General features: G+C 32.3%; 4 protein-coding genes across 6 annotated transcripts; 3 read left to right on the forward strand and 1 right to left on the reverse strand.

Moving 5' to 3' along the window:
• Window positions 1-595: 595 nt before the first annotated feature.
• On the forward strand, window positions 596-14,208 carry LOC111994587 (uncharacterized). 3 transcript variants are annotated; one of them, XM_065760088.1, is made up of 10 exons: window positions 596-659; window positions 8,969-9,128; window positions 9,206-9,361; window positions 10,439-10,749; window positions 12,080-12,301; window positions 12,431-12,523; window positions 13,031-13,132; window positions 13,226-13,660; window positions 13,754-13,810; window positions 14,103-14,208. In XM_065760088.1, exons 2-9 carry the CDS (start codon window positions 8,984-8,986, stop codon window positions 13,781-13,783), a joined length of 1,494 nt encoding a protein of 497 aa, XP_065616160.1. In that variant the 5' UTR covers window positions 596-659; window positions 8,969-8,983; the 3' UTR covers window positions 13,784-13,810; window positions 14,103-14,208. The 3 variants fall into 3 exon arrangements, with proteins under 3 accessions (XP_065616160.1, XP_065616161.1, XP_065616162.1); XM_065760089.1 differs by lacking the exon at window positions 14,103-14,208 and adding an exon at window positions 13,982-14,014; XM_065760090.1 differs by lacking the exons at window positions 596-659; window positions 9,206-9,361; window positions 10,439-10,749; ... (4 more) ...; window positions 13,754-13,810; window positions 14,103-14,208 and adding exons at window positions 6,971-7,209; window positions 7,303-7,560; window positions 7,644-7,758; window positions 7,852-8,596 and having other exon boundaries at window positions 8,969-9,058.
• A 5,182-nt stretch (window positions 14,209-19,390) lies between these two features.
• Window positions 19,391-24,537, forward strand: LOC112007759 (protein SIEVE ELEMENT OCCLUSION B). The gene is made up of 7 exons (XM_024040123.1): window positions 19,391-19,594; window positions 20,265-20,360; window positions 20,722-21,176; window positions 21,363-21,457; window positions 22,039-22,172; window positions 23,596-24,057; window positions 24,283-24,537. The coding sequence occupies exons 1-7, from the start codon at window positions 19,391-19,393 to the stop codon at window positions 24,535-24,537; spliced, it is 1,701 nt and encodes a 566-aa protein (XP_023895891.1).
• A 7,030-nt stretch (window positions 24,538-31,567) lies between these two features.
• On the reverse strand, window positions 31,568-33,631 carry LOC112023794 (uncharacterized). Its single transcript, XM_024056417.1, has one exon. The coding sequence runs from the start codon at window positions 33,629-33,631 to the stop codon at window positions 31,568-31,570; it is 2,064 nt and encodes a 687-aa protein (XP_023912185.1).
• A 24,898-nt stretch (window positions 33,632-58,529) lies between these two features.
• On the forward strand, window positions 58,530-63,089 carry LOC136061791 (uncharacterized). Its single transcript, XM_065760094.1, has 5 exons — window positions 58,530-58,761; window positions 59,637-60,091; window positions 60,265-60,359; window positions 60,528-60,655; window positions 62,400-63,089. Exons 1-5 carry the CDS (start codon window positions 58,684-58,686, stop codon window positions 63,087-63,089), a joined length of 1,446 nt encoding a protein of 481 aa, XP_065616166.1. The 5' UTR covers window positions 58,530-58,683.
• Window positions 63,090-64,717: the final 1,628 nt, after the last annotated feature.

The raw sequence follows: 64,717 nt of genomic DNA on the forward strand, positions 1-64,717 counted from the left end.
AGATTAGAGCTCTGTTTCTCACCAAAAATTAAAAATAAAATTGAGTGCTTTTAGTGATATTTGAAGTTGATGAGTGTTTTTAGTGCTTAAAGTTTAAAAAATAAACAATATTAGTCTTTCCATCTACTTCCATTAATTTTCTAGTATATGTGTCTAATGGAATAATATTGTGACATTTTTCTAATGATGTATTAAAAAAAAATTTATTAAAATAAACAAGTTAAGCATCCACCTCATCCAAATCCTCCATAGCACATTTTTTACTTGATTAGCTATATGTGAGGATTGTCAAAAACTAAAAATATTTTCCAAACCAACTGCCAAATTAATATAAGCTTATACAAATATATTCCTTATTTTAGCTTGGTTTGTAAATACCTTAGTGAATTTATGCGAATACAAAAAGATTAGGTCATATAGATGTATCATTGATGACTAACTCCATTAAACACACATATGACAATTAATATATAGACTCAATTACCAAGGAGAGAGTATCTGATGATTCAGTTTCAACTTAAATTCTTAGTTTTCTGTTTGAGCTCCATAAATTATTTGGTTTTCATTTTCATTTTCTTTTCTTCTGTGAGTTTGTAGGTGTAAAGGAACCTTTTGAAGCAACCCAAGTTTGAGAACAAATAGTAAGAGGAGCAGACAAGGTATAGTTTGAATTTGTGTTTTCAAATTTTGTACTTTTGTCCATTTTAAATTTTGTGTTTTTTCGTCTTTTATCTTCAACTCTTTTTCCTCTACTTTTCCTTGTGCTGTACCATTCGGTGACCGAATTAAATATTTATTGCAATAAATTATTAATATAAACTATTAATTATTAATTATTTTTTTTATGTGGTACCTAATTATTTATGTGGTACCTAATAAATATTTATGTGGTACCTACTTTTTTTTTTCTATTTTTATTTCCTAAAATATTATTTTGGACCCTAAACTTTATCAAAAATTTGTTTTTCATCTCTACATATTACGATTTGTTGTTCGTCCCTAAACTATTGAAAAGATAGAAGTGAGTGAGGAAAAAAGAGACGGTGGTGTTGGGAATAACAAATTAATATTTGGGTTTAAAAATTTGATTGTTACTTGGACATTTTTTCCTTTTGTTTAATACATTATACTTTTGTTTTCTACAAGTTTCAGCTTTAAAGTGGCTGCGAAGAAAGTGGTGGAACTTTTTTGTAAAGCACTTGCTCACATACAGAGGTTTGGTTTCTCCTTTGTTTTTCAATTTTTCAAATTTGTTTGTGTATTGTTGTTTGGTTGCTGAAAAAGTGTGGCGAATGTACTTTATTTTTTGATTGTTGCAGATGAAGTGTGGACAATTTTACTTATTGAGCTTCAGGAAATTCATACATTTCCTAATTGCTTATGGATGGCAATTTACTTGTATATTTTCTTTACTGTTTAGTCGTTTCTTGCATCTATGTAGTATGTGATTATTGACTCATAACGTATGTTTGCATTTGTCAAGGTATTTAGTCTAGAACCAAAAGTGAGAGGGTTAGAAGGTGCTAATAAGAAAACTGAAAGGCTGGCAAAGGAAGAGCTTTCTGCAGTAAAGAAGTCAGACAGATTTGGAGAGGCTTACTAATCTGTATGGAAAAAAGCATGCAAGATATTTGGTAAGCCCCCCTTCACTTCTCCCCTTAGGATTTTAATTGGCATTCTATGAAACTCATCTCTTACTTATTGAACCTCATCTCTTACTTACTGTAACTCATATCTAACATACTCAAAATATGTCTTTAAGTGCACATCACAGGGTCCAATTTTGATGAGTAATGCCTCCCTAAAATCCAAAAAAACCCATTTTAAATTTCTTCACAATTAAACCTGTTAATAATCAAGTAATTGAATAGCTTTGTGACAAAGTGTACTTGTAACATGTATGTGACGGAAAACCTGTAAAACAGAGTTCATATCAGAACATATTGACATGATCATATATACTGAGTCAAGAATAATGCGAGGACTATGGTTGGAGAGGTAGTTGGGGTGACCTTGGAGGTAGAATGCTTGACATGTTTGGTGGAATAAAAAATTTCAAAGTGAATGGGAGCAAAAGAAATATAGCCAGAAACTTATAATTCTCCAAATGAAACTTAGAATCTGCCAAGATGGATGCGTATCTCACTGCCACTATCTCACTGCCACTTGCATAACTATGATATTTCTTTATAGGAAAAAATGTAAAAACTACTATAAATTTTACGTATTTTTTTTATGTTAGGAGTACACTTAACTTTATACAACTTACTTAGTAGAAAGACAATGAGGCCAAGGACAATGGGCTGTCCTTTTGCTCCGAAGAGACGTGCTAAGTGGTGAGCTCCACACCCTAGAGCACCAGCGGATAATGTTGCACACGCTCTATTCAAACCTTTGCTGAGGGTAGCACCTAGAAAGGAACAAAAATAATTGCCACTTGCATAACTATGATATTTCTTTATAGGAAAAAATGTAAAAACTACTATAAATTTTACGTATTTTTTTTATGTTAGGAGTACACTTAACTTTATACAACTTACTTAGTAGAAAGACAATGAGGCCAAGGACAATGGGCTGTCCTTTTGCTCCGAAGAGACGTGCTAAGTGGTGAGCTCCACACCCTAGAGCACCAGCGGATAATGTTGCACACGCTCTATTCAAACCTTTGCTGAGGGTAGCACCTAGAAAGGAACAAAAATAAATATGTACATTAATTGTTGCTTTGATAACATTTCTCATTTTTTGATTATATAATGATGGGTGAGAAACTGACCATTTATATAGTTTTATGCATGGTAGTCTGAGGATGAACGGGAGATGTGCTCAAGAACTATCATCATTCAAATTGTATAGGTTCAACCATTTATATAGTTTTATGCATAGGTTCAACGCCGAGGCTCCCGGGACACTATCATCATTCAAATTGTATTGCTTTTGTTGAGTTCACAGTGCTACTGTGGATGCTACTAGCTTTTTTGTTGATTTCACATGTGTTGTATTGAACTTGATGAGATAGTCAATGTTGGTGTTGTATTGAACTTTTTTTTTTTTTTGAGAAAGATGGTGTTGTATTGAACTTGATGATGATAGTCATGTATTGAACTTGATGATGTTGTATTTTGTTGTTGTAATGAAAATTACAATTAGAACTAGCATGTGTATGTTGTTGTATTGAAAATTACAATTGTGTGTTTGAGAAAATTTGGTTAATTGTGTGTGTGACAGGAGTAAATTTGAAAATTGTGTGTGTGACAGGTTCTTTTGGTAGCGTTTGACAAAATTATGGCTGCGTTTTGTATTTGCATGCATCAGCTTGCCTAAAAATAGGAAATTTAAAAAAAAAAAAAAAAAAACCTATAGCCGCGTTTTTCAACGCGGCTATAGAATTCTGTTGCAACTTCGGGATGGGCCTTAGGCCGCGTTTTGGACGCGGCCTAAAGGCCTCCCTTTAGGCCGCGTTTTAAGCGCGGCCTAAAGAGTGGGAATTTGGCCGCGTTTTAAACGCGGCTTGAAGATGGCTCTTAGGCCGCGTTTAAAACGCGGCCAGAGGACTAATCCTGAAGCCGCGTTTAAACCGCGGCCTTATGGGCCACTCTACAGCCGCGGTTAAAACGCGGCCATATGGCAAGGGCTTAAGCCGCGTGTTAACCGCGGCCATAGCACCAGTTCTTAGGCCGCGGTCATAAAACGCGGCCATAGACCCTCTGTGGGCTATAGTCGCGCTTTTTAGGCTGCGGTAGAAAACGCGGCTAAAAAAACCGCGGCTATAGGCTATGGCCGCGTTTTTTAGACCTGTAGCCGCGATTTTTAGCCGCGGCCATAGGCCGTTTTTTTGGTAGTGTCTATTTCTATGGCTTGATGATGAATAACAAAACATGTTAAAAAATATTGTTATTGGAAGAAGTTTCACATTGGAGATATGGATTCCCTTGACGTAGTACATTTCATCATCAAACTTGAAGGCCTTGTTTTCTGAAAAATATATGTTGTACCCGGCATATATGTCGGGTACACCATATATGAGCTCCTTGTTTTCCTCAAAGTAGTTAACAAGAAGAAAAATTTGTGCTCATAACCATTGATATCAGAGCCCACGCTATGGACAATTCATGCACTGAGCATGTAGGTTCTAAGCTGTAACATTTTGGAGGTTAGTTTCCTTATAAGAAAACCGTTTGCTCTTATGCATGATTTTGTCCATTTGTGAGGTGCTTGTGATCCAAGCACGACAATTAATGTTATGTGTAGGAAAGTAGCACTTAAAACCCAAGAATGCATTGGGCCTTAGATTGAAATAGGCCCATAACATATCATTTCGAGATAAGGGGCCCAACTATGGAGGCACATGCCTTGGAACACCGGAAAAATGTGAAAGAAAAAGTCATCGAAAATGCCCCAAAGATCTCGAACCTTGGAAACTAACCTAGCAGGATCCATCACCTCTTGTCCAAGCACAAGTAGACCACTTGAACCATTCGAGGTGAAGGCCTGTTGACTACACTATCCACACCAATTCATGTTCCAAGCTACCAAGGGCATCCCACTGAGGTACACACAAAGTATCCAAGAATGTCCTCTGAATCTTCCTGTTAAATACACAACAACCCACCTAATACAATTGTATTTAATGCAACAGATAACTTATCATAATAAAACAAAAAGGCCCAAAAGTCTTTTGTTCATCATAACCTCAAAAAAATGAAGAACCCAATGGGAAGTTGCCCAACCATGCTAGGACAGCACCTACTATAGCACATGCTGGAGAAGAAATAAGGAGAACCAAGCTATAGATAAGGATGAAGAAGAAAGATAAGGGAAATTATAAAAGGAATTAAGACAATTAAAGAGAGGGTCTTAGAAAAAAATCTGAGTAGTGAAACAAAAAAGAGCGAAACACATAGTGAATAATGTAACAAAAAAGATCATGTTAATAAAGTTCAAAGCATATTTTTGCAAAGTTAGAATAGTTTGTTTCTTGTTCAAATCTCCCATTGCAAAATATATTAACCCCATAATAAAAAATAAAAAATAAAAATAAAAAATCCCATAAGAGGGCCGTTATACCTTACTAGTCTAATTTAGTAATTTCATTGCCCCTGTAATTAAACAGACAGTCAAACCCCCAAAAAAAAAAAAAAAAAAAATCAACGTCACCTTACCAAACCAGGCCTAGGCCTACTAATAAATAGAAATCGAATTCCCCAACCTTAATTTGACATAAATAAAAAGAGAAAGAGAAATGGTAGCAGTTAACGAATAAAGCTCCTAAAACCACTACCGTGAGCCACGTGTAAGAAATTGGTGAAAGATGAAACAGTGTATTATAGGTAGCTTAATAGACAGACCCAAAACCAAAACCGAAACAGACACATAAATAATAAAAATATAGAGGTTCCAGCTAACTCAACTGGTAAAAATTTTAATGGTTGAATAAAAAATTTGAGATTCAATTTCAGTCCATATAAAAAATTGATTAGTATCTTAGTCTAATATAAAGAGTTATCATCAAAAACAAACATCATGGGTTGAAACATTTTCTCCAAACAAAATAATAATAAAAATACAATACGTACTAATAACACATAACCGTCCCAATTAAAAAGCCGTCCATTTTATCACTTTCCACTTTCTAGTTTCCAAAGAATCCAAACCCCACCAGCCCCCCTCTCTTAACTTTCCACTTTCCTCTCTCTCTCTCTCAAATTCACAATCATATCTCAATTCCTCTCCACTCTCCACTGTTTTTTCTTCCTAACTAAAAATTGAATAACAGTACTTAAATAATGCTACTAGATTCTTGTGATAGTACCCATGGACTTACCAAGAAAAGCCCAAGTGGCCATTGAACCGTGTGATGGGGTGTAGGGGCGACGATGGCCCAAAAGGTGAATCCCACGAGACAACAACGCGAGGCGCGCATGTAAACAGAATCTATTTGATAAATCCTATCCCACCTATTATCAACGTCACACACACTCTCTCTCTCTCTCTCTCTCTCTCTCTGTGCTTCTCTTCGGCAAATGAGCAATGGGAACCAATACCAACACCATAACCTTGAACCTTAACCTTAACCTGAAACTCAGTCCAACTCGAGCGAAAACCAAAATCCTCTGCAAGAACAACTCCGCCTTCGAAGAAAACAAGCAAGTGAGCGTGGACTATGACGAGGGCAAGCACGAAGTTTCCACGCGCCTCACCGGCCTCAGGAAAGCCGATATTCAGAGACGCTACCGCCTCCGAGTTGAGGCCGACCGATTCCAGAGGGACTGGACTTTGTCGGAAGTGGTCCATGAAATCCTCAGCCTCCGCCCTCATCACGACATTGAGGGCGTGTTGAATCGCTGGATTGGCCGCTTTGCCAGAAAGAATTTTCCGCTTCTTATCAGGGTATTTGAAAATTCAAGTTTTTGCTTAACTTTTTATTGCTAATTAGCTTAGTTGGATACCAAAATTGAATTAAATTTGATGAATTTGAGGTGGGTTTTATTTGAAATGGATTTCTATGCTCATGCTGTGCCAACTTAAATTTAGTGACTTTATTATGAATGAATCTGCTACAGTTATTTATTTTGCCCAATTTAATTAATTTTGTATTGCTGATTTGCTTAGTTGAATAGATAATTGAATTAGATATGGAGAACTTGAGGCAGGTTTTTTTGTGATGAAATGGATTTCTATGCTCATGATGTGCCAACTAATGTGAAATATGATCGAAACGCCAACTGATGATATATAGGTGATTGAAATAGTGTCATTTTGATTATGGGAGGAGCTAAGGCAAAGCTCTACCGTGCCCATGCTCAGTGTCATATATTTTGTTTAGAGTCGTTCCACACCTGAAAAAAGGAGAAGGGTTTTGGTAGGTTGATGGCCAGCGTAAAATTTAGTAACTTTATTATGATTGAATCTATTGTAAATACAAGTTTTGGGACTACAGGATTTTCCCATAGCCTTACGTGGGTCTTTGCCCGCTCATGTTACTAGGCCGTTGATAAAGTTAGCTTGCTTCTTTAGAGAAATTTGTTCCAAAACCCTTACGGTGTCAAATATTGCGACTATTGAGGCAGACATTGCAGTTACATTGTGTGAATTGGAAAAGATATTTCCGCCATCCTTCTTTACGGTGATGGTTCATTTGGTCATGCACTTAGCTGCTGAAGCCAAGATTGGTGGTCCAGTGCACTACCGATGGATGTATCCCATTGAGAGGTAAGCCTTGTGTAATTTTTTTGGTCAACTATGAGTTCCATGTGCAAGTTCAGATTACCCTTGCCAATCATTAATCTTATCATTCCTCTATAGGTACCTGTCACGCCTTAAGTCGTACGTACGAAATAGAGCTGCTCCGGAAGGGTCTATTGCTGAAGGATACATAGTGGAAGAGTGCTTAACATTTTGTTCACGGTATATGGAAGGAGTGGAAACTATATTCAATCGACCTCGTAGGACGATTGAGGAGTCAACAGGGGTGGTTTCGATCGTGGCACTAAACAATCGAGAGTGGACCCAAGCCCATCGCTACATTTTATTCAATTCCGAAAACATCAACCACTTTCGTCAGTAAGTACTACGTATACAACTATGATTGCACGTCAATTCAATGTACGTTTGCTCTATTAACCCTAATAGAATTGCATGCGCAGGCTGCACGAAAGTTTGATAAAGGACGAACTCCGAAAAGGCCACAATCGTAATGTTCCCGAGGCCGTTATATATAAGCACCACATGGAGAAGTTTTGCAGTTGGTTTAGGGGTCACGTACGTATGGACTTTTTGACTTCTCACATTTGTAACACTATCCTACCTATGAGTACTTGTACTGATGTAAATAATTATGTTTGGATATGTTAGGTGATGTCGTTGACTACTGCTGATAGGGAAAGGGAAGGAGTTAGTGATACCCTTGTTGCATTGTCCAAAGGGCCATATATTTATGTAAAGCGGCTGAAGTATTACGTCATTAATGGCTTAAAGTTTAGGAGTGTAAATGATGAGTCAAACAAGAAAACGCAGAATAGTGGAGTTAGTGTCGTTACTGAGGGTGGTAGGACGTTCTATGGTGTTTTACATGATATAATCGAGTTGAACTATTCTGACAGTATAAAACATGTGTTATTCAAGTGTAAATGGGTTGATGACCAAAATAGAAGAGGATATAGGACTGATGAATTTGGGTTTTCTATGGTGAACTTTACACACTTCATACATGGTGGGGATAACATAATTGATGAACCATATGTGTTGGCATCTCAAGCTACACAAGTTTTTTATGTGGAAGATAAAAGGCAGAAGGATTGGTATGTTGTTGTTAAAACTAAAGCTAGGGATGTATTTGATGCTGGTATTGGTCCCCAACGTGATGAGGATGACACATGTAGTTTCTCTGAGCATGTTCCGTATAATATAAGCAATAATGAGGTTGTGAATCAGAACCTTAGTTGGGCTCGAGATGATATAGAGGGAATGACAATTGATGCCTCTATCATTGCTGAAAGAGATCGTCATGAAGTAAACAACTTAGACAAGTGTGATTTTATTGATGATGAGTCCGACAATGAAGATGAGAACGAGGACGAGTACACCGACGATGAGTAGGGTAATAGTTTAGTGGTGTATTGATTTATGAATTAGTTGAAATGCATCTATCTAGTATGTGATGAATATGTTAATTCCTTTTAATATTGGTATTCCCTAGAATTTGTACTTATAACGCATTGAATTCCTTCTAAACTTTGCTACCTATTGTATCTGTGATTTCATTTCTTATCAACTTAGATATAACTTCATCATGTGTTAGGGTTTCAATTTGTCGTTGTTGTGGTGTTTGGCTAACAAAAGCTGTTACAGTTGGATGTATGCTTGTATATAGTGTCAGAACCAAGAATGAGTTATTTTACTTTGTCTTTTTCAATTACATCGTATGCAAGTTTTTGTATTCTATAATTAACATTTTCTCTGTGTGGTAAAGTTTGTGGATGCAGGAATGGGGAAGAAACGTCGATTGCCGCTTATAGACGTTGGCGCAGGACCCGCACGTTCACAACAACGGGGGGAGGAGAACTTGGAAGCCGCCCATACTACACCGCACGCACGAGCGGATGCTCCTGATGCTGGTACAACACCCCCAGGTAGTTTACACGTTGATTGTTAATGTAATATTTGATATTTACTACTGCATGCATAATTTTTCCGCTGTTGGTTGCAGGACTGCGAAGGGACTTTCCATTGACGGTTATTGAGGTTGGTGATGGATCCTCGCGTTCACGAGACCGCGTGGAGGAGGATCTACGGGCTGCCTTTGCAGCTGACCACACACTAGGGGATGCAAGTGATGATGATGAGACCCAACCCCCTTCTCAAGGTAGTATGTGTTTTGAAATGTAACGTTTCGTCAATTTGTCCACTTATCTTCATAGAATTAGGCATCAAGTGTCCGAAAATGATATAAACGTATCACTTTTGCATTTTCAACATAATACTCTTGAAGGACACCTACTGATGCCATGTCAGTTTGACGAACTTATTAAAGAATTACATAGAATACACGTAAACTTTATTGTATTAATTTAAAAAGATCGTAGACATTAGAAGACTGAATTGAATGACAAACTTAGATGATGTATATGAAAGTAAGCTTTAAATTCTAGATTTGTGTGAGGTACTTGAAACTTTAATAGAGTTTCATAGGTGGAAAGTGTAGTAGTATTTGGGCTAGCTAAGGATAGCATCTACTGCATGTAATTTGTACGGTATGACAAATTTAGAACCATATTTTCATAACATTGTTTGAGTACTTGTAGCCATAGAAGAACTGAAAACGATGTCTATGTGTGAAGTCTTAGGCTAATTTAGAAATAATATGAAAAAGCAATACATTTTAAAATAAATTATGTGTGTCTACGGAAATTATGAATTTTTAGTAAGGAAATTTTACTCAATTATTACCATTGTTCGTTTATGTCAAAAACTTTATCGTAATTGAATAATTTATAGATGCATCTATGAATGACTCATATGAGTAATTTCAATTAGTATTAACTACCTATAGAGAATATAATCTCCCTTATTTTCAAAAAAAGAAAAAAGAAAAAGGACAAAGAATATAATCTCCCAAGTTACTATTCGCCCTGTCTCGTATTAGCCGGATTTTAAAATTAGTATACTTAGCTGATTGGAAACATGCAATGTATTATGTTCTTGAGATAACAATGCAAGGCTGCCCATTGCTTCTTTGAAATTCATGAAAATATGAACAACTTATTATTAAAGTAAGGAAACAAATGACGAAAAAAAGTAAAGCTAAAAAGCAAGTATAATAATGCCATTATCGATGAACATCACTATCATGTTAAGAGTGTGCACTTGAGCTATATACAGTAACTTCTGTCTAATTATGAACTTCGAAATTTCATTCCTAATGCCAGTGTACTATATGCAGAAAGTTTGGTCCAACAAACCCAAGAAACCAGCAATGTGAGGGCAGAAAATGTGGGTCAAGCAACCCCCGGCTCCAGTAATGGGACAAAAAAGCGGGGGAATACGCTAATGCGAAAAATATGGGCCCTTCCAGCAGATAAAAAAATTCAGTTGCCGTTAAATGCAGCATTCCAACCGCTTGGGGAGAGCGGACAGACATTCGTACGGTGGTTGGGTACTTTTTGCATCTGCCATGTCTACTGCCCACTTATGCCTTTGAATTGGGCGCATGTCCCTCCTGAGTGCAAAGCAAATGCCTGGACAGAGATTCAGGTATTGGCGTACTTTGTTTGTTTTTGTCTTTGACATATTTGTGAGTTAGCTGAACCATATATATATGCCCTAATATGCTCAATGCACTATGAAACATGCCGAATTCTACCGTAGTGACGCATTTAAGTGGAATATATAAATCATTTCGTCATGACTTTAGTGTTGAACTATTTAAGTTTTAGTTCTATTCATCATAGTCTGTCAAGTTGTAACACATCTGTTTATTTTCCCATTGTAACACAATGTGGAAAATCCATGTGAAAAACAAGCATGATTGGTATTTTTTTTTCCTAAATATTATATAAATTAACATTTATCAATAACATGACTATTAAGTCAAAACATCATTTTTGGTTTTTTTTTTTTTTTTTGGGAAACAACTTTTACAAATTGAGTTAACTACAACTCACATGTACATTTATCAATGAAGTTTAATAAAGCATGTAAAATCAGATGTGCACTTGCCGATCACATGTCAATATATATATATATATATATTTATGTCTTTCATAGATTCAATAGGATTTAAAACTTTTGGTGTCTATTTCATGATAAGTACTCATTACTATTAAGTCTAGACTTCAGTTGCATTTTTAATTGTGTATAGCTATACTAGGATTTAAAACTTGCTGCACAATAACTAACTACAATAAGAGGTGGTCTTGGTCAATCAATAAGACAAACTAAATGTGCTTGGGCTTTGCTAATAAAGTGAGACACTCGGACGGCTACATAAACACCCACATTACATCTAACCGAAAGCCACACATAGTTGGGGAAGGCTATTAAGGAAGGAACCTAAATGCAAGCAATACTTACATGATTTTACAATGCACAGCCTAAGCAAGTTATGACAACTTTCACGTGACTTCCTTAACCAAAATATCAAGTCCTATTAGCTAGCTAGAAACATCATGCAGCCAATAAATTAAGGAAACTTCCACACACACACTCTCTCTCTCTTGCATTTTGATTAATCATTAACCAGAGAAAAAATAATATTAGGATAAAATTAATATAATTTATTGGTAATCGACTTTTCTCCTGTCGTAGTTTTCATCTAACATATATTAATTACAATTAAGATTGTCTCATTCTTGTTAAGTTATTTAGCTAGTTGGTACTTATATTTGATAGTCAATGGCGTTTAGTACCAAAATATTAAATGAGAGTTAACCATCTATTTCATTTTTGTTTGAAATTTAGACTTTGTTCAATCTATAGCTATATTACGCTACATTTAATTGTTATGTACAACTGAATGTCTGCTAAATGGCATGTTTAGTAGGGTGAACTATTGCACTATGCTAACTCAGTTTTTGCATTTCAGAAAAAGTGGGAAATTCACCCAGAAGTTCTCCCTCCAGCTAATCAAATGTCGTGGGCAATGCACCTACTAGGGGAACTGAGGAGGAACCGACGGACCAAGTTGAAACAGAAATTGTACACAGAAGGTGCAACCAAAGAAGAAGTACTTGCAAAAATACCAGCATGGGCTGAGCCGCAGCAGTTTGCGGATCTAGTTGACTATTGGTTTGATCCAAAGACGGAGGTTCAACCATTTTCTTGCTCTATTATCTTTTATTTAAAATATTCATATCATGGGGTATTTGAATTTACCGAGTACAGTTTATGTAACTAATTGTTTCATTTTAATTTGTTGGTGGGAATGTGTTTGTAGACATTAGTTAATAACAACAAGAGAAGTCGTTCGTTTCAGAAAGACATAGCGAGGTCAGGGCCTATAAGTTTTGCCCAAATTGCAGACAATATGGTAAGAAATGCATTATACAACAAGTAGCCAGGGGTTTAATATTCTACTATTTTAGATTCACATGTAATAAATGTAAATAGTTTTGTAAAATCAATTTACTGATGAATCTGAGGATACTGTACAAAGTTAGTATGTAATGTTTACTATTGCTTGCGTCATTAGTATAAATTCTACCCAAGCGACTCCTTTAAGTGGAATATATAAATCATTTCGTCATGACTTTAGTGTTTAACTATTTAATTTTTAGTTTTATTCGTAGTTTTGACGTTGTGACAGCAAAAGACAAGTGAGAGAGAGGAAATGTTTGGAAGTTGTGTGAAGGAAATGTTTGTAGGTAGCTACCCAATATATAGAACTTTGGGACCGAAAACCGGTTCAGACTAAGCATTCACATAAAGAGAACAACTCACGTGTCTATTTAAATTGGTTATACATTATATTGCATGCCGCTTCATATCACGAACATAAATTTTCGTTATTATCATGACACTGTTGAGTATGGTGTAGGCAAAAGACAGTGGGCAAGCAGTGGAGCGTGCAGTTCTTTTCCAGAAAGTATACTCCAAGAAAGATGGGACTCCTGTCAGTACTGATGTGGGAGCTAAGATTGTAAGCCTTATCGTACTTTATTTCTTTCATATTTTGGGCATGAATTGTGCTTGTAGCGAGTAATATGTTATTTTGGTTCTTGTATGAAAACAGAGCAAAATGAATGAGATTTTAAACAATGGGGGCTCACTACAAGGAGAGCGTCACCAAGGAATTTTATGGTCAAAAACTGATGCGTTTGCACAAGTGATGGGGAAAGAACGTTGTGGACGTGTACGAGGGGTCGGTTTTGGACCAACCCCATCAGGAAGAAGTGGGGCCACCCAGCCATGTTATACATCGACTCCACCATCGTCCAGTGCAACGACCCAGCAGATGACGGACTTGGAAAATTCGTTGAGGGACGAACTTGCCCAGGCAGAGCAGAGGCATCAGGAGAAAATAGCCGACTTGCATGCAAAGCATAAAGAGGAAATCGCTGAATTACATGCGCGGCATAAGGAGGAAGTCACTGAAGCAATAGCTGCCGCTCAGAGAAACATCTTAGACCAATTGCAGCCATTCCTAAATACTCTGTCATTATCTCAGGTACTTTCAATGTTGTAGTTGCTTTACTGAAATTGCGAGGTAATTGCTCCTCATTATTATGTACTACTAATACAACGTGTTTAATATATTTAGGGACGCGATCCATCACAATGTCATCGTTAGAGGACTCTTCCACCTATGTATTGACAGGTATGTCTATTTTGAAATGTTTTGCCTCCCTATGTACCAACTAATTAAATATGACAAAATCAATTCCCATGAGCTTATAGTGTATTTGTTGGTACCCAATTGCTAAACTGGCTCTACAAAGCTCACTTATGGCAATCATGTTAACTAAACCCATTTCATCTCTCTAAGTAGATTTATATGTATATATGATATATATGGAGAAGATATTAAAGGAGAAAAGTATGATGTTAACATTGTTGAGGTTGTTTTATGGTAATCATGTTAACTAAACACATTTCATCTCTCTCTGTAGATTTATATGTATATATGATATATATGGAGAAGATATTGAAGGAGAAAAGTTGAGGTAAACAATCCTGAGGTGTGGGTTTGGGCTTATGTCAATGGAAATGTAGATAAGCCAGGTATGGTCTTATTTCATGAGCTATATATTTGGATGGTTTTTTATATAAAAAAAAAAAAAAAATTGTATCTTTGATTTTTTTTTTTTTTGCTGGTTATGTCCTCTGATCAGATATGGGCATGGTATGATAGATAAATCAGAAAATTTACTAATTTTGATACAAAGTGTGGTGGATGATTATGGCGGTTGGTAAGAATGCTAGTCAAAATTTTGAGAATATAAGGCTGTTTGCAAAGCAAGTTTAGCATCCGTATCTTTGCAATCGAAAATGTACATAGGCCTGTCCTAACTTTTGATATAGAATGTAATGGTACTTACTAGCACAATATCCATATGCTTCTCTAGCATTCTCATTTGGGTCTGAAGCATTTGAGATATCAAAAATATGAGTCAAAGCACTGGCTTGACATGCAGCACAGCACTACATTAATCTCCCAGCTTGTCCAATATCATTTGCATCTATATTTCTAGACATCATGAAAGAACTACCATAACCCAAAGTGTCAAGGGGCTGTAGAATATTCCTACCGGAAAATTTGCAATAGAAAGGCACTGCACTCCTACCACATACATTACTGAAACTGTCTTTCGTAATTCCATTAACTATATACGTTCTGCCTTGTTGCTAAAGCAAAAATGTAAATGGAAAGCAACATTGAAATTCTTTGAAACAATGCCATATTTTATGATGTAGTTACAAATCCAGCACAACAAAGGAAAATAAAATAAACTTGTATCAATTGAGAAAGATGATCTTAGAATAATAAAATTAAGATTAAATTAAATTAAACATTCTCTTACCGTGCGTTTCTTTGAGTATAAATACATACACCTAATGTTAATTGTTGATTTTCCCTAAAAACTTTGAAGTTGTATGTTTGTTAAGTCCTTTACCTTTTATCATTTTTCAAAATCTTCTTCTATGTTTTTTTCTTGAGGAAATTCTTTTATGCTTTAAAATGAATCCAAAAGTGAAACATTTTAAAGTAAAAGAATAATCTTGAAACACATGTTAAATTGAAGGACAAATATGTAATTTTGTTTTGAGAAATAAACACATCAAGTGGCGAGTTAATATTTATTTGAGAAGAGAAATATGCAATATAACTAAAAGAAAATAAACTTTATGTGCGAGTTTTGGACAAACTTAATTCCTTATGGTTGACTAAACATGTGGCGAGTTAAGCCTTTTTATAGAGATTTTTTTTGTTTGTTTTTTTGATTGAATTACAGTCAAGAACCCTTTATAGACTTTCTTCAGTTATTGAGAATAACATAGTTAGCAATTCCAGTTCAATAAATATTTTGAGTTAGTGTAACACATACAGCTGTAACAAATTTAATAATTTTTTCTTGTAGACATTTTCTCAACAACCAAGTTCTATACACGTTTTTGTTTGCAGTGTGTTACGTAGGAAACAAGTTTGCTCGCTTTCTTGGTTGCGGCTACGTAGTAAGTGTTTCATTTTGATAACATTTCTCATTTTTGATTATATAATGATGGGTGAGAACTGACATTNAACAAAACCAACCCAAATCTAACACTAAAACCACTCAAGGAACATAAAAGCATAAGCTCAGAAACACAAAAGAACAAGCTCAAGAACACAACCATTTAAACATAAGCACACAATCAACACAATAGCACAAATTCAAGCACAGATCCAAAAATTCAAAATCAAAACTCAAATCAAATAAGACATAGACACAATATTGTTAGAATATCCACTTCATTCAAAATTTTTAGCATTTCTCCATTTTCTTACTCACTAAACATAAAATAACCAAAAAAAAAAAAAAAACAAGCAAACTAGGTCTATAGACGAATCAATGTGCTTGAGATGAAGAAAAAAAAAGAAAAAAAAAGAAGAAGAAGAAGAAGTAGTTGCAAAGAAACAAAGAAAAAAAAAGTTGTGCTAGAGTGAAAAAAAAAAAAAAAAAAAAAAAAAGAAAGAAGAAGAAGAACAACCACTGAAGAACAAGCGTGACATGAAGAAAAAAAAAGTTGAAAGTGGGGGTATGTGAGAAAAGAAAGAAAATTTTTTTTTTTTTTTTGGTATTATATATAGTCGCGTTTTTTAAAAACACAGCTATAGCTCATCCTTAAAAAAAAAAAAAAATAAATAAATAAATAAATAATAAAAAAATAAAAATTTTATTCGACTGGACCTATAGCCACGTTTTTTGAACACAACTATAGGTCATCCTTTAAAAAAAATTATTTAGCTACACTTGTAGCCGCATTCAAAAAACACTGCTATAGGCTAGCTATAATCGCATTTTTTAAATGCAGCTATAGGTCATCCTTTTAAAAAAAAAAAAAATTATGCAACTAGACCTATAGCTGCATTTTTTAAACGTGGCTATAGGCCCTATAAAAAAAACGCAGCTAAAGACACTTACAAAGTTATAGACTTTACCTATAGCTGTGTTTAATAGGCCCTATAAGAAAAAAAAAATGCAACTAAAGATACTTACAAAGTTATAGACTTTACCTATAGCCGCGTTTTAAAAAACATGGCTATAGGTTAAGTCTATAGTCGCGTTGCTAAGAAATGCGACTATAGGTCAGCTATAGCCGAGTTTTTTGTAACGCAACTAAAAAAAACATAACTATAGCCCTCATTTTTTGTAGTGTGGTTAGCTGACCATTCTTAAAAAAAAAAAAAAAATAAATAAAATAAATAAATCACCTCTAATATTATGAAGAAAATTTTTTTATTACTTATTAAAAAAAAAGCATTTTTTTTAGGATTTCAAAATCCTTGTTTGTGTTGGCAAACACTTGAACTTAAACATGTCTTGTTATAGTTCTTTAGAGTCTGTAAGTTTGCCAAGATAGATACTCAAAGTTCTACAGTTTAGTATGCAAGAAAGGAAATCTTGATTCATCTTGATTTATGCTTGACCAATCGAACTACGATTTCACTAAAATAGAATTTCAGCCCTCCAGCCCATCAAGTGATTAATGTTTTAGTTATACTTGACCTAGTATATAAAGAAACCCTAATGCCCATTTTGAAAAGACTCTGTAGCTGCTCTTTTGAGATCTGTAAGGTTATGTGACTTCTCCTTTTAAAGTCACTACTGGAATCAATTTACATATGATCTAAACTGAAAAATATGAAGTTGTTATATGCTAGTCATCAAAAGGTGTTGGATATAAACATTCAAATGTGATCTTGAAGTCGTGCACTGAAGGCCTACATTGGAGCAAACATTCAAGTGGTATCTTGGAGTCATGGATTGGAGGTTCACATTAGGGACACTATTAAATAAAAAAGTCTGTAAATCTTGGAGTTGAGTTTGGTAACTTTAGTTAAAATTTCCAAAAAATAAGGTTATTCAGTATGTAAATTTTTATTTGATAATTGATCTGTTCACCTCATGGTTGATAAGCTCAAGTCCCTATAGCATTTTATCATAGAAGTAGTTTGTTTCACTGCTTTTCCTAGGTAATTTATCTTGTCTTATTTACTATTTTATTGTGCATGATATTGATGATTGTTACATTAACCTAAGTCTTGCATAGATAACCTAATTCATAACTCGGTTTTAAAACTGGTTAATAACTACTTTGACTAGTATCTAAAACCAAACACACTTATCAAAAAAAAAAAACATTTCATGTGGAAGAGAAGGGCTGTTGGGGGGGGGGGGGGGGGGTGGTGAGGCTTGGGGGAAATGGCTACATTGGTTCCAATGGGTCTGTTCTTGTTTCCAATCAACGTAGAACTCCTCAAGAAAAAATTCTTGTAGAAATAACTAAGCTTTGGGCTAATGAAATGTTCATGATCTTTTATAACATAAATATATGATTAGTTCTAAGGGGTTGTGGTGGAGTGTATAAAATCTATATTGTTTCGATCACAACTTAATTACCATATGTAATATGATCCTTTCTATTTGAAAGTTAGATTAATTTTATAGTTCAAATTAAATTTTAAAATTTTAAGGTGTATGAAGTACAATATATTCAAAATTTTAAAATATTTGACAATCTGTACTGAGATCAAAAAAAAAAAAAAAAAAAATCTTAGTCACAAAATAAACGAAATATATATAATTTGAAATGAAGTTAATTGTAACTTATCATATTAATTGTTGTGAAAATATTATAAAATATTTTTATCTCCCATATTTTAATTACTCTCTTCATAATAATCTAGTTGCCCTTTTGAGGAAAAAAACAAAATTCACAATAATTTTACAACAGCTTAGAATGGTTTACTAACTCACCGGCAAATCATTAAATAAAATATTAAATTGTAGATGGTGGTGGATCCATGTATTAGGCGTTTGACTAATTATTTAGAAATATTGTGCATTTTTGTTGTCTACCTAGTTTTGTTGAATAAAAGTAATAATAAAAGTTTTATAACTCAGCTGGTTGACATCTCTTAGTGTTCCAATGTAAAAATTCAGGGTTAAAATCTTCCTCTGTAAATATAAACATTTAATTGTTAAAAAAAAAAAAATCTACTATAAGTTTTACAACATAATCTTTACATATGATTTGGCAATGTGAGATTGGTAGATTTTTAAAAACATAATAAATGAAGGAAAATATTAGATTTACAAATTTTTTTATAAACTATCGATATGGAGAGTAATTATTGGTAAATGAAAAAGTAAAATTAGTAGTTAGTCTAGATGACAACTAGTAAAAATTTGTAACAATAATATATAATTCATAAAAATATTGTAAAATAATTTGTGATTTGTAAGATTACTCATAAATGAATGTCAAAATTGGTTATTAGTGACATATCAATTTGTACTATATTGTAAAATTTGTAGTATTTCTAATATCACTTTTTAATTTTTATTGAATGATTTTCTTACCTTATCACATTCATTCATTTATGTGAGAGTTAAGCAGTGCCCTTCAACCATACGTACAATACTTTGAGGATGGATATCAGAGTCAATCTTTCTGTTGATCATTGACAATTAGTTGTCATTTATCACTAGATCTAGATAGACCGCACTTAGATGGCGAATGTAAACTGAAATTAGAAAAGCATATCCTATTAACTCTTGGTTTGTCTTATTCCAATACTGATGCCTATAAATAGGGCAATAGTCCAAGCTATTGCACCGCACCATTACTACAAGCCAACTTCTCCTTTCTATTCTGACTTCGATTCTAGCTTTGTTTTGTAATACACAATACCATGGCCAGCAACAACACACCAGTTTCCGCACAGCAACCCACTATGCGGACGGTATTAAAGATGTCCGAGGACGAGATCAAGAAACAAATTCGTTCCACCCATAATCAAACTAAACAAAAGTTAGATTTTGATCCTTTTTATCTTTTTGATGTTGTGAAGAACATTCTCAACCCTTCCATCATTGTTGTTGATAACATTGTTCAGGTATATGTATAAGTTACTACGACACACTTTTTATACGTTTTTCTTTCCTCTTTTCTTTCTCTTGTTAAAAAAAGAAAAAATGAAAACCCCTCTGCCGATTAGTCCTAAGGAATTTTCTCCGCCTTCATCTTTTGAAATAGCTTAGAGGCCAACATTAAAATTTAATACGTTTAGATATATTAATAATATAGTATTAACTATGTTTCTTTAACCTCTTTTTTTTAAATTTCAAATACTTTGAGCATGAGTGGGTATCATCCCATTTACAAGAGTTTTGTAACTCAATTGATTAGTACTTTTTGATATTTCAATTACAAGCAACTAGAGTTTAAATCTCTATCTCACAATAATCACATATTATATATATATATATATATAGTGTGTGTGTGTGTGAGAGATAACATTTGAATTTTCTTTGCTCTCATAATATTTATCACATCAGCTTTTGAGCTTTCATATTTTTACTGCTCATTTTTTTTATTATAGGTTTTTTATTAATATAAATTATATTATACATTCAAATCCTCCACTAAAACTTACCAGTAAAAAATATATATTTTTTGTTATTTTAATTTTTTGTAAATTGCCCGGATTATTGAATAGTTTTTATTCTCTCCACATATCTTTCAATTAATGTTTCTCACTTATGGTTACTTTTGATATAATCTAGGGCAAAACGAAAGATATTGGGAAGGGAAACCAAGGTGAAAGTTCCCCTAAAGCCTGCTTCATTCCACCCTGTATTCTCAAGCGACTTTCCTATGAGGTATGATTACAAGAGATATGTTAAGGTATTACAAATTTTATAATACAAGTTTTACAAACTAATGTATCACCTTAAATAAAAAATAATAATTAAGAAATTTATTTATCATATTTTTAACTTGACACCAGTCACATAAATTATTAAAGTTTATTTTAATTTCTAATATTTTTTTTTTGTATAATTGTTAATACTCTTAAAATTTTGCTAAATAGAAAAAGGTATGTATATGTGTGTGTATCATGAATGTAAAAAAGTCTGTGGTACTGATTGAATAATTAAGTGTTAAGATGAATGTGATTATTTAGCTATATCCTATATAGTTACATAAGTGTTTTTCATAATGGCAAATATGTAATGTCAGATGGCATGCAAAGGTCCGGGTGAGGAAATCGCATACGAAACAACAGTATCAATTCTGAGGAATGTTCTCTCAAGCTATCCATGGCATGTGAAGGCTGTGTTGACCCTTGCGTCTTTTGCTTTGGATTATGGGGAATTCTCGCACCTTGCTGATCAGATTGACTCATTAGACCAACTCACGAAATCACTCGGAATCTTAAAGCAAGTACCCATCGTCCTAGGTCGTCAAGGCATTGAGAAATACAAGAACTCATTTGGTAAACTTAACACTCTGATCAAGTTAACACTGGATGTCGTTGAGTGCGTCGTTGAGTTGGAGAAACGAATTGATGGAAACAATACAAAGGATGTACCAGAACTCTCACTAGCCATTGAAAATATGTCTATAGACGTTTTCTGGACTATCATAACTATCGTAGATTGCATGGCTCGGATATGTTCTCTCATTAATGATAAGTAAGTCCTTGGCCTTGAAATGTACTACATTTAAAAAAAGAAGAAGAAGAAGAAGTGGAAACTACAATATATGATGAATTCATTTGAGTAGAACTCTTTACTATCACTAGTTATAACTGCGGTTTGATATGATATATGGGTTCCTAATCTTCTCTAATGCAAATGACTATGGTTTTCCAATTTCAGGGACAACACACAGGAACTTTTGCCCTTTACTGGGAAAATTACTTCCATCCTCAAATCACTAACAGACCAAATAGCTGTTTGCGATCGACAAATAGGTTAGCCACTCGGACTGATTTCACTCATAGGAAATAATGCTTCCTGATTTATTTCTTCTTTTATCTACAAGTGCTACTTTGATGCCCTAGATTGATTGGATATCAAATAAGTATGTGTTGTGTGAGGGTGGTAAGTCCCGCATTGAGTATATACTGGGTTGATTTGGATTTTATTAACAACCATAAAAAATCTCAATTATGACTAAACTAATCATTTAGGATATATTTTATATGTAGCTAGTACTTTTCTTTGGGTTATTACAAATGATATCAAATCCAACTTGATAACCCATATGGGCTTGGAAAAACTGCCCCACAAAGTGGGACTTGACAAGGATATGTACATCAAGGTTTAAGTTGGGAGATTCTGATGTCTTATACTGATTAAGTGTGTATTGTTTGGGTGTGTGCTGAGTCCTATACTAACTTGATATGAGCTTTAATATTAACACCTCAATTTGTGACTAGATTAATTTTTTTTAGAGTATAATGCATATATATATTACTAGCGCTTTTATTTGAGTTGATACATATAATTTATATGTTGCACATATTCTGACCAAATATTTTGTTCAATGCAGTGGAAATAAAGGCTTATTTGAAGTTCAAGAGAGACTTAGAAAGCCTGCAGGGCATTGTGGAGTTCTTCAAGAAGCTAATATTTGTCGAGGAATCGCACAATTTGCAGCAAGCCACCATATCAAATAACGAATTGGTTAGTTCTATTATACATTTCTGGGATCGAATCTCTGATGAAAGAGTAATTATTTAGTACGGAATGTTTACTCCTCTCTTAATTAAATGCATAATGAAACTCATTATGCATGTAAGAGGAAGGGAAGAAAGTGAAAAATGTATTACTAGTGAAAAGACAATTGGCTTATCACATATACTTTTTAGTTTTATTTCAACTACTATTATTACTGTTGTGCTAGTCAAAGATACTATACTAAATGAAACTTTTTTTTTTGTTTGTATAATCTACTTAACATTTATTTTTTTGAAAACGTATCCTTACAATTTTCAAATGAAATGAAATATAATTATCATATGGTCCATGATGGATTTTCGAATTAAATTTTACAAATCTAAATTTATATGCATGATTGACAATAAAATGAAACTACTTTGCTTCCTATTAGATTTTGAGATTATTTATTTGTAGAAATCGTTAAAGTATATATAGACTTTGTTAATTTTTATGATATGTGTAAGACTAAGTTAAACATAATTTCTATCCGGTTCTATTATATATACAATTCTATATTAGCCCAACATTGTAGATACACTATTTTTAGAATTCAAATCTTCCAAATATTAAGTGAAATTTTAGAATATATATATATATATATATTTTTTTTGGTTAAACGAAACTTTCATTAAAAACTAAGAAGTCAAAATAGCCATAGTAGCGGCTGAAAGCCTACAATAGGAAACCCCACAAACATCCGAAGTAATCAAGGATGAAATGACAACAGAGGGATACATCAAAAACCACAAAATCCTCCTGAAGTGTACATCCCTCTTTAACAAAGAGATCAACACATTTATTGGCTTCCCGAAACACATACTTCACTCTGACTTGGGAAAATTTCAGAATATATTTTTACTCATTGAGATATCTTTCACATATTTGATTAAAAAAAATTTGTTTACTTCCATGTCATCTATAATATGACATGACATTCCAATAACGGAGTCTGGGCCATGAAATTGATATTCTACATTCATTTGTAACAGAGATGGATCAAGCAAGGTAGTTTCTATGTTACTGATAATCAAGTCACCAAACCAAAATGATTTTGGGCCTACAAGAATAGCCTTTCCGAACGTTATGGGTAAAAATTAAACTATATGGAACTTCTGGCCCACAGCTATCACTATTTATAATTTGTTATGCATTTTTATTTCTTTTATTTATTAGAGAAACAAACGCACAAGAGAGAGACAATAGAGTTATAATATAAATAACAAAGACACATCACGTACAATCTATACTAAAAAACAATGATAACTTTCAACTGAGGGTAAATGAGAAATTATATTACGTATGCACAACACACTTTTTTAAATAATATGGAGTTCATTGATGTGTGGTGTTAACATAGCTTAATTTAATGATTCAATTGCACAAACAGGTCATTAGCAGGATTGAAGAGTTGAAAACAAAGAATGTCTTGTTGTTCTTTTCGGACCTTGACATCTCTGAGGAGGATGTTTCGATTCTCAAGCCCATTCACAAAGAAATAACCAAGATAGGTCAGTATAAAATCGTGTGGATCCCAATTGTGGAGCAGTGGATGCAAATTAAGTATGAGATGCTGCAGTCTAAGTATAAGATGGAGTGGTACATAGTGCCGCACTTTTCATCAGTGTTAGGCATCAAGTACATTAAGGAGGAGTGGAAATTCAAGAATAAGCCAATCATTGTAGTTTTGAACGAAGAAGGGACAATAAAACACCATGATGCATTCCACATGATTAAGACATGGGGAATAGAGGCCTTACCTTTCGATTATAAGAGAGAAAAAGAACTGTGCAAAAGAGAAGATTGGTTTGGATGGTCCATGATTAATTTCAGTCTTAACATATCAACTTGGGTATGTTATTTTCAAAAACCTAAATGCATAAACATATAAATATCGTTGGGGGTTGTGACGGTCTAAATATATATATATATATATATAGAGACACACACGTTACACAGAGAAACGTTCTCTTTTTCTTTTTTTGTTTTTGTTCTTTTGAATAATACTCCTGCATGTAGTTTGGAGCAAATTTTATTGAGCTGATTTAAATAAAATTTTGGCCCCTTGTTCAATCAGATCGATGAAGGGATGTACATTTTCTTTTATGGAGGTGAGGATAAGTGGATCGAACAATTTCATCAAGAAGCAACAAAGGTGAAAGAGGATTTAGTCATGGGCGGTGGAAAGATTGTCATTGAGTTGTTCGGTGTGGGAAAGGACGGTAAAGGCAAGGATAACCTTGGCATTTTCTGGAAGAACATAGAAAACTTTTACTTTTCCAAGTCTCAGAAGGTTACTGAATTGGAAACAAAGACAAAAGAAATTCAATAGCTGCTTTCCTACAAGAATGATAAAGGATGGGTTGTTCTGTGCAAAGGGGCAAGATTGGTTTTCAGTGGATATGGGACAACAGTTCTTAGAATCTTTTAGAAATTTGATGAATGGAAGCCGCAAATTCAGAAAGGGAGTCTTATTAAAGAATGTCTCCTGGAACAGTACGACAAAATCAAACTTCCTTGTCTTGACTTTCAAGTCCCGACGATTGCTGGATATCTCACACATTCTGAAAAATGCGGAGACTGTTCCGAAATCATGGAGATGTATATCAGGTTCAGATGCTGCTGCCACAAACACCATTCTACGAAGGCAGCACACTAGAAGAAAGTATCTCTTGTATCGCTCATATACAAAATTATGTCGCTCGCAACATGTGGGTCTCATAGCTGAGTATATATGACGGTATACAAGATAATAATTGCTGTACTTTTTCTCTATCTTCAGTACTATTTCTATTCAATAATTGTGTGCGTGTCTAAGTTTGTTACTAGTGTCAAAGTTTAATGATGTTATGCGTAATGCTACAATAAAGGGCATCTTAATTTCGTTGGTGAACTGATGCTAATGTTATGAAAAGTTATCTCCATGTAATCTTTTGATTTTCATGTTGCAATAAGAGTCATTTATCATGAATGACAGTTTGGTCGCAATTTTAAACTCTTAATTTTGATTTATATGTTATATGGGATCTTTTATGTTATTAGTCGAAGAAAGTTTCTCTCTAAACTAGTTTGAAGAGAAATCATACAAACTCTTTATATATTTTTATATTTAATGTGAATTTTAAAAATCTAACCGTTGGATTGCATGTTTTTATTTTATCTTTTATGCTTGCAAAATTTCAAGAAGATCAAAGATTAATTGCTATGTCATCAAACAAATGTTATAATTTCAAGTTTTTATGATCTAAAATTGTGTATAAAAAATAAGTTCATTGATTGAATAGTAAATAGCATTTGATTTCAACAAAATTTGATATGCATATTAAGAATATAAAGAATATGAAATTTAACGGTTAGATTTTCAAAATTCATACCTAAAAAAGAGATATATAAGAAGTTTGAAGAGTTTATCTCCAAACTAATTTGGAGAGAAACTTTACTCTTATTAGACAAGTCAACCACCAATAATTAGACTCACTTAATTAGGTATGTATAATTCCTTAAGTGCACTACATTAGGTCCTTTAACTAAATTCAAACACATTTTTGCATTAATCAATAAAACACATAGAGTGTTATCTTTTATAAGAACGGTTAAATTTAATATAAATATATAATTAAATTTAAATAGGAAATCTAATACATTGCATCTAATGTGTTGCATTTAAGTTGTACACTTAACAGTTAGCCATTTGCTATATTAAGATCAATTAAGATCTCAGTTCAATCATAGTATAGATGAAATGCTAACCATGATCAAAACTTAGAGTTTAGAATTAGACTGCTCAAAGTGTATTTATTTGTAAAGTTGGAATCGAGTGTACTGTAGGATTTACTTTGTAAATCTGCCAGGTTCGATTGATCGAAAATTAGACTTGATCGATCGAAACTCGTGCAGATTGTTTTTCTGCAGAATTTTCAACTCAACCCAAGCCTATATGATGTGTAGGGTTTTATGTTTTGCTTTAAGTATAAAAGGAAAAACTCTAGCCACGTTTTGTAGTTGTTGTTTATGCTGTGTATGTGAATCTCTTGTGAGATCTTGAGGTGTTTGCTTTCACATATACTCAGAGTTATCAAGAATCAAGATTATGTCAAGAGCTTGATGATCTTTTCAGTTGTTGCATAAAGAACTTAAAGAAAACACAAGTGGGAGTACTTGTGGTTGCTATGAATCCAAGAAAGAAATAGTCTGTGGACTCGGAGCTATCACGTGATCGTGGTAGTAAGTTTCTTACTCGATGTAGCAATAAGATGTTAGTGGTGTAAGTCGCTATTGTGTAAACTTAAATTCTTTCATAGTAGATCTATTTTATTTTGAGGATATCTAGGTTAAATCATTCCCAGGTTTTTTACTGGTCTGGTTTTTCTAAGTTATCATATCGTTGTATTATTTATTTTCCACACAGTTCAATGATATGATTTATATGTGTTAACCTATATTTACATAATTTACTTAAGTTAATCACTTGGCTAAATAACTAGATTAATCTAGTTGTGTTTAAGAAGTTCAAAAACATACAAGAGCCAAATATTTTCCTTTTAAGTTTTAACAATCTTGTATGCCTATAACTTGTTACACCACCAATCATAGATTTTGATTGAGACTAGCTAGCAGAAGTCAACTTTGTAGACTTGGATGATCCCAGATGGTAAGTATTGAAAATTGTGGGCAAACATAAAAGAATAGATTTAATTAGTTTTCCTAGATTTTTTTTAAAGTGAATTGAATTAGGGGCGTCCAAGACAAAAAATTGTCTCACCCTCAATTCAAGGTCTAGCAGTATTACATTTCTTAAATAATTTTACCCTCATCATGTTTCGTACATTTCGCTCAAGCACAACAGGGGGTGTCGTCACTTGCAGTGAGAGCCAATTGATCAAGCTCAGGTTAACTCATTTTCAGTGTTTCATTATTAACAATTTAAAAGAATAGAAAATCATTAGCTAGTTAGCATACAAGTTTATTTGAAAAAATAAATTAAAAAAGAACCAGAGTGTACTATATGTTCGGATAACAATTAAAAGGAACCAGTTTAGACCCCAAATTAATTATACAACAGATTTATTAATTAATTACAAATTGATGAAATTATTTGATGAAATTTATGATTATTTAAGCCACCGAAATCAGCAAGTTACCAAAGCTGTATAGCAAAAAAAAAAAAAAAAAAAAAAAAAAAAAGGCAGCAATGTATTGACAAAATGGAAATTAAAATTGATGGAGAAAATCTATCCAAAGACAAAACTACTACAAGGGTGACACACTCCAAATAAGATAATTCACTGTAAATAAAGGAATTAACAAACTAAAATATAAACTTTGTTATCTAGACTATACAATCTCAGTAGATAAACTGATCACTATTACGAACTATCGCAGCTAGCTTTTAAACGTCTGAGCTTCTTCTACATGATTCTCTTTACGAATGACTTGCCTGTTTAAGATTTGATACAAAAATGAACTTCATCGGTCAGTATTTTCCAGCTCTTGATCACAAGTATATTTGGGAATACATGGATAAGAATATATATATTCTTCTATACTCACAAGTTCTCTATGATGGATGCTAGGATTTTCTCTTTGTTAGGTTATAAAGTTTAAAACAATTGGAAAATCATAAGCACAAACTTGTCTAAGTATAGATCTTAAAGTCTATAGAGTTTATTAGACAATGCGCTTAAGGTGTTATAAGTCAAAACACAAGAACATATAAGTTGCAGGAAGAAAAATTCAAATTCTGCGAAATTCGACCGATCAAAAATATACTCTAGACTACTCTCCTCGGACTTCGCCAAGGAAGGATTTCTTCGAATAAAACTTATTTTTCCTTTATTTTATTTTAATCTTAAATTCATTATGGGCGTTGTCCAACTCATCAAATCCTAATTTTTAGCCCACTCTCTAAATATTCATTGTGTTGGGCTTTTTGGGCTTAAATCCTTCTACCTTTTGAGCTTAGGAACCAAAACGATACCCTTACAAAAATAAATTCGAATAATTTAGTCTAGAAAAATTCAGAAACAAGAAAAATGAAGTTCTGCAAAACTGAAAACTCAAGGAAGTAAGAAAAGATAAGTGTAGAAATAGTATCTCTTATCTCGACCGATCAAGATGCACATCTCAATCGATCAAGATTTGTGTAGATCTGAATTCTTACTTTTTTTTCTCACCCATTGGATCTAGGGTTTTGATGGATCTTAAGGATATTTAAATGCAAACCCTAGAGCACATTTTTAAGAGTTTAGGATGGAGTGTTTTCTGCACAGATTTGGAGTTTTGCAAACCTTCTTGAGGCTACAACTAGCCACAGACCTTGTACAAACAACAGATTTTGCTTTAGAGGAAAGTTGCTGAAATCAAATCAACCACAGTTGATCTAAACCTATGAGTGAAGTCTCAAAGTCCCAAACATGAGTGTTTGTGTGCAAAAGTTTCACAATAGAAGAATTTGTGGATTCAGTGTTGTATGCGGTCACATGAGTAAGTATTACATGAGGTAGCAGTAGATTTAGGGTTAAGTTTATTGTATAAACTTCAATTTTATTAGTGAAATGTTGAATTGAGTATTGTTTAGGTTAAGTTATCTCCAGGTTTTTTTACTTTAAAACCACAATTTCAAAAGTTTTTCCGAGTCATCATTCTTGGTGTTCATGTGGTTTGTGATTGTGTAATGTTTGTTTAATTCATATCTAATTGCATAATTAATTACTTTAATTAATTGATTAGAAATTTGATTAAATCTGACTCAATTGGAATCTAAAACCCTAACAATATCCAACACCCATGTCATAACAGAACACCTTCGACTTTCTACCTTTACAGCCTTGTAGAAGTAGTGCTTTATTAGTCCTTTTATAGTTATTGCAAGTAGGGTTAGAAAGTAGCAGGGATGGACCTAGGTGGGGCCCCAAGGGGGCCTGGGCCTGCCAGGTGCAAATTTTTATTTATTTTTAGTTATTATATGTTTAATTTTTGTAATGGTCTCCTTCCAAAACCTTAGGCCCTCATTCTCCTCAATAAGTCCAGTTAGGCTCATCCAAATAGTAACTATCCAACCCAAAAATTTAATAAAAACAATAAAAAAGTTCACAATGGTGACTGTATTTTAGTAAAAAAAAATATATATTTTACTACTAAAGAACTAAAAAATCATGTGTTATTGGAGAAGCTAAAGTTAAATTTTTTCAACTTCAGTAAATTGGTATAAATACCAATTGACTGTAACAAATTGTTAAAAATAAAATAAAATATTTATAAAGAATATATTTCTTTTTTCAACTAAAAATCTCAACTTCTCTCTCCTCCTTTATTATTTTATTGAGTTGTTTATATTATTTTAGATAAAGTGATAAAAAAAAACATTGAATATTGAATGTATTGTAAAGTAATGTGGTAAAATAGATAAAATAATTTATTGAAATTCTAAAAGTTAAATTTTTAGGACTATCACTCTGAATGCTCTAACTTCAACAAATAAAAAAAAAAAAAAAAAAAAACCTAGCCAACTTAGTATTAAAAAAAAAAAAATACTTTGCCTTTGTTGGTAAATGATTGCATTTAAATATATTTAAAAACAACGATTTTGAATATTTATAATTTTTTAATACTATATGGATGTCTATTTGGTGTTTTTTTTTTTTTTTTCTTCTTTATATTCCAATCCCACTGACTTGAAATCTTGGGTCCGTCCTTAGAAATTAGAAACAATAAATTGAATTTTTTTTTTAAAAAAACAAATAATTAAGCGAAACTGAGTCTGCAATTTAAAATCCAACGAAGACTCGATCAAATGGCAGTTAAAATTGTCGAATTCGGTATTTTGTAGTCAACTTCAACTGGCTGAAACCTACAAATTTCAAATTCAAATTTAGGCCTAATTTGTATCTTAAAAAAAAAAAAAAAAAAATTTAAAACTTCATGACACGTCATGCATTAATGGTTCTTATTTCTGAACATGTCAAATGGTAGATTCCGAGTTTCACTGTCAAGCGTTCTTAAGTTGACCTGCGAATCAAAGTTAATAATGGTATATATCATGTAGTTGTGATGACCATTTATGATATCTGTTTGGAATCAATCAATTGATTCGCTAATTAGTTGTTTGGAGTCTAAATTCTGTTTTTAAACTCCCTTCTGAATGAGGTATTAGATGTTAATTTATACACTGAGAAGCGGTATAGTATCCACTAGTTGTTATAGATATGGGACCAAGGATTAAATCATTATATTAACTTAGTCTAATTTGTAAGAAGAATTTTAGTCCTAATTAACTAAAAGTCCTGATTGCATAATATGTACTGTAATCATATGAGTTAGCACAGGTTTGTTTCTTCTCCTTTACTGTTAACCTAGAGTTACTCACAACTGTCAAAAATATATGGATATACACACATGACGAAGCTAGGGCAGTGGCACTATCTTTATAATATGGGCTGGAGAGTGAGACTGTCATTAATATTGTAGCATCATTTTGGTTTTTGATGAAAATAATGTCGTTAATAGACTAATTAAAAAATTAAAAATGAAGGCTTGTATTTTATTCAATTATGGTAAATGTCATTATTTTTTAAATTAAAACGTATGGTGGACTAATTCAAGGTTATAACATGACACTAAATAGAAAGAATAAGACTACTTTATAGCAGAAAAGCTTTCTCAATCTTTAAAAAAATAGACTACTTATCGTTTTAGCGTAGTATAAATCTTTAAATTTATGAAGGGCAACTAAAATCCATAATGAAGACATAGTGGAAAAGCTTCTCGGCAAAAGCATTTAATTAGTGATAGAAGAATCATAGCATCCTAGCTTTCAAGACAACGAACCTTAGAGAGTAGATAGGGTGAATGATATAACTACTAGATAATATTTATAAACTAATATATTAACTTTAGTAAATAAAACCAAAAAATAATGAGGAAATTCAATAGAATAGTGTACATTGACACCAATCACGTTCAATACTATGTCAGTATAATAAAAATATATATTAATTACTTTTTTGTAATTAGTGGAACATCAATTTCTTAGATTTATGCAATAAAACTTATAGAACAAATATTACAGAGATTACAAATTTCTTCATATAAGGTTTATAAACTGAAATATCAATGAATGTGATAAGAAGATTTCAATAAGATAATAAATAAATGACTGAATTTGGTTTTTATAATTAGTGACACATTAATTTTTAAATGTTATATAGTAAAAATGGCAATATCTAAGTATCACTCAATTTGTACGCTACTGTCTAAAACGTTAATTAGAAAACACACTACGTACAAAAATTCATATTACATTTATTTTTTTAGTACTTTATTTTGGAATTTAAAGCACTTCACATATTAATAGTAAAAGATTTTTATTGCACAATCAACCTAGCCCTTGCATGACCCTTTGAAATTTGAAACTGCTCAGTAATACCAAGATGTGCCGTAAGGAGCCAGACATGAGTGAGCAGCTCTCCACCCCTAGTGAGTTGCTGAGCGTGATGGCTCCATCGACACTTAATCGCAGAATAACATAGAATTTCCACCCATACATGACTAATCAACTCCCATTTCCTTTCAATATTCCCCAGGCTTTGCAAAGATTTAGCAAGCCTACATCCATCAAATAGTACTGACTTGCTTCTGTCTCCTTTCACTTCAGAGGGAGGAATTTCAGTGCTAACTCGAAGTAAGGTCATGCAAGCTTGCTTTACATCGGATATAGAATTTCTTTCCTCAAAAAATTCAACGGCCTCGGCACATGTGTCTTGGAACCTGATTTGTTCAATCCCATTAGGCAGCATAATAGGAAGCATGACTAGAAGATATAACATATAATCTGATAACAACTTGCTGGCTTCACAATTTGGATAACTATCTGGGTTTTGGGTTGTGTTTCGATCATAATTATAACAGAGGTTTGTTGCAATATGCCACAGAAGAATGCTTTGGTCAGTTTCAACCTCAACGCTCTCTTTAAGCGTTTCAAGATTTTCTTTGCTAATTTCGCTTAGACATCTCGGATCATTAAACACCCGATCACCCCTACTAGCGCATAAATCCTTGCAAGCCTTGAGATCATTTGAGGCACTCCTTGATTTCTGTACTATCCGTTGAAATATCAATTCTTTCAAACCCATAGAAACATCTACTGAATCATGGTACCAATGCTTCTCCAACCATTCATTATGGCAGAATACCTTTTGGAGAAAACTGCACTTGGGTGGCCTAAGTTTAAGGCAAAATTCTATTAGGTTGTATTGCCCTATGGTATTGGACCACCTCTTAATTCTAAATAGTGGAATTGAATCAAAGAATGTAATGCCTACATACAAGAGATCCACCACTGCATTCTTGTGCTTGCTGAGCCAAAGCTTTGTCCAATCTGATGTAAGTAGCAATAACACTGCATATATCTCTAGGATGGTTGCTCCAACCAACAACACATAAGTGATGATTACGTTGGCTCTTGAGTATGCGTGCTTCTCCATGACCGAAAAAAGGAATAGCACAGACACGGTGCAAGAGAAACTAATGAGACGGAAAACACAACCGGGAAGAGAATATACTTTGAATGCCTTTGTATAAAACACGTCGTACATGAATGCAAGCTCAACCTCGATCACTTTGAAAGCTTCATCACAAGATACACTCTGAAAGAAGGATTGGCTGTTCACCTTATCTTGAATACTGAGGATGAGATCTGCAAATAGCTGCTTGAAAGTCTTGAAGAAATTGTAGGCATCTTGTAGAGTGGCTCCATCTGAAATCATGACATTTTCTGGGGCTGTAAAGGAAATATCACCCAAAACTGGAGCTTCCATGAATCTATCTGACGTAACTTCAAAGCCCTCGTCTTTCTTTGAGCAGTATTCTTCCATGTATCTTGCGTAATTTGGGCCAGGATCGGGACGACGGAGCATGGATTCTTTAAATTTTTCACTGCTAGCAGACCTTAAAACCCAGATTCTCTCCCCAGTCTTAATTATTCCAGCAATAAACATTGGAAATGCCAGAGAACTAAGTAGTGTTTCATTTGAGGCTTTGAGGGAGACATAGAAAGCGATCATCGTCTGGAAAGCTAGCATAAGTAACCGCCTCCACCATAACTCGTTGTCTTCCAAGGAATAGGCCGTAATGGTGTCCGGACCGCCAAGGTACAGGAGAAAAAATTGAGCCCAGAATGCCTTTAAGGCAAACTTTGGGTCTTCGAAATTTCCTGCATTTTTTGAAATTACACTCAGCGAGAATGCTGCAAACCAGTCTGCCGACAAGTAGGCAAACCACAGAATGAAACTGAGGGTGTAGCTGGTCAAATACTTTCTCCTATTGCCCATCACAGTGAGAATGGTTTGTATGATGAGGCTAATTAAAACCAAAGCCTGAATCTCCCATTCGTTCCAAAATCTTCTCACTACTGCTGGGAAAATCTGCATCGCCTTCTTCTTCCTTGTGAAGATTAAACTGCCGATTACTAAAGAAAGGCACAGATGAATTATTTTATCAGCTACTGTCAAGTATATAACAGAAGAGGCTAATCAATATAAAATGGCACAAATGATTAATAGTTTATCTAACACGTAACTAATGACTCAGAGCTCTCCCTTCTTCTTTCTTTGACTTCTACATTAATGGATTGCTTAGCGGATTTGCGGCTTATTCTGGTTTTCAATTCAAAAGATGATCCTCTTCAATTAACTTGAAACTAGAATCAACACACAAAGAGGCCGATGTTGCGAAAGTCTGGAGAAAGTACACACTATGCTTTCTTTGACCGATAGAAACAAAACAATTAGTTTCTGGGTACTAAACCTAGAATTCATGAGGGGTTCCTGGAATCCAGGATGTGATCGGGCTTATTTAACAACACCATAAAATTTGACAAAAAAGAAAATATATTTTAAAATAACTCCTAATTAATACATAACCATAACAGGAACCAAATTTGACCAAAAAAGCATTAAAAACACATAAAACAAGGATATAAATCAACTAAACCTAAAATAACGTTTTTACATAAAAATACTAAAATTAAATAATTACAAAAATTAAATTGTATATTATATCATACATCAGACCCTTTCACTTGAAATAAATTCGTCCACGAGTTCATCTTTGAAATCTGAAATCTTCTGCACAAAATAAACAAATATTTCGAATGCTTGTACTCCTTAATCTTCTTTCCATACTTGCAACTCATCAATGGAGTAAACAAATCAAATTAAATTTCAAATGGAAATGGGCTAGGATAAGTATTTGTGGTTTCAGAATTTTGATTTAAATTCCATTTCATTTCAATGTAACAACAGAAAAGTTGTACTAAAACGGTATGCTTGATCCACCAAATGAAAATGCACAAATTTTCAGTGTTTTAAAATGTAAATGTGACATAAATTTATAAAGTCACATGGTGCAATAAGAAGCAGTAAAAAAAAGTCAAACGTTTTGCTTTTATACTATATTAGTCGCTAAACTGTGCTATGCACGGAAACTTACCTATTTGTGAGGTAGGTTAAAATAATTTTATAAAATCTTAAATAGATTAAGAAATTACATGATTTGCTCTTGTATAACTTCAATTTGCGTTATAAATTGATAAAGAAACCATTGCTTGAACATGTAATGGCTTACAAAAAATTTGTCAAACAATTTTAGATACTGCAAAAAAAAAAATTTAAGAATTTATCAAGCAATAGCATGGTTTAGCATGTCAAAAAGCACTAACGTGTTTAGTATCTTCTTATTCACTCCGTATGTTAATTTTTTTATTTATTTATTTATTTATTATTATTATTATTATTTAAGTTTATCAAGAAATTTGAAATGGAAAAGATATTTCACTTAAAAATTAGATTAAAAAAAAAAATCCATCCTAACCTTTTAATCTGATTCAGTAAAACTCAACAATAAAACTTCTTGCAGAGAACCCTGTAAGTCTCCACCATGTTCCCGCTTGTAAAATAGGCAAGGAAAATGTTGGAGGAGATATCATAACCACCCAAGATATTAGGAAAAACGAACAAATTTAATGTTATATCAAGGACAAAATCAAACGGTGTGATCAAATGGAAATAGGGAAGGATAAGTATTTGTGATTTCAGAATTTTGGTTTAAATTTCACTTCATTTTAATGTAATTTTTCTACTACCATTATAACGGTAGTAGAAAAATTGTACTAAAACAGTTTGCTTAATCCGCCAAATGAAAAGACACAAATTTTCGGTGTTTATTTGTAAACGTGGCATAAATTTATAAGTCACATAGTACAATAAGGAGCGGTAAAAAAAAAAAAAGTCAAAGTTTTGCTTTTATATTATACTAGTCGCTAACTGTGCAATATACGAAATGGCTAATAGATGAATTTCAGGGAAAAAAGTTATTATTTTTTAGTTGGGGTAGTAAGAAAAAATACATGAAATTATAAATATATATATATTAAAGAAATAACACAAAATTTTATTAGTTAAGCAAAAGAAAAATGTTTTTTATTTAATAGTTTTGTGTGAAGAATAAGAGTTAGAAGTTGCGTTTTAGTTTATTTGTTTGTATATATAGTATATACAAGATAGGTTGTAATGTATATACAGTAGGTATTTATTGAAAGGTCATAACTCTTCAAATTGGATACCGAAATGTGCTATTGAAATGTCATAACCTTCATAAATATACCAAAATTTGTATTGACTGAAAATATGCTATTGAATAAATATATGCTTATTAACCGAAATGATACCTATTGACTGAAAATGTGTCTATTAAGCGTGCGTTTGGGTTAAGATTAAAAATTAAAATTATTTCAATATTCAGCTTATTATTGTTATTATTCATGGACTCCACTGCACTTTTTGGCACTATTTATGGGTTCCATTATATTATTTCAACTAACTTTTACTTTTATTTATAATACTTTCAGTAATAATTTTTCATTTTCAGCAAAATAAGCGGTATCCAAACACATCCTAAATGAAAAAATGCCTATTGACAAAAAATGTGCCTATTGACCGAAAATGTGTCTATTGAAAAATGAAAAGGCACAACTGTTCAGTATTTTAAAATGTAGTCATGACATTAATTTAGGTAGTCACATGATTCAATAAAGTGAGATCAACAAAAAGTCAAACGTTTCACTTTTATATTATTATTATTATTATTATATACATATAAATTTATAACTTTCCACTGTCAACGCGCAGAGGCTGTAACATTAGAATATTTAGTAATCTTCTCAAATAGGAGATGTTAACCTAAATTATCATATTATAATTTTTATGTTATGCTTTATCACAATTCATTGCTGAGTTCATGATTTGAAGATCCTGAATCATGCACCACGCTTTACTTTTTTTTTTTTTTTTGGGTTGAGAAATGTACTACTCTTAATTGAACCCCAATAGTTTCATTTTCTAGAGGGACTTTTCATTGGTCCACCACTTTGGTATCAAGACCTGATAAGGAAATACTACTTCAAGAATCCATATTATGAAATTCCCATATAAATATCAATATTTTTCTTATTAAAACAAACAACTTGCCCACTCTCTAAAAACATGTAAACTCCAATTAAACAAAACATAATATAAACCATATCAGATAAATATTGTTGGCTAGACAAATAGTTGTTGAATAACTCTAGATCAACACATTTTTCATATTACTTTCATGAATAGTGTTGTTTTCCTTACTCTTAATAATCTAACAAGATTGTTAATTTACGTTAATAAAGAGGGAAAACCCACAACAAATGTCCACCCAACCTTAATTTTTCTTGTGTTGTGTTTGGTGGTTCAAAATGTCATAATCAGTCAATCACAACAATGGCATCCTTTTCTAAATAATAAATTATTTTGAAATTTTTCAAGGTCTAGAAAATGCAAATTTTAAATTGCATTGCTTGTATTAACTATACTAAATTCATTCTCAAAAAAAAAAAAAAAAAATATATNAAAAAAAAAAAAAAAAAAAAAAAAAATCAAAAACTCAGATATTAAAACTTCTGAAATACCAAAAAATATTAAAGAAAAATTATCAACGTTTGAGTTTGAATTTAAGTTGGACTTGTTAAAGAGATAGAGTTTCACTCCTTGTTAAGTTTGGATTAAACCAAATAATTTTGTTTAAAAAAAATGATGAGTTTGAGTTTAAGTTGGATTTGTTAAAGAGATAGAGTTTCACTCCTTGTTAAGTTTGGACAAACAAAAATAATTTTATTTAAATAAAATGACAATTTTATTTAAATATTGTGCTGACGTGGAAAATTTGGGAGTTTAAGAGGTTTCGGTTATATATATATATAGACTAGTTGCTAACCCGTGCAATATACGAAATGGCTAATAGATGAATTTCAGGGGAGAAAAAGTCATTATTTTTTAGTTGAAGTAGTAAGAACAAATGCATGAAATTAAAAATATATATATAATATATATATTGAAAGAAATAACACAAAGTTTTTATTAGTTAGGCAGAAGAAAAGAATGTTGTTTTATTTATTAGTTTTTTTGTGGAAATGAATAATAGGTAGAATGTTGCGTTTTTAGTTTAATTTGTGTTGTATATATACGTATATACAAGATAGGTTGTAATGTATATACCAGTAGAAGTAGATGCCTATTGAAAGATCATAACCTTTCAAATTCGATATACCAAAATGTGCCTATTGAAATGTCATAACTGTTCATAAAATATGCCAAAATATGCCTATTGACTGAAAATATGGCTATTGAATATGTGCCCATTGACCAAAAAGATATCTATTAATCAACAATGTGTCTATTGAATGAAAAAATGCATATTGACTAAAAATGTACCTATTGAAAAATGAAAAGGTACAACAGTTCGATATTCTAAAATGTAGATGTGACATTAACTTAGGTATCCATATGGCTCAATGAAGTGAGGTCACTAAAAAGTCAAATGTGTCACGCCCCAAACCCAAAAGGGTCCAAAGTACAGGTTGAAATCATCTCAAGGTACCTGTAAATTTTTCCTTTTTGACAATTTAAACTGTAGGAGATCTCTCTTTTCCTTTCTTTTCCACAGGATAAGAATAAATAACCATACTAAAATCTCCACATTACAAGTCAGAGCTCTCTAACAAATTACAAACAATAGCCAAAAAAATTTGTGTCTCCACATAATACATGAATATATTACAAAACTCCAAATGATTTAAACAGAAAGTTCCATTGTTCTCTAAAATATGCAATCCCAATAAAATTCTTGGGCTAACAAACCTCAAGAGCCTAACTTTCAATAAAATTAACTATTGATGGCTCCTTTAAAAACAACTAGAACAAATCACCAACCATTAATAATGTAAGTCTCCCAATTCAGCATAAAACTCCAATCACTACCAATAAAGCAAGCTCCATTCCCGTGGTATAGCTAATTAATCTGTAAGACTGTGAAAGATTGGATGAGCTAAAGCTCAATAAGTAGCATAATTAATGGGAGTGGGGGAAATACAAGTTTCATGATGATAAACAGTTTACAAATCATGTTTTAATTTGGGAAATTCTAACTGAATACAGCAAGACCATTTTCAATAATAATATGACAAGAATGATAAAATAATGAAACACAAAGTTTTAAAAATAAGTATTATGAAATATATACCATAATTTGTGAGCACCATCAATATATATTCAAAGCCATAATTTAACATAAGGAAAATTATCATAAATATATCACACTATCACATAGACTGATCAAAGGATCCACCCATTCACAATTGGCATGATATTATCATCTAGGTATGCAGTCTTTTGGCCCCATGGCAATAGCCTCACCCATACTCTCAATGTTTTGTCTCTCCCCCCATGGGCAACAAGGAGAACATGTTAAATCGAACTACTTTTACATGTGGTCTCTTGGCCCCATGGGCAACAGCCTCACCACACACAATCAAGGAACTTCTTCCTTCCATGGGCAGCAGGGAAGAACACATCATCCAAAGTGAAAGGACACTGACCAAGATTTAGTTCCATTATCACAAAGACCACAGAATTAAATCGGGTAATCACCGGAAAATCACACATGGCATAGTGCTAAAACCATATAAAGCTCACAGGTATACATTTACTTTTAAATATATAGTTTATATCCAATGTAGTTTTAGAAAAACCTTAAACAATCAAAACTTCCATAAAGTTTGTAAGGTTTTCAACTTCATTCTTTGTCCAAAAAGATTTTTTATCAATTTTCCCAAATAATACAAGACAAGATAAGCACCTTTATATTTTCCAATATACTATAAAATCCATGAATTCATTATCAAAGGATTAAGTCAAAGATGCTTATATTTCCATGTCAACAATACATGCGTTTCCCCAAATGCAATACCAAATATTATGCACTTTCATATATAATATCATATATAGTAAGGTCACAACACAACACTTTTTATGAGAACATAGTTCTATAAATAATTTTCTAAAATGTGTTTGACCCAAAGATACAAAGTTTATGTAACATGGTTATTTTCCAAAAATCCCATTTTGCAATTTGGAAAAGCCTAACTCTCCAAGCTCCAAGGGAGATTAGCTAGAACCTAAATAATATCAACCAATCCTATCACAATAAGCACAATGCTTGAAATTGCATCTAGCTACAAATTAGGAATTGCCAAATAAGCACTTAATTAGGCAATCCTAGTATTCAACCTCACAAATAATGTATTTCACTTCCAAAGTTTCTCAACAATTTCTTTACAAGGCATAGACTACAATTTATAATCATGTCATTCAAAACTTCACCTTTACCATAAGAGATCCTAACACTTTATGAATAGTGTTGTTTTCCTTGCTCCTATAATCTACAAGATTTTAATTTAAGTTAATAAAGAGGGAAAACCCACAAAATGTCCACCCAGCTTAATTTTTCTGTGTTTGAGTTTGGTGGTCAAAATGTCATAACAGCTAATCACAAAAATGGCATCCTTTCTAATAATAAATTTTTTCAAAAAAACAAATTTTAAATTGCATTGCTTGTACTAACTATACTAAACTTCTCTCAACTATATATATATATATACTATATATATATGAACATCTATTGGAGTAAGTATAGAAGTGACATTGAACTGGAATCTGTACCATTTGACATGTCAAGCAACTACGTAATTAGTACATGCATGCTTCAAGGATTTTTAATTGTACATTTATAAAAAATATTAGAATAAACTATACCAGGCAATAATGCTATTGTTAATTGCAAACTGAATTACTCATTTGACATGTTCAAAACTTTTAGTGCATGCTATGCGGTGTCATTGATTTTAATTTTACTTTGAAACAATATAGAACAAACATATAACAGGCAACTTGCTATTTTAGTTGCAAATCTTCCATTGAAATATTAACTTAAGAGAATGACGAGTCATGGGTTTATTTTATTATTATTATATTTTTTTTCTTACATTGACAAAATATGACCCAAACATACCAGTGCTACATGCTAATTTCATCTGTCATTGGGACATGTGACAGTGCAAATCTGGTTGCAATTTGCCACCAAATGCATTATATCTATTACTCCACAGTTGTCCATGTCACACTACTTTTTCTATATTTAGTGACTAAACAATTACAAACTGCTCATATTCAAATGCAAAATTCCTCCTAAAATATGTCGTTTTGGTGTCTTAATTTTTTATTAAAAAAAGGTAGTGAATCTAATCCATGGGATGTTTGAAAAACCATCATCGCCAAAACGTGTTGAACTTTAAAAACCAAATTGAACAGGTTCTTTCACTTCAATTGAACATTAAATTGAGGAATTCAAGAATTCTCAAAAGAAAAAGGATCACCCTGTCTTATGTTTCTTAAACAAAATGATTTTTCCTTTAATTTGATTATTTATTAGGGGTGACAAAAATGTCTTGCCACACCCTACCTTACTTTGTCGTACATCCAAATATATTTATATTTATTTAATCTGTATTTAAATTATGGAAAAAAATTTTGGTATAATTTTGGAGGTATTGTACTATTAGTTTCTCAATTAAATTCAATTACGTAACTATACGTTTTTATAGCCAATGTAACAACATGATTAAATTTATTGTTACTACATCTATGAAACTGTAACTAAATTTGACTCTTTTAAATTATTTGTATTTATATTTATAATTTAATATTTTGTACATTCCTATTAATGATTTAATTTATTTTATAAATATTTGTTGCCTTCCTAAAAAGTGTCCCTCTTTATCGGCATTCTCACCATTGGTCCTTTTTTTACCACCCCCCCCCTCTCAAAAAAAAAAAAAAAAAATATATATATATATATACACTAAATTCTTTCGGGCTATCGTAAGTAATTCTCATATGTCTTACTTATTCTAATGACAACTTATCATATATTAAGTAAATGTAAAAAATAATTAATGTCAACTTGTAACGAATTTGTTGTGTACAATGCAAGCCAACTGTACGTAATTAGTAATTACACAATTAAATTTAATGATATGACATCTTCAAATTAAAAACACCTAGTATCTACCATTATTAACTTTAAGTTGACTGACATATATTATATATAAACCCTTGAGTTTAGGGTCAAGTTAAGAAGGGTTGACATTGAAACTGGGAATCTAGCTACCATTTGACATGTTCAAAACTTTTAGTGCATGCATGCGGTGTCATGGATTTTTAATTTTACTTTGAAACAATATAGAACAAACATATAACAGGCAACTTGCTATTTTAGTTGCAAATCTTCTATTGAAATATTTAAAACTTATAGAGAATGACGAGTCATGGGTTCATTTTATTATTATTATTATTTTTTTTCTTACATTGACAAAATATGACCCAAACATACCAGGCAACATGCTATTTCAGTTGCTAACTTTCTATCATGGTTTGTCATTTGGGACGACTTGATTGTAAAGTGCAAATCTGGTTGCAATTTGCCACCAAATGGCATTATATCTATTACTCCACAGTTGTCCATGTTCACACTACTCTTTCTATATTTAAGTGACTAAACAATTACAAACTGCTCATATTCAAATGCAAAATTCTCCTCCTAAATATATGTCGTTTTGGTGTCTCAATTTTTTATTAAAAAAATAGGATTAATCCAATCCATGGGATGTTTGAAAAACCATCATCGCCAAAACGTGTTGAACTTTAAAAACCAAATTGAACAGGTTCTTTCACTTCAATTGAACATTAAATTGAGGAATTTCAAGAATTCCCCAAAAGAAAAAGGATCGTCCTGTCTTTTGCCTTCCTACCTTACTTTGCCGTACACCCAAGTGTGTATATATTTATTTATATTTAATATATATTTAAATTATAGAAAAAAATTTTGATATAATTTTGTAGGTATTGTACTTAGGACTGTCCACGGGTCGGGCCGAGTCGGTTTTGGACCCAATCCGGACCCGACCCGCCGGCGTCGAGTGGAAGACAGAGGGGCCCAAAACCGACCGCCGGCGTCACTCGGTCGAGTCGGTTTTGGGTTCGGGTGGTGTTCGGTCGGTTCGGTCGAGTTGTCGGATCCTGCAAGCGTCGCTGGAATCTTCAAAAAATTCACCGGAATTTGCAAAAACCCAGTAGATCTGCACCAAAAATCGTCGAAATCAGTCTGGATCTCCTCGAATCTCGCCGGATCTCACCAAATATGGTCGAGATCTTGCTTGGATTTCCTCGAATGTCGTCGGATCTCACCATATCTGGCTTGGATCTCCTCGAAAGTCGCCGGATCTCACCATATCTCGCTCGAATGTCGCCGGATCTCACCAAATCTCGCTTGGATCTCCTTAAATGTCGCCGGATCTCAACAAATCTCGCCTGGATCTCCCTGAATATCACCGGATTTGTATGTAACGTCGGTCGGGTCGGGTGGCTAGGGTTTTGGAGAAGAAAACCCGCCACTCGACCTACCGGCGTCGGGTCTTGGGCGCGGAAACCCGTCACCGACTGTCGGAGTGGTCGGTTCGGGTGGTTGCCGTTCGGGTTCGGGCGGGTTGCTTGGGTTGGTCGGGTTCCGAGTTGGGTTGGACACCCCTAATTGTACTATTGGTTTTTTTGATTAAATTCAACTGTATGACTATAAGTTTTTGTAACAACATTATTAAATTTATTGGTACTAAATCTATGAAACTATAACTAAGTTTTACTCTTTTAAATTAATTATATTTATATTTATCATTTAATATTTAATATTTTATACATTCCTGTTAATGATTTAATTTATTTTATAAATATTCTATTACCATCCTTAAAAGTGTCCCTCTGTTGGGCTTTGTGGAGCCTAGTTTATGTTTGATCCGGTTGACGACTCAACCCGACTCGAATAATGTTGCGTAATTTTTAATAGGAGATTTTTTGAGGTTTAGTTCATGGAGTTGAGGATATAAAAGCCGTTTTTGTGATTAAGGTTTGTTTTTTGGGTGTTGTTGTGTTTTAGAGAGAGAAAAAAAAAACACTGTAGCCGCACTTTGTATTTTTTTCTCTAATAATAGTGAAATCTCTGCAATTCTGTGGATGTAGGCAAATTGCCGAATCACGTAAATACTGTCTTGTGTGTGTGATTGTTTTTCTTTGACGTGTGTTTTCTCTATTTTTTCTTGTTTCTCACAGGTTGGAATTTCGGTTAAATTCCCAACATCCCTCTTTATCAACAGTCTCACCATTGGTCCTATTTTTTTCTTATCTCTACTTCATTACTATTGAAGTCATTTTATTGCCGATGACAAAATGCCTACACCCTCCCCCACCTCAACTTGTCATGCTCATGCCACATACGGGTTTTCCCCTCGGCACAGAGAAGGCATGTTGCACATATGATTTAGCCTTATTGTTATGATCCTTATATTCCACATAGATTAAGTATAAACTTAACCATATATTTATAAACTTTTGAGCACTCTCCCTTTACAAGCCGGTTTCAAGGGTGAGTTCTACCTATGAGTTTATAACATTTGGTATCAAAGCCAACCACCACATTGAGTAATCGGGCGTAACTCATTGAATATGGAATCAAATGAGTTGTGGCTTTGTTGTTAAATCCTGGAAGGGGCGACTTAAAGGCGAGATTAAAATAACTAATAAATGAGTAGAGCCACCAAAAGAGAAAGGGCTACCATTGGGTTAGTGTCGTTAGAGTGAGCTGTTGTGGACATCAGCTACGAAGCATGGTGGTATATTATAATGCTAATGTCCCACATGAATTAAATATAAACTTAACCATTTATTTATAAGCTTAACCGGTTTTTAAGGGTAAGTTCTACCCATAGTTTTGTAACACTCATCCCGCCCCACCCTCACAAAGGAAAGTTTGATATTATTTTGTTCAAATCTGGATCAAATTAACGACATTAGATCAGTGCAAACTGCAAACTAAATGTAGCTGGAAAGTGTATAACTGTATAAGACAAGTTTTGATCTGAGGTATTGAGTGTGAAAATAACAAAAGATCAAGTACTCGAACACATATGGAAACAAGATACCATATTCTAATGCTGCAGTTCCAAAAATGGGATCACTAAGCTTTGAACTTGGTAAGAACAGAAATTAGCATTACAAGATGTCCTACAATCTCGCCAAGCGATATTGAGGATAGTAAAGTCAAGATATAGAGCATCCACGATGAGCTCAACAAAATCCTTTTTTTATAAATTTTGGTTAGTGAAACCATTTTTGGGTCTCCAACAAACTCGCCAGCAGCTCAACAAAATTTTCAGAAGTTACAGTAATGTAGCAACATCAAATAATTTTTTACTAATATTTTAGTTTATCTCTCTCTCTCTCAGCCTTGTCGATCTAAGCCGTCATGCGGAAGGACGTCAAGCCAGTAGGCATCTTACATATGCGTGTGAAATGCAAGCAAGACCACATCACCATTTGTGGGTCAATCTGAACCTCGTATCAATACACATATTTTGGAAAAAATTTATATTAATATTCTTATTGTTAATACATGACAATAACTTGTTGAATAATTATTCAGTACTTATAGGGATGCGATATTGAATAATTATTCAGTATTTCAAAAGTATAGGGATGCGATACTTCTTCCAATCACATAATTTAATTAGTGAGATTTATCATTCTAATTAAAGAAGGGTTACATGTTGTAGTATTTGACCACCTAATAATTTCCTAAAACACCTCCCCTCTTCATTCCCAACTGAAACAATTCAAACTTTAAACTGAAAGCCATTCCATTTGCTACACCTACTATGTTAGTTTTTAGATCCCTTAACACAATATGTTTAACCTAATATTAAGCCAAGTTAATTAACAAGTTTGTTAATTAGATCTAGGTTAAACCAATATGTGTAAAACATATATAATGTGGAAAATAAAGAACACACAAATCTGATGACTCAGGAAAACCTAACAGGTAAGAAAACCTGGAGATGATTTAACTTAGCTATCTTCAAGGTAAAAACAGATCTACTATGAAAGAATTGAAGTTTGTACAATATGACTTAGACCATTAACATCTTATTGCTACCTTGTGTAAAAAATATACTACCATGACCACATGACAGCTCCGAGTCTATGGACTACTTTTTTCCTTGATCTACAGCAACTACAAGTTCTCCTACTTGCGACTTTGAGACTCTACTCAAAAGTTTCAGATCTTCTTAAAAATTCTTTATTCTGCAACTCAAGCAATCATCAAGTTCTTGACATGAATTTTGATCTTGATAACTCTATGTGTGTGTATGAAGGTAAACACCTGTCAAATCTCACAAAAGATTCAACACACAACTCAACAAAGATTTTAAAACGTAGTTAGGGTTTTTCCTTTTATAGTTGGAGTGAAACACTTAACCCTACACGTCATATAGACTTGGGTTGGTTTGAGAATTTTGTAGAAAAATTACTGATGCATGACTTTCGATCGATTGGGCCTTGCAGATTTTGAATAGTAATTCCTGCAATTACTCGATTCTAACTTTACATCAATCCAAACTTTGAGCAAGCCTAAACATAGACTTTATAGTTTAATCATGGTTTGCCAACCAATACAAAGTGAAGTTCTAATACATTAATTCCTAAAATCTTAGAACCTAACATACTCTCTTGTTTATTCTCATTGTTATGGTAATTCTGACATTTGAAAAATGTATCCCTCTCTTCTTGTCATCAAAGCAAACAATGTAATTTGAAGTTCATCTTTCGTTTCCTTCCAAAAAAGGATACCCCCCAAAAAAAAAAAAAAAAAAAAATCCTCCTTCATAGCTTTATTTTGCTTATCTACAAACACCATGGCCTTCTTATTTGTAATTTCTAAACTTGGTCCTACCTATGCTATACTACACATTTTGGTTAATTTGGTAGCCCTCCTATTTTGGCTATTTTGCTCACGCACTTGCTCAGATGCTTTTCTATTTTTTTTTTAAAGAAAAAGTTAATAATTTGCATCCATCATAATTTAGAATTACTACATTTTCCATTCACAAAAAAACCTAGGGATCTAATTATGCGTGGAGAAAGGTTAATAATTTTAATATATGGTACAAATGCATAACACTCATCACATGCCTAGGTATTTTTGTGATTAGAAAATGTAGTAATCTTAATTTATAATAGATGTAAATTATTAATATTTACAAAAAAATAGAAGAGCCTCTGAATATGCACGAGAGCGCATGCTCAAAGGCTAATATATAGTATAGATTATTTGAACAAGTCACATAACTCATTAAAAATTTCTTGTGACTGCTTTCTCAAAAAAGATTTCTTGTGACTAAAATTATATGGATAGTTTCTTTAATCACTGCATAGTGTATTGAAAAAAAAAAAAAAAAAAAAAAAAAAAACTTCATATCATTTTGAGGATAAACTTTTTCCTGTCCTAGAAAGTTTTGAAATTGAAATTTTCTTTTATAGGTCCGTTTGGTTTTACTTTACGTATTTTGTCGCCAATCGGCCTACAAATTACAAAACAATGAAATTGGGAAATATGGTTTCATGGTCACTGAAAGTGCAAACTCAACCCACAACAAAATTTTCGAAGAATATCCATTTTATGTTAAGATATATATATTAGTAATGATCTGCATACAATGCCTGTTAAAGATATTTGGTTTATGTGTGTTATGATGTTATGGAAGCGAATTATATAAGGTTTATATATATATATATATATACACGAAAAATGTTTTTACTCCGGCAGCTTCAGTTTTTGGGGCAGAAAAGTAATGTTTTGCCAAATTCCATTATGTTTTGTTAACTAGACCAGAAGTTTCTTGTTAACTAGATTTTTCTAATATATCATAGTATCAAACACTAGAAAATGCACAAAATATTATCTGCCAAAACAAACAAATCGTATGCTACTAACGTAGCTACTAGAGAAGATGGAGAAATGGCAAGTTTCAAGTCCTTTTGGAGTTTGACCATAGCTTTTCCGAGCTTTGGTCAAAACCTATGCAAATGATGTTCCTTTCTGATTTCCCAATATGTTGTAGAGTGGAGAAAATATAGGTGTTGGATCTATTCCCATTACCAGTCATAAGATAGTCGGATTAGAAATTATAAGAATGTGTTTTTGAATTTTCTGGATTGATTTTCTTAGTTAGCATCCAACAGGTCCAGAGTTGGTCACTCCATTCCTCTTTTTGCTCCATTTTTCTTTCCCTTTTATTTTACTCAGTCGGCTCTATAGTTTCCTTGGGTTCACCTTTTTGTGCTTGAGACGAACTTGGGCCTTATATTTTGATGGCCCATTTAATTCTTTGGGTGTCCCATTTTATGGGAATGGGGCTCTTAAGATTTGACGCGGAGTGCCATGGGCTCTACGCCTGATTTGTGAGATAAGCAAACTTTGAGCTTATTGGGCCCAATAATGCAGCCATATATATTTTTCTGTGGGTCTTTAAGGCCAGTTTTTGTATTGGGATATTTGGGCTCTTATATCCAGTGTGGGAATCTTACGTTAAAAACATTGGAGACACTGTAGAAAGGCCTTTAATGATATTTATCCATATAATTTTAGTACTTTAATTGAGTGCTTTTAAAAATAAATTAAAACAATAAAAGTCTTGTAAGTAATATAACTTGGTTTCCTTTATTAGAGAATCCGGATTTGAATCCTCCTCTCCATTGTTACAACAATTGAATTGCTAGAAAGAAAATAAATAAATAAATAAACTAAACCATTGAACGATGAAAATCTGTTTAGATTATTTCACAAAAGAAAAATATCTGGACAACCATCAGAGAAAAAAATAGCAATACTGCAATAGTCAAAACAAAAGATTCTCAATATTTCAAAAGCAACAATGATATACATAAAAAAAGAAAAAAAAAAAGAAAAAAAAAGAAAAAAAAAAAGAAGTGAATTGAACAAAAAGTTTAAAGTTTTTGTTAAGCTCTCTAAATAAACTAAAATTTCTTATTACCCAAAGAAAGAATGAGAGAGGGTGAATGAAATAATTACAAGCTCTACTATCTATACTACAAAACAGAGCAGTTACAAAGAACGGAGAAAAGGGTGGGAAAACTAAATACTAATAATGTGTAACAGTACACAAGAACTGCCAATTTGTGAAACCAGATTTCCAATTCTCGCACGTGTTGAACGTGTCTATCACTTAAATGAGACGGTGTCATTTCTCGCAATTTCTCTCTTCTCACTTAAGCAAACGATGTCATTTGCATTTTTTGTCTTGTTCTTATAAAATGCTGTCATTTCCTCTGTTTCATTTCTTTGCCTTCCTTCAGATATAACAAAAAGTTTCATATATTACATGTCCAATTGGCAAAAAAAAAAAAATTTGTATTTTGTCTCAACTTTTCTTTTTTAAAATTTAAGAAAACTAGGAGCATGTTTGTTAATATTTTTTAAACAACAGTTTTCGTTATTTAAAAAATATGTATTTTCACAATACTTTTTCACACATACGTATTTTCACAAAACTTAAATAACATTATAGAACAACATTACCAAATAGGCCCTAGAATTTTTTTTTTTGATGAGGGCCTAGATGTTTTGAACTAAGTTATTTATATCTTTTATCTTGTATGTAGCAAATATGCTACTAAAAAACTATAGGATACCAAACTTATACTATATGCCATAATCTGTCCTGCTTGTGAAATAGAGAGACCTAATACATAAATCCATATTAAAGTTTGCTAAAAAACAAAAAATCCATATTAAAATATACGCTCAATCACGTTGGGGCCCGGGTTCAGGGCTCCCCTGCCCCAAATGTCTCCCCCTTCGAATATATTACAAAGTAAGCTAAATTGTTCAAATTCAGCTGAATTTGATCAATTGCCCCCCTCCTCCGAAACATCTCGCATTTTTTTAAAGCCTAAGTAGGGCAGACTACCAGTTGGGTCATTTACTACCATGTGGGTTGCTTTATTTTTTGCTAAACTCGTTCGTGAGTTGCTTTATTTCTAACAAGTAAGGGTTTGTTTGGTAGTAGTATTTAAGTATTGTTATTCAGTTTTTAATGTTGTGAAACTATATGTTTAAGTGTTATAAAAATATGTGTCAAAAGTATTATTGTTGTTTAAAGTTTAAACATTAAAAACTGTTGTTAAAAACTACTACCAAACATACCCTAAACTTCGGTTTCATCGACCCTTTGAGTGTATTGAGAAGTTAGTTTCATTGTGAAAAACTAATTCTTTTGGGTGTTTGCTTAGTTTCATTGTGAAAAACTAACTCTTTTGGGTGTTTGCCGGTCAGAGAGATGAAAACTATCCACTACGATTGTGTATGGGCATTTTGAGACAGGCTTCTCCAAACATTCCAACACTTTTTCTCTACTCCGAAGATCACCTTTCAAAGGCATAGCTGTCACTCCAATGCTTTATCCTCTACGGACATCTACCCTCATTCTCATATATATTCACTCACATATAATCTAATACTCTCACGTGTATCTTGGAGTAATGAATGCAAAATTTAAAGTTAGCGTAATATATTCTATTAAATAGTAAAAAAATTTACACACAATCACCTTTTAACATAAACAAGTTCTTAAAAAAAAAAAATGAAATACTAATGGATGCTTTTAAGGTAATGACTAATAATCCATTTAAAAAAAAAAATTATGAGAAAAGAAAAAAAATTAATATTTTGACAACTTTTTTCATTTCTCATAAAAAAATTGTCAAAACTTTAACAAGATAGATTATTAACCATTTCTCTAAGCGCACATGTTAACATGACATTTAAAAAAATTATTTCATATGCTTTTTTTGTTTTATACAACATTAGAAGAAAAGAAAATTCTTAATCAATAAAAACCAATAGGATAAACCAAGAAATAAGAGACTGAATCTTCAAGTGAGACCACTCTTTTATTTGTATTTTAGTTCTTGTATGTGCAATGGCAGAGTTAGGAATTTTTTTCCTAAAGGAGCCAAACTATATATAATAAAATTATTAAGTTGAAAAAAAAAATCATGACTAAAAAAAGGTAAACAATCTTTTATTTCATAAATTAACTTTAACTCAACAAAGTTCTACCTTACCTTCTTTTATGCTACTGAAATTATTAATAATAATTGATTTTTTTTTTTTTTGAGAAAACGATAGAATAATAATTGATTCTTTGATATGGTTTAAGTTTGAAATGTTCATCAAGTCGATTAATGTGTATATTAGATGTTGTAATCCAAGATCACATTCTAAGAAAACAAGATATATTATTTCTTTATGTTCACAACTTCAGGTCTTTCTAGGATTTCAACATCTAAAATTTCAGCATTTGAAATCTAGAATGAGCGATAACCTCTAAATCTTGAAAACTTTTTCTCTTCATAGATGAATATGAACCTGTGGATGATTTTTCTATAAATTACACCAACTATAAATTCTAAATTAAATTTTATAATCTAGTTATGTAGTCTTAAGAAAATTGTGGAATTGAATGGCTCTCTATAATAATTCCATATGCTAGTATCATATAATATAATAATATAAGCCAATCAATATGATCAAATTTGGAATATAAATAAAATATAACATTTTTTTTTTTTTTTGTGTGTGTGAAGGTAATGAACTTACTTTAGTATTTCAAAGAAAGAAATTTTCAGTATGTATTAAACCTAACCAAAAAAGAAGTCACTGCTTCTCTCAGGGGAGAAAAAAAAATAGTCAGTACAAACTAGTTGTAACCCACTTGCCGATTTTAATAATAATAAAAAATCTAGATAATATAAGCCAATCAATATGATAAAATTTGGAATATAAATAAAATATAACATTCTTTTTTTTTTGGGTGAAGGTAATGAACTTACTTTAGTATTTCGAAGAAAGAAATTTTCAATATGCATCAAACCTAATCAAAAAGGAAGTCACTGCTTCTCTCAGGGGAGAAAAAATTAGTCAGTGCAAACTAGTTGTAACCCACTTGCCGATTTTAATAATAATAAAAAATCTAGATCTATTGCCTATGATACCAAGGCAATAGATGAACTTCACAAGTTGCCCCATGCTTCAACTTTGGAATAAAATTTGGTTCAGTAGGAATCCACGGATCTTCAAGGATCCTAGTATTCCAACCATTCCCAATTCTGTGGCATATAGCTTCTTTTTAATTATATCTCTGTTAGCAAAATTACTTTGTGATGACCATGAAGCAGCTTTTGGGGAAGGCATAGACATAAACCGTGGTCTTTGTACAGTTTGAAACCTTTGATTTTGTTGAGATAAGTTTTCCTGCCTTGATAGAACTTCCTAGGCTAAAACAAAAATGAATGGGGATAGAGGAGAATAGGAAAAGAGATACCACTAGAGCTGAGCGGAGGCTAGAGTTGTCAGACACCCTTGTTGTGGGTTTCCTGTCGCCGACTAGAGCTGAGTGGACAACGTGAGGCTCACACAATGAATCGGGGTGGTGACCTAAGCAACGATGATGCTGCAAGGAGTTTTATTTTTTTCTTCAGTTTTTGTTTTTGAGTAAATGACAACTATTAGCTATATAATGGTGCTTTTTTTTTTCACCTAATTTACATTGAATAGAAGTCTAAATCTTCTCGTCTTATTTTTCCTTTTCCACCATATATTATACAAATAAAAATATGTCATATATCTATTTATTTAATTAAATGTTAAATTTATATTTTTTATTATTTCAATTACCTAAAAAAAAAAAAATTATATTTCCACTACCCCATCACCACCTTTGCACGATGCCAATGGTTCACGAACATGTCACATATCTATCAAATAAAAACATATCACATATCCATTTATTTAATTAAATGCTAAATTTATGCATTTTATTATTTCAATTACTTAAAAATAATAAAACCATCACATTCGCACTACCCCACCACCACCTTTGCCGGATGCCAATGGTTCACGAACTTCAAACATATCAATGTTGCTTATTATTATTCAACATTAATTATGCAATCTAATCCCTTTAAGTTTCCATAGCTTTAGCAGCTTAATCAATTAAGTCAATTGTGTGTGATGGCTCACCTGAATTATTTCTACCTTCACCATTAACCATAAGGTCATCAACATTGAATTGAGTAAACAAATGATCATTCTTGTTGCCATCCAAATGAAGTTATGAATTGTGCAACATGGTCTCATCACCAAAGTTATACATATTGTTTGAGTGCCTATTTCGGTTTGTCTTTTGAAATGAAATATTTCAATACCATTCTATTTCAGTATACCATTTCGAAGTTACCACTATTTATTTACATATAATTTTTTTTTTTACATATTATTGATCAAAGGCCATATAATTTATTAGAAACCTTAATATTATAATTTCATATTTCAACTAATATATAAATCTTAAATCCAAATATTTACTCAGTAATTATTATAATAATAAGAACATTCACGTTTTCTTTTAGAATATAAAACAATAATATGTAATTCAGATAATGGGGGGAAAAGCACAAATTAAAGATAAATAAATAAATAGAGATATGATACATCATGTTGTTAGAGGGGGCCATTTGAAAGCAACATAGTTTAGGGGGGTGTTTGGTATATCTACTTAAAAACATGTGTTTTGTTGTTTAAAAATATGTGTAAAAATACGTGTGAGTGAAAAAGTATGTAAAAATACATATAATATTGTTTAAAAACTAAAAACATGTGTTTGAGTTGCCATACCAAAAAGGGCCTAGAGCTTTCCAACTATTGTTTTTGTCATTTCCAGCATGCTTAGTCAAGTGGGCTCACAAAACCAAAGAGGAACATGAAACAATGCAAAGAAAACAAATTGAACTAGAGTAGTAGGAGGCGAAATGGAGGTGTAGGAGATGAAACGAAGAAGAAGAAGAAGAGGGCTTGCCAAAAACTGTGAAACATAGTGCCGATCTGCTAACAGAAAAATAGTAATCTGAAATTAGGAAGAGAGAACGGGTAAAAATCAAAATATGTTGTTGCATTGGTTCGAACCAGAATTCTGGTTCGTTAAACTGGCAAAAGTACACCATTTTGTCTGTGTTTTTATAAGCCTAAAAAACGTGCTAAATGAAAACAGACAAAGGGTCGTTTTCATTTTTCTTTATAAATTGGAAAGGAAAAATGTTTTCAATTTTCCAATGGTTTCAGCTTACCAAACAAGTTTTTGGTTAATAAAAACAGAAAATTGTCATTGAAAATAAAAAATTGAGAAAAAAAAATAAAATAAAAAAAAGCTACTAAATATACCCTTAAGTCTTGTTGCCAACAACTTGGGAGAATAAAAGGAAAAAGAATAAGAAAATCACTGGGTGTCGAAGTTAACCCGATCCCAACTAAAACCGACCCGCTCAAACTGAGCCGATAAGATTTGGTAAGCTTCAAATGTAATTTCGGTCGACTGCGAGTATAATTGTTAAAACCCGATAACAATTGGTTCAGATGTCGGTTGTATGTTAAGGAAATCCATTGCAACCAAACCGACCGACTATAACTAATTTCCTTTGATTTTTGTTTTATATATATATATATATATATATCTTTCACGCTTCTTTACATGATTGGCCTAAAAAATTCTCACTTTGCCATTATTAGACATGTACTACCCTATTACTTCCAACCTTATCTGTTCATCCTTCCCCATTATCTCTTGCTCTCCCCTCTCATTTTGTTTTCACTTTTTCTGTAATTTATTGGTGGTTTTGGTATAATAGTTGGCCATGGGTATTTTTTGAGTATGTTGGTGGAAGTGGGTTTGGATCATTGTGTTGTGGGTGTGGCGATGCTGATGTCACAATTTGGTCTTTGCGGTTTACTGGTGTGGGACTCTTTATGTTTGGTTGCAGGTTTGAATTTGAGTGTGTTGGCCAACCGCCAATCCGACCGAAACTGCTCATAAATCCAAATGCAAATGGCGGTCTAGTCACGAGTTCACTCCAAACCCGAGCCGGCCGACCTGTAAATACTTCTAAGAAAAATGATAGAGGCAACATAAATACATTGAGGCTTCGTTTAGATCCGTTTATTTTAGTGAAATTGAAACTTTTTATTGAAAATATTGTAAATAAAGATAAAAGTTAACTGAAATAGTACAGTAAGACTCATCAATAGTATTATAAAGTACAGTGAAACTTATGAATAATAGCAAAAATAAGTTGAATAGTAAAATAAGTTGGCAAAAATAATTTTTTCCAAACAAAAACTGAGTCTATCTTTTCTTTTTCTTTTCTTTTTGATGAATTAATATTTTTGAGTCTATCAAAGATAGAATAATAAGTTATTTTAAAGTTTTCTCATTACAACTGAGGAGATTAAGAGGAAAAGAAAAGAGGCAGGATAAATACTTTGAGTGTATCTTTTTTCCTTCCCTTTTTATCGAATTATTACTATGTTTCTATCAAAGATATAATAATGAGTTTTTTAATAGGTTTTGTCGGTACAATGGACCCCTAGAAGAGGATTGTTGAAGGAAAATGACAGACATAATGAACCCTTGAACATAAAAAATAAAATCTGTTAAATCGAATATTATACCAAAGCAAAAGAGAAAAACTCAATAAAACAAGAAGAAGAAAGAGGGAAAAAAGTAAAGAAGAAGATTGAACTTCAAAGAGATTTTGTTAATAGTCAATTTGCTTAAAACAGAAGACAGTTTTCACTTTAATAAAAAGTTCCAATTTCAATTTACCAAAATAATATATGAAAAAGTAGTCATAGTGTCGTACATTTTACAGTGTTTTCACACTAAATAAATTTAAAACATATTATGGTATTTACAGTTGTCTCAATGTTGTAGTAAGTTAATATATAGAAGCAGCAAGAATGAAACTTAAAGATTCCTTCTTTAGAATGTGTCCGTTTTGTATCCTGTAATTTATTTTCTAGTTTGGAGCGATTACTAGTGGAATGCATTCTATTATGGCAGAAGGCATTTTCTTGAAAACTTGAGTTTAATTAGTATTAAGCTGAAACATTTATTAAAAAGTAATTATGTTAAATGGAATTGCTTTTAGTTATTTCTCAAAAAAAAAAAAAAAAAACTAAATAAATTTAAAACATATTATGGTATTTACAGTTGTCTCAATGTTGTAGTAAGTTAATATATAGAAGCAGCAAGAATGAAACTTAAAGATTCCTTCTTTAGAATGTGTCCGTTTTGTATCCTGTAATTTATTTTCTAGTTTGGAGCGATTACTAGTGGAATGCATTCTATTATGGCAGAAGGCATTTTCTTGAAAACTTGAGTTTAATTAGTATTAAGCTGAAACATTTATTAAAAAGTAATTATGTTAAATGGAATTGCTTTTAGTTATTTCTCAAAAAAAAAAAAAAAAAGAAAGAAAAAAAGAATTGCTTTTAGTTCGAAGAAGTGTAAAGTTGTTGATAAAAAAAGAAGTGTAGAATTATATATGGGTTTTATATATTGTAAAAGAAATATCTCTTCATAAGACACATTCTCGCATGAGTAACCAGTCATTGTATCCCAATTACTCTAGTGAAAATTGAGAAGTCACATTTTTGTTGCTCCAGAAATGTAGATTAGGAAAACACATTCTAGTCAAAAGGATTTCTGTCCAAACAAAAACCAGAATTTTTATTTTATTTTAAATGTATTTTACGACTAGAAAGTTGTGAAAATTCATTCTAAAATTAGCTTAATTTTGAAAAACTAGTTAAATATGACCGCCAGAGAGATCAAAGCCTTGGAGACATTACTTCTCCAAACATTCCAACTCTTTTTCTCTACTCCTAAGACCACGCTTCAAAGTAATGGCTGTCACTCCAATGCTTTATCCACCAGGGTCATCCAACATCATTCACATATAATACTCCCACATGTATCTTGGTGCCAAGAAAGCAAAAGTTAAAGTTAGTATATTAAATAATAAAAGAAATACAATAATCACCTTTTAACATAAAACAATTTAGGGTTTATCAGTTCATGCTTTAGCCCCCCCAAAGCTAGAATCCTATAAATAGGGCAATAAGCCAATCTAATTCTACCACACCATTACCACAAACAACCCAACTTATCCCTTCTCTTCTAGCTTGAATTTCTAACTTTGTTTTGTAATACCCAGTGTAGCCATGGCCTGCAACAAGAAGCCGTTTCAAATGACCGACGATGAGATCAAGAAAGAAATTAGTGTTCCCGGAATTCATACTGCCGAAAAGTTCGATGTTGCCTCGCTTTTTGCTATCGTCACAAACATTCTCAAACCTGCTACCATTGCTGCTGACAATGTTTTTCGGGTATATATCTATGTTACTACCCTGCACACGCTCTTTAATAAGAATTTTCTTTACTACTACTTATTCTTCTTCTTTAATTTATTATTATTATTGTTATTATTATTGGCAGGGGCGGAGTCAGGGGGGGTCGAGGGGGGGCACTTGCCCCCTCTGACTCCACCCAAAATAAGTTCATAGTAACATCCTGCAGAAGTGAGCAAACACTCTATTAAATGCTTAACCTGTTTGCCCCCTCTGATATAAAGAAAAAAACAAAATGCAGTCCCTAAAATAGCTCTGTTACCGAAAAAGAAAAGCTAAAAAGGTTACCCAGCGATTGAAGGATTGACGCCACTGTTAAAACATGCTACATCATTTTGGTTTTAAAAAGAAACTTTTATCAAGTCTCAAATTCAAGCATGTCATTACCATTCTTGGAACGTTTATCCCAACTTTCTTTTATTTTTTATTTCATAAATTTTCAATTGATGGTAGGTCTTATATTTTAATATTTTATACAAAATAATTATTAAAAAAAAAAAAAAAACTAACTAATGTCCAATTTTTTATTTCATAAATTTTCAATTGATGGTAGGTCTTATATTTTAATATTTTATACAAAATAATTATTAAAAAAAAAAAAAAAACTAACTAATGTCCTTGTACTTTAGTTTCAGACCCTAACCTCCACTATCTTCTCTCTCCTCCCTCTCTCAGATATTTCAACTTTAAACTCTAGGTCTAGGTTTCTACTACAAACCCAAATTTAAATACTTTGAAGAATAAAGAACAAAAAAATTGAATTGTAGATATTATTTAAAAGCAATCAAAGCAATAGACGTGTATACAACATTAGGTATCTAAATTTTTAGGAATCAAATTAGATATCTAAATTTTATGTAATTAGATTAATCTCTTATTTTAATTGTTTGTAACTATAAATTGGTTATTTTTGTTTCGATATGAAATATATATTTGTACTTAATTGCAATTATGGAAAATCCTGAGTATAATAATGAGTCCAAATCAAGTTCTAAACGAATTCTCATACAATTGTTTTTGTTTTTGCCTTTGTAAAAATAGTCTTTAAATCTTGCCCCCTCTGAATTGAAATCCTGACTCCGCCACTGATTATTGGTATAAGTGTTATCTTCTACTTCTTGTCCGAAGGTTGGGGTACACTATTGAGGTAACTCTTCCTTTAATAAATAACCTTCTTGACCTTGTCCTTTTGAAATCGAAGAGATGAGTATAAAAATTTAACACTTAGTGTTTTTCAATATCTTCAACCATATGTGTTTTTCAAGCCCTCATTTTGGCTTTAAAAATGGTAAAAAAAAAAAGAAAAAAAGAAAAAAAAATTAAATAACAAGCACAATATTCCTCCCTGTTGTTTGAACAGTTTAAAAATTATAATATAAATGGGAGGAAATGTTAAAGCATTATATAACTGACGATATACAGCTTTTTTGCTTAAAGAAAATATATATAAGTTGATATCATAAGAATAAATTTGAATTATATTTATTTATTACTTTTTACTTTTTAGAATGAGTGGAACCCCTGGCCTCCAATAGAATATCCCCAAGTTGAGGGAATTAGAAATGATTGGTTTTGATGGGTATCTTACCCTTCCAAATGCCTCAAACCTTGCATTCATTCACTGAAAAAAAAAAAAACAAAAAACCAAAAAAAACAAAATAAGGTTAATTAAACCCCTCCTACCCCATCCCCTCAACCTGTTCTCTCTATTTCCCTTTCATCTAATCATATTGTTAAACTCAAGAAATATACAATGATTTTTTAAATCAAAACTTCTCTCTCCTCATATATTGTTTAAATTATCTCACTAATGATTATTTTGGTCATACTCTAGGGTACTAAACAACCACACATGGAGATCAAGGGTGAAAGAGTCATCGCAACAAGCTTCATTCCACCATTATGTACACTCAAGGAACTTTCTTACGAGGTATCTGTTAGAAATAAATAAATTATATGATGCATTTATTTTTGAAAGCATCTAACTTTGTGTGAGTTTGGTAAAATGCATGCCTCAATTAAAAGGAATTTTTAGTGATCAAAAGATTCCAATAAACATGAAAGTAATAACATGCATAAAGTAATTTGGATTGAAAACTGTTACAACTAAATCAAAAAGCACAAATTTAATAAAAAAAATACTTGGAACTAATTGAAAATTACTTAAATACAACGGTTGAAGATCACTAAATTTGCTGTCAGAAGATTGCTCTTAAACTAATCCTACTAGAAGAAATTTCATACTTCTAAGCTGGAGGGAATGTTTTCTTTAAATTCTCTTTGCTCTCTAAGATGCGCTTGGTTGTATGTTCTTCCTTATGGCGCCAAAACCTCTTTTGAAAGGTATGAATGGCAATCATTTTCAATCGAAGACTACACTTTTAGAAAAGATAATTGCCAGCCAAACACTATTAAAGGTATGAATGGCAATCATTTGCTTGTTTTACCGTTACAAGCGAATCTATGCTAAAAGTTTATAGTTTAAACTCTTCGCTTTAACCACTGAAATTATTTTATAATATAAATAATATCATTATAAGAGCAATGTTAGGGTATTAAAAAAGAAATTAAGATTTTATTTTTCATGCAATAGATTTGACAAAAATATCACATACGTCGAGGTCACTTTTTAAGCCTTTTATAACAAAATTAGTAGTACTCTTATTATTTTTCCAATTACAAAGAATAGCAATTCTATTCTACTTTAATTACGCACAATAGTAAAGTGCCGATATGAATGTGATCATGTAGCTACGTACACAATTTCCATAAGCGTTTTTCATAATGGAATATATGTAATGTCAGATGGTATGCAAGGATCCGAGTGAGGAAACTGCTTACAAAACAACAAAGTCAATACTAGAAAAACTCAAAGATTACTCATGGCATGTGAAGGCAGTGTTGACACTTGCGGCTTTTACTTTGGACTATGGAGACTTCTGTAGACACCTAGATCAGTTTCACTCATCAGACCAACTCACCAAGTCAATGGGGATCTTGAAGGGGATACCTGCTCTCCTAACGCGGCCAAGCATTGATCATAACCATGAGAGTGCGATTGTTGAAGTTAACAAACTGATCAAGGACACATTGAATGTCATTGATTGCATTGTTACGTTGGAGGAACGATCTGTTAAGTATAATCCAAAGGATGTACCAGCACTCTCAATAGCCACGGACAATATCTCAGTATACGTTTTTTGGGCTATCATAACTGTTGTAGTTTGCACGACTCGGATGTGTTGTCTCATTAAAGATGAGTAAGTCCTTATAATTAAGGTTTGATACAATAGGAGGGTTCACCACTTGCTGCTCTAATAATAATTTATCACTTGTCTGAAAAGACTTAAAACTGTTTGAAAATAGCGAATTTAATCGCTTAACTTTGAATTCAACAAATCTAATGCAAATAACGATGGTTTCACAATTTCAGGAGAAAGACACAGGAGCTTTCGCGATTTGCCGAGAAAATTAATGTCATCCATGTCAAACTAAAATTGCAGATACAACTTTGCAACGAAGAAATAGGTTAGTCACTCAGTCTGATTTTACTCAGAAGAAATTAAGCATGCGGTTGCCACCTCCATTATTACATTATTTTCCCAACAAGTGCTACCATGATATGTTGCACGTGCTACATTTCCAATTGACTTAAACAGGCGCAAAATCCTGACCAAAGCTTTTTGTTCAATGCAGAGAAAATAGAGGCTTATTGGAAGCTCATTAGATTCTTAAAAGAGCCGCTTGACATCGTGGAGGTCTTGAAGGTTCTATTTTTTGCCAGCGACAACAGGCAACAAGTGAAAGTTTTTCCGAACGAATTGGTTAGTTTTACAGTATACATTTATTGGGGATCGAATTGCTTTTCACGTATACTTTTGTGGTTTTATTTATACGGAGTACNAAATGTGATCAAAGTGACAGGTACGGTTGTTTCTACCAAAAAAAAAAAAGACAGGTACGGTTGTAAATTACTTTGAAGAGTTATTTCGGGTTTCACTCAAAAAGTTCCATGATATTGCAATGTAAAAGTGTGACTTTGAAAAGTTTAAAAAGTTATTCTCCAAAAAAAAAAAGAAGAAAAAAGCTTAAAAAGTTTACTGGCCACACCAAAAACAAGACTATATTAAAGTTTCCTCTTGCTTGCATTAATAACTCACCCTCGTTCCATGTGTTGCACGCTTATGTTTTTTATTAACGTGAAAGTGAATTTTATGTGAGTCTCATCAATTTATGTATAATAAAATTATATGTAAAATTTATATTATTTTACTTAAAAATGTCTCATATTAGTGTGATTTTTCTATTTAAATATAATCATAATGGTATATTACTAACTTCAAGCGAGATTTTGGGTCTATTTAAAATTTGCTTATTTTGTTAAAATTGAAATTTTTTATTAAAAGTATTATAAATAAAAATAAAAATTAGTTAAAATAATACTATAAGATCCACAAATACTATAAAAAAATGTAATAAAACTCATAAATTTTAATAAAAATAAACTAAATAGTAAAATAACGGACAAAATTAAATCAAAGTCTCCTCTTGCTTGCATTAATCACTCACCCAAGTTTCATGTGTTGCACACTTATGCTTTTTATTATTAACGTGAAAGTGAATTTTACGTGAGTCTCATCAATTTATGTATAATAAAATTATATGTAAAATTTATATAATTTTACTTAAAAATGTCTCATATTAGTGTGATTTTTTTATTTAAATATAATCATAATGAAATCTTACTCACTTCGCGAGATTTTGAGTCTATTTAAATCCTACTTATTTTTTTAAAATTAAAATTTTTTACTAAAAGTATTATAAATAAAAATAAAAATTAATTAAAATAATAAATCTCTTCTAATTCTTTCTCTGCATGAGGGACTCACTTATTTGTTGGAGTGGATCTATGACGAGACCATGTGAGCGAGAGGGAGAAAGTTTCGATAAAAATGAGTGTACGTCAAGAAAAAAAGGGTGGGAAAATCTGATGATGTGTGCATAGTAGAACTGACTTTGGCAATCTCCAGGAAAAAGAGGGGAAATCTGGAAGAAAGAGAAAAAGTGAGCGGTGACTAAAGATAGCTACTTTTTCAGAAAAAGCAAAAACGTGTGAGTCCGTCTCGGAACTTAATAATATTTATATTTTTGATGAATCCGTTTCTTGAATGCTTTAGACCATTTATCAATCATCAATTTTAAAAATTTATGTATATATAAATAAAATTTTATAAAAAGAATTAGCTATTTTTCTATAAAATTATTTTTTAAAATATTTATTAACAAATATTTTAAAAACATCCCTTAATAAAATATTTTTTGATAAATTTGTTGTTAAATTGAATAATATTTAAGAATAACGATATCTACTTTTATTGTATATTTTAACAAGAAAAGTAGATAATAAAAAAATTTCCCCTACGGGTAAATGCATGCTCACAGTTTGATCAAGTACTTACATGAAGTACTAGGCCAAAAAAAAAAAAAAATACTGACATGAATAAAAAAAGTTTTCTTCTTTCCTCCGGGTTTCCGGTTTCCCCTCTTTTAACTTGATGATGGTCTTAGATATTAGAGTCTCCTCTTGCTTGTATTCAGTCACCCTCTTCCTTATTCCTTTTTCACTTCAATTATATTGACAAACCCATCCACAACTCTCCTACTCCTCCCTTCAGATCTTCTCATCCGTCTATTCGTAAATCCCAGCTCTCCTTCTCCTACCTACAGATCTTCTCATCTTTCTACTCTAAAATCCCAATGGCTTCATCTTCCTCTTCGACCCACCAACCCAAAAACTTTGATGTCTTCTTGAGTTTTAGAGGTGAAGATACCCGTCATGGTTTTATAAGCCATTTATACACGGCTTTGTGTCATAGAGGTATTGACACATTCATTGATAATGATCTCCCCAGAGGAGAAGAAATTTCTGTAGAACTTCTTAAAACCATTGAGAACTCAACCATGTCAATAATCGTATTTTCTGAAAAATATGCATCCTCCACTTGGTGTTTGGAAGAACTTGCTAAAATTGTTGAGTGTAGGAAAAAAAAGCAATTAGTGCAACCGATTTTTTACAAGGTAGATCCATCAGAAGTTCGTAAGCAAGAAGGAAAATATGGGGAAGCATTAACTATGCATGAAGAAAAATTTAATGATAAAAAGAAGATTCAAAAGTGGAGGGAAGCTCTATGTGAAGCAGCCAATCTCTCTGGTTGGGACTCCAAAAATAGGTATTTACTTAGTGATTACTCTTGTTAGTTGTTTTTAAGGAGTCTTTTCTTTTCTTTTCTTTTCTTTAATTTTAATTTTAATTTTTTTTAATATGCAAGTTCTTAAAAAATTTTAATTGTTTTTGTGATCACCATTAAAGTTTACTAGTGTGTAAGCCATACAATTAAAAATAATCACAAATATACTATTCAAATTTTACCTTTTTTTAGAAGAAGTTAAAAAATATACAATTTAAATTATACATAGTATTAATTTACACATTTTTTAAACTATATATTTCTAAAATATGTAATGGTGTCTTATTAATATATATATAATTTAATTGGATTTAAATTTTTCAATTTTTGCACCCAATAATTGACCTGTCATAAAAATTTAAAAAATTAGATGGACACATAGCGTAAAATTGAATTCTAATTAAAAATCAATTTAGAATCTAATTAAATTCAGACTCTTCGATTATATTCAATAATTCACTTGGTTACAAAATTAAAAATTGGATGGGACACATGACGCAAAATTGAGAATCCATATAAAATATAATTGAATTTTATCTGAGGTTTAGCTTTTAATATATATATATATATATATATAGATTATTAATTAAGGACTACCATTAATTGTTTGATATTATTTTTTTATTATATAATTTTACTAAATTATGAAAGTATTCTTTTCTCTTCCATATCTTGTTATTATAGTAATAAAGATGGAAATAAAAGAACTTAATATTATATTTCTTATCAATTATTAATTAGGAATTTATGTCGCATATTATATAGAAAAATTTAAAAGAAAAACTTAATTCATTAGTATTTTAAAATAATTAGTGTGTAACTCCGTGCAAATGCATAAGTATAATTAAAAACAAGGACAAAGTTTAGTTATAAAATTGGTTGTAATTCGAAACTATAATCTTACTTAATATCTTTTTATTGGAGGTGAATTTTAACAAATCTATTATTGGATTACATCTTCATCTTGTATCTTTCATACTAGCAAAATTCTTAGAAAATTAAAGGTTAATAGCTATTGTAGGGACTCAATTTGGATTGACCCTGAGTGATGGGTTTTCAGCCCAATAAGCCCAAACAATAAATTTATAGAGAATGGGTTGACAGGTTTAGGTGCTGGCCATCAATCACCATGCATGAACTTTTTTTTATAAAAAATACTAAGAGTTTCTTTACAAATGGATGCTCCTCGGCCTGTGGCCGAGGAGGCCTTAATGTTCCTCCCTTCTTTCCTCCCTCTTCTTTGCTTCACTAGCTTTTCTTTTATAGTTTTCATCTTCCTCTCTCCTGCTTCCATCTGTTAATCATTTATTTGCCTTTCTTCTGGTCTTCCGTCCCATCAGAGGCCTTATCGGTACTCAAGTGGTTCACTCTAATCAACGTTATCCTGCCAAGGGGTTACCTCCCCATTAATGCGGCCAGGGGGGTTAGTTGAGTGCATTAAATGCGAGAGTGACAGCTTACTTTGGGGTTAGCCTCTCCCCAAAATCACCTTTGTCAGGCCGAGAATAAGGTAGTCCTCGGCGTGGATTGGGAAAATAGGCTTTCCCCCTCTTTAGTCCAAAATAGCTTGTGCTCCTCGGCATGGGCCTTGGGCCTGCTACATGATGGGCCGAGGCTATCAGGCCTATGGGCCCCACA

The sequence above is a fragment of the Quercus suber genome, unplaced genomic scaffold (genome assembly GCF_002906115.3).
Source record: "Quercus suber isolate HL8 unplaced genomic scaffold, Cork oak 2.0 scaffold_353, whole genome shotgun sequence".
Lineage (NCBI taxonomy): Eukaryota > Viridiplantae > Streptophyta > Magnoliopsida > Fagales > Fagaceae > Quercus > Quercus suber.

Excerpts from the sequence above, each read along its gene's own strand:
- LOC111994587 (XM_065760088.1), top strand. The coding sequence starts at position 8,984 with ATGGGGAAGAAACGTCGATTGCCGCTTATAGACGTTGGCGCAGGACCC. Across the intron at positions 12,302-12,430 it reads GGTTTGATCCAAAGACGGAG|ACATTAGTTAATAACAACAA; the intron begins GTTCAACCATTT and ends ATGTGTTTGTAG. Across the intron at positions 12,524-13,030 it reads CCCAAATTGCAGACAATATG|GCAAAAGACAGTGGGCAAGC; the intron begins GTAAGAAATGCA and ends AGTATGGTGTAG.
- LOC112007759 (XM_024040123.1), top strand. The coding sequence starts at position 19,391 with ATGGCCAGCAACAACACACCAGTTTCCGCACAGCAACCCACTATGCGG. Across the intron at positions 21,177-21,362 it reads TGTTCTCTCATTAATGATAA|GGACAACACACAGGAACTTT; the intron begins GTAAGTCCTTGG and ends TTCCAATTTCAG. Across the intron at positions 24,058-24,282 it reads GTCTTAACATATCAACTTGG|ATCGATGAAGGGATGTACAT; the intron begins GTATGTTATTTT and ends TTGTTCAATCAG.
- LOC112023794 (XM_024056417.1), bottom strand. The coding sequence starts at position 33,631 with ATGCAGATTTTCCCAGCAGTAGTGAGAAGATTTTGGAACGAATGGGAG.
- LOC136061791 (XM_065760094.1), top strand. The coding sequence starts at position 58,684 with ATGGAGATCAAGGGTGAAAGAGTCATCGCAACAAGCTTCATTCCACCA. Across the intron at positions 60,092-60,264 it reads TGTTGTCTCATTAAAGATGA|GAGAAAGACACAGGAGCTTT; the intron begins GTAAGTCCTTAT and ends TCACAATTTCAG. Across the intron at positions 60,656-62,399 it reads AAGTTTTTCCGAACGAATTG|ATATTAGAGTCTCCTCTTGC; the intron begins GTTAGTTTTACA and ends TGATGGTCTTAG.